At 38.6% G+C, this 72,089-nt stretch overlaps 2 protein-coding genes across 2 annotated transcripts; both read right to left on the bottom strand.

Moving 5' to 3' along the window:
- Positions 1 to 407: 407 nt before the first annotated feature.
- On the bottom strand, positions 408 to 1,493 carry GPR88 (G protein-coupled receptor 88; the record flags this gene model as incomplete). The annotated part of the gene is made up of 1 exon (XM_084266153.1): positions 408 to 1,493. The coding sequence occupies one exon, from the start codon at positions 1,491 to 1,493 to the stop codon at positions 408 to 410; it is 1,086 nt and encodes a 361-aa protein (XP_084122279.1).
- A 14,875-nt stretch (positions 1,494 to 16,368) lies between these two features.
- On the bottom strand, positions 16,369 to 67,728 carry CDC14A (cell division cycle 14A; the record flags this gene model as incomplete). The annotated part of the gene is made up of 15 exons (XM_084265903.1): positions 16,369 to 16,666; positions 17,576 to 17,704; positions 18,379 to 18,426; positions 18,974 to 19,086; positions 21,191 to 21,347; positions 23,924 to 24,062; positions 26,022 to 26,252; positions 27,996 to 28,083; positions 31,104 to 31,166; positions 33,273 to 33,339; positions 41,059 to 41,138; positions 48,755 to 48,847; positions 57,215 to 57,290; positions 66,954 to 67,044; positions 67,623 to 67,728. 15 exons carry the CDS (start codon positions 67,726 to 67,728, stop codon positions 16,369 to 16,371), a joined length of 1,779 nt encoding a protein of 592 aa, XP_084122029.1.
- Between the last annotated feature and the right edge of the window lie 4,361 nt (positions 67,729 to 72,089).

The raw sequence follows: 72,089 nt of genomic DNA, 5'->3' as shown, positions 1-72,089 counted from the left end.
GCTGCCGTGAGCGGGAACGGAGCTGAGGGGGCGGTGAGGGCCGGGCCGGGCCGCGCCGCGGGTGGGCGGGCAGGAGACCCCCGCCCCAGCGCCCGGCCCGGCTCCTGGGAAAGCAGCCGGAGCCTCGGGCTGCCTGCCAGTGGGGTGGAAAAGGGAGCGCGAAAGAGGTGCGTGGGGTCGGAACGCAGCAACAGAGACTGTTGTACGAAGCGAGGCGCGCTGGCGGGAAGGGGCAGCAGCAAGCGGCCCGGGCCTCACGGGGCGGGGGCGGCAGGCGGCGGCTCGGCTCCGCGACGTGAGGTGACCGCCGGTGGGAGGGGCGGGGAGCGGCCAGGAGGGAACGCGGCTGTTCGCGCCCGGTGAGGCGACGGGCTGCCCGCGCCTGCAGCCCGCTCAGCCGCGGCCTCTCAGCGCGGCGCGGCGGCGGCACTGGCGCTTCCCGCCGTCCCCCGCCGCCGCGGCAGCTGCGGGCAGGGTGGGGCGGCGGCGGGGCCGGCGGCTGCGGCGGGGCGCGGAGCGGCGGCGGGGCCTTCGCCGCGGGGCAGGACGGAGCGAGCCGCCCGGCGGAACTCCTCGCTGCGCCACGTGTAGAGCAGGGGGTTGAGGGCCGAGAGGGAGCAGAGCAGCAGCCAGCTGGCGGCCTGCAGCGCCGGCGGCGCCGGCCGCAGGAAGAAGCCCAGGAGGCTCACCCACACCAGGGGCTGGGTGCCCAGGAGGAAGACGCAGCAGAGCAGGAGGACCGAGACGCTGCTGAGGCGGCGCTGGGCACGGCGGGGCGGCGGAGGGGCGGCAGGGAAGGGCAGCTGATGGAGGAGGTGGAAGTTGAGGACGCTGACCCGCTTGGCGCTGCCTCGCACCCGGCGCACGATGCCGAGGTAGCAGTGGAGCAGCAGCGCCGTCTGGCCCAGCACGGCCAGGGCGAGGAGCAGGGCGGTGTAGCGAGAGCTGCCGTCTGTCTGCCACGGGGCTGGCTGCTGGGCTGAGCTGGGGGTCCAGAGCCCCGGCAGCAGCGGGACCAGGAGCAGAGCCAGGGCCCAGGACAGCCCGATCATGCAGCCCGTGTGCCTCCGCTGGTACAGGGCCTGGTACACGCTGGGCAGCTTGGTGATGAGCACATACCTGTTGAAGGCCACCAGCAGGTGAGAGGCCAGGGAGACGGTGAGGCCGAGGCCAAGGAGCCCCCCTCGGAGCAGTCGGTACTCCGCCGAGCGAAGGGAGGAAGAGTTGGGAGGCAGCAGCCCCAGCACAGCCTCCTGGGGCATCCACAGGGCACACACGCTTAGGTCTGCTGCACAGCCATTCACTATGAAGGCATTACTGGTTGTCTGTAGCTTCTTGAAGGAGAAGACTAGATAGATGACCATCACATTGGACAAAGTCCCTGAGATAGCTAAGACTGCGTAGAGCAGTGACAGGAAGATGTGGGTCCCAGAGGAATCCTCCCAGAGCAGCAGCAGAGGCGAGCTAGCACTCCAGGAAGAGGCGTTGGGCATCTCGCTGAATGCGGCTCAGTTTTGACTTCTCCCTGTAAATCCCATCCTTGTTTGGGTCAGAGGATCCCACCGCAGGAATTCCCCACCGAGCACAAGGGAGGATGTGCAGCTGAGGGACTCTCAGGCAGGTTTCAGTCATACGAGCTGCATGGTCCACAAAATGTAGTTCGCAGTAACGATCCAGAGAACAGCAGTGTCCAAGGCAGGTAGGTAGGAAGAGATCCCACAGGTTGTAGCCAGCGAAGGTGGGTCCATAGGGAGCAGGTAGCTGTTAGCAGACCAGATCACAACTGAGGATTCTGTAGCTGTGAAAACGCCAGGAGCAGCAGCACCTTACAATCAGCAGCAGGAACGGCAGCAACCGATACAAAGCTTTGCAGTTTCTCCTGTGCCACAGTACGTACACTGTATATCATTCCAGGAAGATTCAGCCCTTCCACTCTTCATGAATTATTCAGCAGATTTTTCAACTTGTTAAATCAAGGAAGGAAGAAAAAAAAAAAAAAAAAGAAACCCTATCATGCTCCAGAAATACTGCAACTATGGTCTGACTCTTTTCTCTTTGCCTCACCAGTTTCCTGATTCTAACCCATTTACACAACTTTCATTTGCAGCAAGCTTTCAAACCAGCATCAGTCACTTCTGTCTGAAATACAATCCAGTTACTGTAGAAACTCCTCTGCTAGATACTCAAAACTGCTTTTTTTTCTGATCTTATTTTTGTTAAGAGAAAGCGCCCTATGCTTTTGCAAGCTTAAAGTTAATTTTAGAACTGGTCTATAATAAAAATACACTTTCCAAATTAAATCTTTCAAATGTGATAGATACACAGATCCTTAGTAAGGCAGCACTACTTATTGGAGGAAGCTTGTCCTCAGTCTATATATTCATCATTCCTTCATAAAACTCATCCTGTCTCAGCCAGCAGAAAATCCTGCATCACCAACCTGCCAGAGGTGAGTTCTGGTTGCAGTAGGTACACAGGTAAAACAGAATCAGTGTAGCATTCAAAATAGTCTTACCAAATTTAATTCAGAGCACAAGTTCCTGCAGAGGTGAATGACAAGTGCTTAGGGAGACCGACAGCTGGTTGAAGACTAGAGCTTAAGAGTCCCTTCCTGAATGGACAAGAGTTCTTAGCAGGATTCTCCCAAGAACTCTACAGCATTTTACCCAAGACAGGGACAAAATGTTAATTGTTTACTTTGGACAAGATTTAATAAGAAACTGAGCAAAACCTCACATTTCCTCTCAAAAGCTTTCCAGAAAATGAATGCTGATTTTTATGGTGAGTTGAGGAGAAAAGCTGCATTTACAGGTGGGTTATAAGTGGGAACTAAGCTTGTAAGGTGCGACCTGTGCATTGACCAGAGATCCCTCTAAAAGGTGTTTTTAGTCTGATACCTAACAAACTCCAGTACAAAAATAAAGTATTAAGAAGTAGTTATAGTTACAACATGCAGTCTTTAAAATAATTGTATGGGACAATGGATTATTGTTGCAACATAGCACATCTTGTATTTGACAGAAAGGCTCACGTTTGCAATTGACAGAACTATTGATCCAAATGTGGATTTGTTACAAACATGAATATCTATGTTCTCTTTTAATTAATTAGATTGCTCATGAGCTTAAGGTTAAAGACATACCTGAGTAATTTACTTGATCAGGCCCTTAATTACCATATTTTTTGCCTGCTGCACTTTGCAGTGTAGATCTAATCAAGTGTCAAACCTTTTGAGGCCTTTCATTGTTTAGCTGTCAGTAGAGAATAGTTATTATAGAAACTAAAATCCTCCTTCTTTCTGCAGTACTGTAATTGAAAAAATATTCTCTAAATCTGTAACAAGAAATACCTCCCTAACCAAAAAGCTCCATAAAGCATACTTTGAAGGGATTAATGTGCGTGAGGCGTTAGCCCCAGAGTCACAGGCCCGGCAGCGATCTGTAGATGTGCTGAATCCAGCCTTACATCTTTGTCAAACTTCTTGTATTTTTTAAGATCACATGCTACAGCATGTTCTCCCAGAACCAGGAGAAATATTTGTGTATGAAATGACAGAAATGGTGAAGTCTGAGGATAAGTGAACAGAGGATGTAAAACAACTGTCATGGTATTTTTAAAAGCTGTTGTTCTAAAGATCTCCTTGACCTGTCACTCTCCCTGAATGTAAGCCAGTTGTTACAGAACACTGGCTATATTTATGAATTCAAGAACACAAAATGTTGCCCATTAGTTGACTATTTCATATAACAAATCAATAGAAGTCTAAGAAAAGGCTAAGGGAGAGATTGATGCCTGTGTACTAGAAACTTTAGTTAGCTGTTCTTCTGTTATATTTACCCATCCAAATCAACATGAATTGTATGAAAGTAGTGGCAGAAGCCTTTCATTGTATTCTTAAATTAGTCTGTCACTAGAATTTGGGCAACCTCTACTTCTGGCTTTGCCATTCCTTTAGAGTGGCTGTGTAATGGTTCATATACTGTACACATCTATTGCAGTACAGATTTCTGACAGGAATAAGCAGCATGGATAAATAATCCCACTACACAACTAATCTACTGAAAATTGGTAGCAGTTAAGCAGTGCTAGAATCGTTAACTTGTTTCTAATTGAAGAAAGGATAAAAACCTAATGAAGGCATGAGCTTTTAGGTTCTTAGGGACAAAGACCTGGTTGTTTCTGAGACTAAGCTGCCTGTTGCACATACCAAAAATAAGGTATATTACACCTTTAGTAAGGGTCCTTGTCCAGGAAAAAGTTTCCATAATTCAGACACAGCTTTTAAATTACTGTATTTTGAATTGAATTGTGGTGTCAATACATTGATTATACACTTGACGTTATATAAAGCAAATACAAGTCTTCTCTACAGAGACTGGCTGTAAGAGATACCTGTCATACTAAAGCCTTTTTGCAACAGCTTATTTATAAATGCATTACATGCTTTAGAAGGTGATTTTGAAGAGCTACTCTTCAATTAGAGATCTAATATTACTTTAAGTCAAAAGATCCAAGAAAGAAAAGTCAAGACACAAGGAAGCTGGCTGATATAGTCATTTTATTATCAATTAGCTGCATATTATATATCTACATTTCAAAATTAAACAATATTTTATAAAGGAAAACTATAACAAATACATGACAATTCTTTATAAGAGGTAGAATTACCTTACCATTAATCTATAGTTCATATACAGTATATTGCATATATATGCACACACATATGCTACTTTGTGTGTGTATATGTCACATATACACAGTTGTGAAAAAAATACAGTATTACATGTAATTTTATTCAGTGATTTATATAGCTGCTCTCAGTATTGCTGATTAACACTCTCAGTACATCTTTCCATAGCAATTTGTGATCTGATCTTTTTTTTTTTTAAGATAGCATGGCTCTTCATTTTAACTCTCAGTTGCAGGGAGGTGTGCTGCCTCCCTGGAGCCCGGGTCAGGGACATCACCAGAAGGCTCCCAGGGCTGGTGAGATCCACGGACTATTTTCCATTACTGATAGTTCAAGCAGGCAGGGACGCAATCACAAAGTGCAGCCTGCAAGCTGTCAAAAGGGAATTCTGGGGCGCTCTGTTGAGGGGGGGGAGCCCAAAATAATATTCTCCTCTATCCCTGCTTGTGGGAGGAGGGGCTCAAAGCAGGACAGGAGAACCCACGAGTTGAATGTGTGGCTGAAAGGCTGGTGCCGGCACAAGAACTTTGGGGTTTTTGACCAAGGGATGGTGTACTCTGCTCCTGGCATGATGAGTGCTGAGGGGGCTCACCTGTCCTATAAAGGAAAGTGGATCCTTGCCCAGGAGAGGGCAGGGCTCATCGATGAGGCTTTAAACTAGTTAGGAAGGGGGAAGGGGATATTAAGAAGGCTGCTGGGGTAAGGCTTCGGGAGTCACAACGGGAGTTGATGGTGGAAGAAGGTAAACACCAACAGCACAGTGGTGGACTTGGGGACATTTTTCCACGTGGGAGTAGGGAAAATTCTGTGGATTGCCCTGAGTACCCCTCAGTGGAGCCACTTTTGCCAGTCCCCTGGCAGAAATCTCGCTGTGGGCTGTTGAGGGTACCTACATCTGCTGCCCCACTAAAATGCCTTTATACAAATGCACATAGCATGGGGAACAAACAAGAAGAATTAGAGATCTTTGTGCGGTCGCAGGGCCACGATCTCACTGCAGTCACAGAGACGTGGTGGGACAACCTGGACGACTGGCACGCTGTCATGGATGGCTACGTGCTTTTTAGGAAAGACAGGCTAGGGAGGCGAGGTGGGGGAGTTGCTCTTTATGTGAGAGAGCAGCTGGAATGTATTGAGCTCCACCTGGGGAAGGATGAACCATCTGTCGAGTGCTTGTGGGTCAAAATCAAGGGGCAAACTGCTATGTGTGACATTGTTGTGGGAGTGTGCTATAGGCCCCCTGACCAAGAGGAGCAGGTTGATAGCGCATTCTATAAGCAGTTAGAAACAGCCTCAAGATCCCGGGCACTGATCCTTATGGGGGACTTCAACTATCCAGATATTTGCTGGGCAAGCAACACGGCCAGTCGTACACAGTCCAGACAATTTCTGCGGGGTGTTGAAGACAATTTCCTGCTACAGATGGTGCAGGAGCCTACAAGGGGAGGGCGGGTGCTGGACCTTGTTTTCACTAACAAGGACGGGCTCGTTAGGGAAGTGAAGGTCAGGGGCAGCTTAGGACAAAGCAACCATGAAATGGTCGAGTTCAAGATCCTGGGTGCAAGAAGCAAGGCAAAAAGTAGGGTAGCTACCCTGAACTAACTGTGATCTCCTCCGCAACTTAATAGGGGCTATCCCGTGGGCTACACTGTTTGAAGGAATGGGAGCCTGTGAGAGCTGGCTAACATTCAAACAGCGCTTCTTCCAAGCACAGGAACGATGCATCCCTTTGAGCAGGAAATCGGGAAAGAGAGGCAGAAGACCTGCATGGATGAACACAGAGCTATTGGGTAAACTCAAAGACAAGCAGAAGATCTACAAATTGCGGAAAAACTTTTTCCCAGTGAGGGAGCCCTAGGACAGGCTGCCTAGGGAGGTGGTGGAGTCTCCTTCTCTGGAGATATTCAGGACCCTCTGGACACCTGGGTGATATGTCCTAGGGAGCTGCTTTGGCAGGGGCGTTGGACCCGACCATCTCTCGAGGTCCCTTCCAACCCCTACAATTCTATGATTCTATGCAGGGCATTGCCAGGTCTCTGGGAACAGAGACTTGACAATTCAAATAAATTTTATGTTCAGGTATTGGAAAACACTCAAGCACTCCCAGGTAATATCTTTTGGTTTTGTCTTTTCAATTTGTGGCAAATCAAGTCCTCAGCTTTTTTTTTTTTGTTAATATACACACAATTTCTGCTACTTCACTGTAATGCCTCTTCATTCTATGTTTCCTTTCTAATCACATCTAATTAAATAGCAAAACTTTCTTTACTACTAATAAAAATATTCTGTAATACAGGGGGTTGCCTTAGCTGTATGTTTACCAGTAGTTTTCAAATTAACAAGTGAAAATTGAATACACTTCCAACATTTGCTTTAGTATGCTTTGCTAATGAAACTGTATCCATACTGCCAAACCTAGGTTAAAAACCTACCAGCACTGCCAAATTCATTATACATACATGTTCTTACCAACATGAGGTTGGCTGTGTACTCTTTGCAGGATATATTGCATAGCAAAATTGAACACTGTACATCAAAAAGTTAAAACATTCCCTTAAGACGAACTGAAAGTTGTTTTTATAATTGAATCAGGGGGTAAATTACGTTCTCTTTGCAACAAGAGATGCAAGTTACATCTCAACAAGTATTTTCCCTTTATTCTTTCATAGTGCTTCCTTATGAAACATTAGCAGCTGAAAGTAGAAAACAGATGATGCACCAAGTGCTTTCAGTTGATAGTGTGAGAACTAGTCTTTCACTAGTTAGACCTCCATTCAGATACCAAAGACCATTAGGCTTTTAGGAATAATGATGGACCCATGAACCAAGAAAAACATTTTGTTCATAAAAAAATTTCATCTTTGATAAACACATAAAAATTCTTTAAAATACACATTTTTGTAGCAAAGAAGTGAATTCTAAATTAAAATATATTCTATTTTTACATAACTTTTATGTATTGCTTACCAAAATATTCTCTTAATACATATTTTAACACTGTACACACGTTAATAAATGTCTTAATGAAACTCATTAGAAATATATTCAAGCTGTCTCAATATTAAAGATTTAAATCTGTATATAACAAAGTAAAATAAATTCCATAAATTCAACATCAGTGCATCTGCAGTAGTCATTAACAGGCAGAAATTTATTGTTAAGAAGTCTCTTCTTGGTGTTAAGGTTTTAATATTTTGCATTGAAGATTCCTCCTCTGAACATGCAGCTTCCTTAAGCTCTTCTTCATGAAGGACTTCAATTTTAAGAGGTCAACAGGTTTCACCAAAGCAGCAAGGCTTTAGTACTGAATATACTCAGATTGAAGGGACTGTGCAGAGAAGAAAAACACATTAAAACTCACTGGGGACATTATGCTTGTATATAATACGCATTTTGCTCTTAAAGATAGGTAGTAAAGGAAGGACAAGAAGAGGAAAAATAGAGTTGGAAAGGGATCTACATAGAAGAAAATTAGTAAATTAGAAGAAATTATAAAACTAAAGTCCTTTATCAACTTTCCTGTATATCTACTTACTTTTACAAACCAAATTCTAGGTTCTTGTTACAAATCTTTTCAAACATCACCTTAAAACAATACCTTAAAATGTATTGGAAAAACATGTGATTGCTGTTACTATAATAGAATTGTTTCCATTTACCCTGAATGAGCCTCAAAGCACTACAGTAAAAAACACAGTGTACTTTTGATGATGATACAGGTAGTGACACAGAAAATACATACAGTGTAGCTAACTGCTAAGAAAAGCACCACAGCTGTACAGCTGTGCCCATGGATAAATGTACCTATGACTACTGACACCAGATGAAATGAACTGCAAATGGTTCACCTGGATTAGCAATCAGTCTGTTTAAGCAGGAAGCATAACCTGGCCTTCTCTACATTTCTGGTTCTACTAAGTCTAAGGTTTTACTACAAAGTAATTAATCATTTTAGACAGCATCCCAACATTTTATTGCCTCCTATACAGATGTGTTCAGGAAGTCATTCTGATGAAAAGAAAGTGTTATCTGAGAGAGCTGTTTGCTGTTCTAGTATGGTTATAAATTGAAAATAAACAAACCAAACCATGTTTTAAAACTGCATCAGTTAATCAGAATTAGATCTACTTGAGAACAACATGAATCCCAAGAACGCTCAGAACCTTAGAGCCTTCTCTTCTATTTTCCCACTATCCCTAACTAGTCTCTTTGGCACCCATAGTGAAACACATTAGCTGAAGTTGTGCATAACAGAAAAACATCTAGAGCTCTAATATCACAAAACCACTTTTTCCTGTATCTTAAATCTCTGTATTGCTGAAGTTGTCTTCTAAATGTATTTTCACATCTTGAAGATCTGAGACCATCTGGATATTCTTTTCTAGGTTGAAAAAGAAGTGCTGTCAGCATATAATTATTTGAATACCACTGACTAAAAAGGGTCTGGTTTTAGTACTGAGTGGATTCAACATGAAGGGCATAATTCAATAAGAAATACTATATTGTAGAAGATGCAACAAGTATGTTGTCAATATAGACTCAGAATCACCATGGAATACACAATCATAGAAGCTTATTTTTTCCCCACTCTCTTCTCTACTATCCATTCTGGGTTACTTGCTTTGATGTGAGCATTTGTCTAGCTAATTACATGTGCAAGGGTGAGAAGGAGGAATAGCCTTTCAATTAATGAGCACTTGAAACTTCCGCTCTCTTAATAAACCTCAAAGCTTTCTCATTTTCAGAAGTATATTTTAACAATCAAAAATATGAATACACTCAACTAGAGCAGTATTTGAAAGGGATCCTTCAAAACTGAATTACCAGTATAGTTGATTAAATGTCACTCTTTTTAAAAGTTATATAATCTATATGTTGTACAGTAATCCATTACTTTAAGCTTGGACAGGTGAAAGATAACCAGAAAGCACTGTTCACCTTTGGTGATCCTGGGAATAGGGAGTGTTAGTTGACAAAGAACTACCAACAGTAGCCCTTTAACTTAACTGACAATAGAACCAGGAATTCTACACTGTAATTTAAGTAAGCAAGCAAATCAAATTAAAGATTCCAAAGTTTAAAATAAAATTCTTAAAGTTGTTAGGAATCCAAGTTAGAAAACTACAGAAAAAATAATGGCAATATGTAAAAGAAGAACAGCTATCCACACAGCACAGATTGCTTGGAAACAAGATAGCATGTTTTGTTAATTTTCATTACAGATGGGTAGGCAGGGTTTATTTATTTTCAAACGGAGAAATATGTTTTCAGTGTGTTCCCATCCTCATCACAGCTCTACTTCACATAGCAATGATTTCCCATTGTTTCCAAGCAGGAAAGAAATAAATCTAATAATCTTTTTTCCCAGGTTAAGATTAACTGATCTGACTTCACATTAAGTTCCTATTACTGAAGCCGTAGTGATAGCTCTAACAACTGAGCTGTTGTAAAGTATAAAGACTATTTTTTGAGTCTGAAAAACTGAACTATAGCTGGGGAAGGGTTGGTGGGTTTTTTGTTTGGGGTTGTTAGCTTTGGTTAGTTTTTTGCTTTTGTAGTTAAGCAATTTGTACTCTTGAATCTCTTCATATTGTCCAGAGAGATTCACTGCAATATTTCAAAGCCTATTTTTTTCCTTTTTTAACAATGTTTTAAAGTGTTTTCTATTTTAAAATTTACATTCCTACCTCCTATCTGTAGTGACTGTGATTCCGAAAGCTTTATTAAATAGGGTCTTGTTAAATACCAGTGTATGACTTGTAAAGGTGCATTGGAACCTTTTGTTTTTAATGGAGGCAAAAATAGAAGGGGGGAAAAAAAACACAAAGAAAAAACTGACTGATGGTTTGCAATGGTGAGTGTGTAAAATCAGTTCATTGAGTAGAATTCTCAGCGTGTTTGTGTAGAATTCTACAGTGGTCCCCATGCAGTGTCAAGCTTGGCATTTTATACCTAAGTATCAGACAAAGAACTAAGAATTAGATAGCTTCACTACATTTAATGGTATTTAATGAAGTTCATGCTGAAGCAACTGCTTGGATCGCTATCATTTTCCTTCTTCAGTAGGAAATATGAAAGCCTCCTAGAAGCAAAAGTCAGTCACACATCCAGATGCTAGAACTGTATTGATCCTGCAGTTGAATGCATGATGAAATAACCTGTGAGTTAACTTTTGAGAGGGAACAACCCTATAGCATTTAGGGCTACCTGTTAGGACTTGAGCATGCACCACTTCTAGATAATTAGAAAAAGTTATTTAAGTTTTTTTGACTTGTGCATCAACTCTCCCAAAACACTGCTGCAGCTGGGAAGAAGTACCATGAATACACAAGACCCACTAAAATAAATTAGGATATGTTGTCAAAGATGCATCCACACTTGAAGTGATGCTTTGCATCTGGTAAGCTTACAGGTCAGTAAAATGCACTAGTGTTTTGTCTCTTTGCAGTGGCTGCCCTATATCCATTAATGGTAAGTTCCTATTAAGAAAAACCATCCCCCGAGTACAAAGACCATGTATAGGGATTTTAAACTATTGCTACACTGCATTTCTAAAAAATTTTTCCATCTTGCCAGTTTCCATGACAGCTATAGAAGCAAAAGGTGAGTCATCTTAAAACTCCCTAGTTACATACTCTCAAATAAAAATACATTTTAAAGAGTGGTATTTGGATTTCTAACTATTGTAATAACAAAGTGAAAATTTTATTGTGGTACCTCGAATGCAAGTTACACTTGATAAGAATATTTCTGCAAGTTATAATTGTGAGAGATTCTGTTTAATCAAAATATCCAATTTGTAAAATTCACAAATAAACTATTTATTCTATTTGGCTAGAATGGAATGTTGTCTATTCCATGCAAATCAAGCTTTTCTCATTTATCAGTATATAACTGCATAAACACAATAAAAGGGAAATGGATAAGCTTACATCAATGAAGGACAGAAAACATTAGGGAAAATACATGGCTTACAACAACAGGAAGCCAGTCATAGTTACTTTGTTTTAAGCAACATGTGGAACAATAGCATTAATGTTTTAAAAAAGTTTCATTACACAGGAAAAAACGTATTGAATAACTTTCTTTTCCATACGTGGGGAGTGTGTGGGGGGGAGAGATGTACTTGCATTGCCTAAAAGTGAATTTCCCAGTTTCCTCACTAGCAAGATTCAAGAACATTAGAACTGAAAGTTTACTCTCCTAGCCATCTGAAAATGGTTCTACACCCCTTGTGTTGATAGCAAATAAGCTAAGGGAAATAAGAGTGATAAGGTGATTTTCTAAAACAGAATACCTATACAATTATAGATGGTTAGCTTGACAGATAGCTCAGTTCAGTGAGATTCTGCAGATAAAATGAGGATGAATATAATTCATGTAATTCAAGAGTTCTTTGATGGAATAAGATAAATGAACAAACCACCACCAGTATATGTAATGGATGTCTGTCAGGCCACCACCAGTATATGTAATGGATGTCTGTCAGGTACATTATCAGATCTGCACCAATTAGAAAAAAGTGTGGTGTAATACAAAGACTTATTGCAGAAAGACTAAGATTTGGCTGACAAGACAAGCTGCAAGTAATTTCAACATCTACAGTAGTGAAGTGGAAATAATTAAACAGACTTGATGCTACTCCATGTTTTGCTCATGTGCTTAAGACCACTGATGAGTACCACCAAAAGCAAAAAGCTTGATGTCAGTAGTTGAAGTGGTAAGACAAAACAATCTTTCTTGGTTGGTTAATTGGTCTCATTAAGAAGGAAAGAGAGGATTATTCTTTTACAAAGCCAGATACAGAGTTCCACAGAACCACACCCCCCCACACCCCCCAACAAAAAAACCCCACCAAACCAGACAATGCAGGACATTGGACTAAAATGCAAGTCAGTATCTCAGATGGCAAGAACTCTTTTTTCCCCCCTCCGTGAACTCCCAAGACATTACAGTTAAAGCAGCTAACACAAGCTATGGATTTATAACCAGAACTGCAGTCACTAGCAGCTTTCTGGGCCCCAAATATGAATACTGGCGTTTTGCATCTACTTGAAAAAATATTTTCAAAAACTTTGACCGATTTGAACTCTGCAGAAGGATCTCTGAGCTAACTTAATTTATCAAAAAGACTATCAAGTCAAGATGACTGGTGTGAAATACCTTCATGACAAGAAAATAAGGTAAAGGACTGTAACAGCGACACAGTGAACAGGTACTGCACATTTCAGATTAAAAATGGAATGTTTTTAAGTATGACAGCATTCAACCAGTGGGACTGATTATCAAGGAAAATTACACTGTCTTCAAAATAAGCCACCATCAAGCTGGATCTGTATTAGCCAGTAAGTCAGAGGCTCCCTATGACACAGAAAACATTTAGAGATTAAACAAGCAAATAATCTACACTTGTCTTAAACACTATTAACATCACAGTTACTGCACTCAGCTTAGTCAATTGTGCATAAAATGGGTAATAATTTAGTGCACTCCACTGTGATTGTGACAGATGCACAGGGCCATATGGTATATTTAGAAGCACATGCAACATTCAGGAAATGCTTGAAAAACACCTTCCAAGCAGGAAAGCAGGTTAACCAGTCTTACACTGAAATAAAATTACTTCACAGGTGAGCCATAAACCTCGCCTGACATGCTAAGAAATGCCACTTCTCAGCACAGTACATCAAATCCTTTTTCTCTCAACTCACTCTTCCAGAGCAGACTGGATAGAGCAACTCAACTAAAGATCTTGCCATACTTGACCGTCTAACCTTGTGTCATCAGCATATGATAAAACACCCGAGAAGTCTTCAAAGGTTGCACCCTGTCATCCTCCTGTACATTACTAAATGGGGAAACATTTAAAGTGTTCATAAAGCAGGAGAAATGTGCATTCAAGAAAGCTACTTTTTCTGTAGAAGTGTTTCACATTCAATGTAAAGCTTCATACTATGCCAAGCATACTTCATATAAATCACCGTTAAGCCACTTAATAGTTTTATTGCAAGAAAACAAATTCATATCCCTTTTTAGGAAGATGCATAAAGCTATAGCCCCTCTGATGTCTAGACAGCTGTTCACAAACTAGTCTTTTCTTCCTTAAATTAAGCAGTAATCGAAATTCTTTGCTTCTCTCCTTTTTCTCCAAGTATTTTAGTTATCCTTATTTAAGAAAAAGTGTGCTATAATACTAGAAGAGACAGTTATATTGTAAACTCAGCCCCTCTCCCCACATATATTTAAGGAATTTGTGTCAGTTCCACTATATTAAACCTTGAGTGTTTATGAGATTAAATATAAATACAGCACTAACCCAGAATTTTGTAAATACCTAGATATAAGTCAAATGCTACTTAAATTTCTTAGCCTATGCTTACAAAACAAACCTACTAAATTTGCTTTTACTTTAAAAAAATTATCTGTAGCATAAGGGTAGTGCAACCAGCTTTCCAAAAGAGATGATAGGTCTTATTTTTTAAGATGTTATGTTTTCATCCAACCTTTTAAGCTGTTTGGGAAATGTGCTTATTGTTTCTGTAGTGGTATACATTATTATTTGGTAGTCTTGTAGCTTTTGGCCTATTGAGAACAATGTCAGTGTATTTTCATGTCTGAGTCACTTTGCAGTTCTGAGGAATTTCTTCTCCTTTGGACTCTGTGTGTAGGCTTACATTTTTATGCATAATATACAGCTGTAACTAGAATATGAAAAACCTGAATTATTGCTGACAGCATATCATTTACAGAAGGCACAACTGAAAAGAATGGGTATGGGTTGACCTTCCAAAGAATTATTGTTCAAATGCATTAAATGAGATAATGCTGAAGTGAGAAGTTTAAAAAATCAGATAGTTTACCACTTCAGTCATTCAGATGAGTGATTGCCCTCTACCATTGCTGGTGTATTCACTTTGGTTCCAGTATATTCAACTGGAGCCTCTGTCAGTCCTCCTGAGGTCTGAACTTCTGTGAGAATGTTGGGTAAAAGACTGCAAACACCAAAAATATCTGACATTCCAGAACCATCAGAATTCATGAACAAGTGAATGTGTCATCAACACATCTCAAAAACATCCTCAGCTTGCTACACAGCTCTTCCCCTCTGCTCATCTCTATCTGGAGAAATTAAGCCTAACCAGCAGCTTAAACTACAAGATTTCTCTTGTTCTAGAGCTGGTTTCCTCATAAGAAACCTGAGATAGTTTCCAAATATAACTTGAGAAAAATCTCAGTTATATATAGTTTACCTCAATCCATGTAGCAGGTACAAACACAGCCACATTAAAAGGTAAAACAAACCTGAAAAGATGTGGCAATAATCAGGTCCCTCACAAAAGACTTACTGCTGATGCATAAATTTTAAGCTCAAATTTAAACTCAATGCAGAATTCTGAGTGATTATAAGAATTCTAAGATTAAAAACATTTACTTCCTGGTACATTGTAGTAGGTAAGAAGCCAAATGTACTTACAAACAAAGAGTCTGAAAGCAGTAAGTATTTTAAGTAGTTGCTTTAGGTCAAGAACATCTTAGCACAGTAACTCCACCCCTTTTCCAGTGAAATTCCACTGAATTTATGAGTATAAAGGATCAAGTTCCTTCAATTATCTTAATTTTCAGTGTACTTTGTATACTAGTTGGGTTTCCGTCACACACGCAATTTCATTCCACAGTATGAAAACAAGACTTTTCTTTACAGTGAAAGAGTTTTAGTGGTAAGGAAACAGAAGTTAATTTGTTACAAATTAATTTTATTTCCAGCAGCTAAAAAATAAAAATCTGAAGTGTCAGTACTCCTGAACAGAGGCTGACAGGCTCAATTAATTGTAGGCAATAGATGCTATTAAATATACTTCACCAATTTTTATAATTAGTAGGATATCAAATATTTGGAAACCAGGTATTTTTAACTGGTTTTAGATTCATAGTAGTAAATATTCCACACGCAACCCACCCCAAATAGGTAATGTTATTTCTCGTTTCATCCCTGAAGCTTCTCTAGTCTCTCCTCTGCATTTTGTATAGAAACTCTTTCAAATGGCATTAATTTATCCATGCATCCTTTCACACAGAAAAAACAACACGAAGTAAGCCCAAGGCAGCAAAATTGTTAAGGAATAAAAGCTAAAATGGTGAGACCATCAGAGGTACCTCACTCTAAAATAGTATTCACATTTAGCATTAGAAAAGGACTAGGCTTCAAGTCAATTTGACTCATCTTTCAAAGGAGCCCTATTTTTAAGAATGTTGTACCTTCCTTTTAGATTGATACATACAAAAGCTTAAATCTGTTAACACATGAGGATTAAGATACATAATAAACTTATAAAACGTTATGGATAGTTTGAAATGAAAAAAGCTAAAAAGTAGGAAGGTTCATAAAGAAGTATCAGAAAAGGTGTTAGTTGAAGTTCAGGAGTGATTTGTTTTCATGAACACTCCATGATCTAGATGCTTGAAAGAGATGGGAAAAAGTAGCTGAAGTGATAATTACTTCAGAAGGTAACAGGCGAAGGTGTTGGTCAGAAACATTAAATGACATTGGAGAACTATGTTGGGTTAAGATTTTTTTGCAACAGCTTTGCTCAGAGAAGCAAGGAAGACAAGCATCAGTCAGATGCCTCAAAGTGCTGTTGTAATGATGAACTTACAGGAATTGACTGACTCTGGTATCGTCAATCGCTGGAGGAGTTGTAAGGCCCATAAAGGAAGGTTGGTGCATACTCATCTGTCGTGGCGCTGGGAAAACTGCTTTGGCTGCTCAGGTTGCCACTACTGCTGTTTCTGTTGTACAAGTTGTTGTTCAGTTCATGGTTATTTCTGAGAGGCAGCTGCAAGCTGCCAATCAAGTGGCTGGAGATTTGGCTTACAGAAAAACCTGTCCTAGAAGTTGATGATGTCATTTTGCTCTCATCATCTGAAGCAGCATACAGGTTCCCTAGAGAACTGGCTAGCCTGGAGTTTATGGACAAGCTGAATGGAAAACACATGCAAGGAAAAAAAATACACACAAAGGTATGTACAAATACATACAAAAATGTAACAGACAATTCAGAAGACATTAGGTGAATAACATAGACCACTAAAATAATTCGTCTTTGCACATGTGCTCATCTTTCAGCTCTCAAATAAACTTAGCATTCTTTATCAAGAGTTCCTAAACTGTGTTTATTCCAGCACTATCATGGCCAGCTTTCACCTCTGTCAAACCAAATATGCAGCAGATTGTGTTAAAAGGTCTAGGCAGTGGCTGACCTACATTGGAGCATTTTGTGTACATGTAACAGTTTAAGAACTCCTTGCCTGTTTCCTGAAATCAGGAACAAAATATAAGTCTTCAAACAACGAAGACTATTAATATATTAAAAGTTTTATAATAAATATAGGGTGCCCTGAAATAGCTATTTTTCCAAGTAAGTATTTGTTCCTAGAAGTTACTAAAATTTCATCTAACATCCATAACTACCTAGTACAGTAGTAATAATGGAATTAAATAACAATAAATCAAGGGTTCATTAACTTGATTAATAACCACACAGTTATCTTCTAAGATTAATAGTATATACATGTGAGAATTACTTGCAATGCTTCTATAAACTCAGGTAACTAAAAAAATAACAGAAAGCAACCTACACAAATGCTAAGCCACATAATTTCTGACTTAATTTAATCCTACCAAACTCATAGCAATAGTACAAGTTTTGGTATTTGCCTGTTTTCCAACAACAGACAACTAAAGTTTGGTGAGTGGCATAGCAAATCACTTTGTAAATAAATTTAAGCCTTCTTACACCCAGGAACAGCAACTGCTTCATAGACTGTGTATGTGCAGAAAACGATTATAGTACACAGTAAGTATTTGGACCAAAATAAGAAAAAGACCTTTTAAGGTTAGAGCCTGAGGAGGTTGAAATTCTGCTTATTCTTTCCGCAGACGGTGAGTTTACTGCCACCACTTTGGAGGTCTTTAGAGGAGACATGGATCCTTCCACACTACTTGAAGCATTCAGTCTAAAAAGGAGCAGAGTTTTAATGAGAAGGAAGATTTTTATAATTGAAACAGACATGTCAAACACATACAGTCTTTTAATACATAGACTGGTATTTTAAAGTGGAAATTTTCAAGTACTAAGAACTCAACAGCAAAAGCTCTGCCTGTTTTAAAACATCTTTTCAAAACACATTTCGTATATCCCACTCCAAGTCTTTCTGCTGCTGCACCATATTACAGTTACAGGCTACTTTTCACCTGGATAATTTGTGACAGCCAAGTGTCCATTTTCCATCAACATTATTGTAAATTTTATTACAAATTTTAAATGTTATAAATTAAAAAACCTTTTTGTGCTTATAAAGCATGTAGTAGAAAAAACCAACACCATAGCTTTCACGAGTATAACTTTACAAAGTCATTGCATAACTGTTTCAATATTAGAAAATGCAACTGAGGAAATTACTTGTATGTGTTAATTATTTATTAAAAAGAATTCAAGGTATCCCTGAAGTAGAATTGTACCCCTCTGTCCATTAGATTTGGGTTTCTTCCCCCTACTTGCAGTTATTTACGAAAGTTTGTTACCTACCACTTCTCAAGAGTTCTAAAATGCCAATTAATTGATGTCAGAACACTGAAAGTTTAGGACATGAGTGGTGTACATTTAGAACTACAATGTTAAAGTTAATACCTGAAAGGTTGTGATATTGACCTGGTGTGCAGTTTCATGTCTTGCAGCCTAAGGAAACCAGAGCAGCAATCTTTATCAAAGGATGAAAACCCCTTCCCCTCCCCCAAAGCATACTTGCATGTCTCATACTGGCCTTAAAGTGCAAGACTAACAAGAGGAAAGCATTATCAACCATCATAATTTTAATTTACACTTTCACAGAGAAGAACTTGAGGTTTATTTCTAAGCTTCACATTTTTACTGTCTCTAAAAAATTCGAAATTTTATAAGGAGTACAGAAAAATAATTATAGAAAGATAATTAAGTTCATTTAAGAATATTTTGTTTGAAACATATTTTTAAATGCTAGATAGATATAAATTTGAAAGTTTTGAATTGTTTTTTTTACATTTGCATTTTACTATTTAAGTAGTAGGTATCCTGAACAGGGAGACAGAGAAAAAACCTAACTGCTAGATATGTACCTACAAATATTTCCACCACAGAAGGTGATACAATTACTACCACTGCCTTGAACAAGACAATGTACTTGCCATAAAGATCTGATAGCACAGACTGAATTTAAAATTGCAGATTACCTCTATTAATCTATTACCTCAGAGCTCCAGTTGAAGAACATTGTCGTCTCCGAGTTTTTAAGGCATTAAGCTTATCTCCCTGTGTCATGCCATTCTGAGTTTCCACACCTGCTTTGTCTTCAAAATCATTCTGGGAAACACAAAGTATGCAAGCAAGAAAATGTATCAGATCCTTAGGTGTTGTGTAGTTACAGATTATTGAGCATCATCTCTGCAAAGATTATAATTTCAAAGACTAATCTACAACCTTCTGCATACATGGGGCACTAATCCATCTTTGCACAGTTCCAGTAAATTAAATGTGTCACTGTACAAATGCCCCTTCAGAGGTTTTCTGCAGAATTTGACCTCAGAGTCAGTTCAGGATGCCTGAGCAACACCCAGTATTTACTTTTAAAAAGCCTGCTTTTATAGAACTTAAACTCCTTCCCCCAAAACTATTTTTAAAAAGTTTTTAATATAGAAGGGAAGCAGTAACACACAACACTAATATTAACAAGACAAACAAATTTACATGATGTGTGTCCTGCAGAAGGAGCTAAAAGTCAACTTTCATAAATTACTATTTTTTCAAAAAAGTTCTCATGACCTTTAGGAAAGGTTTTGAAAAATTCCCTGTGAGAATTTGATAAAGATTATACAGTGAATAGATTTCAGAGATTTATCCTACTTCTAGATTTAGAAAAAAATTTAAACTAAGAAATATAAGTGTTTTTGGCAACACTGTTTAAATACCTATTTATAGTTTCTGACTGATCTCAAAATATACTTTTAAAGACCCAAATATTAAATAGACAGTATCTTAAGTAGCAGAGATCTGAAAGTTACATAGATAACTGCAATTTTTAACTGCCAAACAAAAAGACACACTGCTTCATTTGACTTCAGATCAAGTATTTATTTGTATTACTGCAGTTTCTATTTTGCCCAAGTGACCTCACTGTCCTGCATAAGCCAGAAGAGTTTTGCCATTATCCAAGATGAAAGAATGACTATTTTAGCTAGATTTCATTGAAGAGTATATGGAAGGCCACTGTTACTTATCACTCAGCCCCAGTGTTGATTGATACATTTTGTTTCACTGTGTTTACTTGCCCAATAGCTACTGTATGTAACTCTTCGGTCCTCTGATTCTTAGACCTTACACATTTCTGGGACTGGGAACATCGTTATGTTTTGAGTCTCTAGAGAGCCTAGTATAATGAAGTTCTGAAACATAGCCAAATAACCAAAGAGGTAAGTTTAACCTTCATTTTAAAAAACATTCAACAGCTTTAGTATCTGTTAAAATGAACTACATATATTAGAGAGATGTAAAGAAAAAGCCAGCCCCATGAACTCCTATTATGAATCTGTACGTAAGCTGCTACACGGTGGGTTGAGTTACCTGCAAATAACCTGCCCGGAATAATGGAAGCAGTAAAGTTGTAGTAGTAGCTCAAATTCAAAACTATTGCTTTTACCCATACAGCTATGTGCCAGCTGTCTTCAATACAGGCATACAAGACCATCTAAATACAGTGTTATATTTTCCAGTTAATACTCTAAATATTTAATTTTACATATTCCAAGCCACAAATTGAACTTCCAAAAGGCAAGGCAAATTGTACCCTTCGAGATGCATTCAAAGTGCTCTTCCAGATGATGAGAGATCACGTGAGATTATTATTTTAATTTATACTAATAACTCTCTGAAATTGCCTACTACATCCCTCATCTTCTACATCAAGTAAAGAATTCCATCAACAACATAAAAGCTCCTTACGGAGCTAAACCAGATTAACCAAATGCATAGTTCCTCTAAACTGCCTCACACAGATTTTGTAGAAAACTGCTAAGATTTTAACTAGCCCAGAAGCAGAAGTGTGTTCACTTTCACTCACATTTCATGTCTGTGCTTCCAAAAAACAATTGTAGGTACTTACCCTAAACATACCCATTAAATCAGTAATCCATAACACCGACAAAGGGATGGACAATTATACACTAGTTATTACCTGAATCTTGGAATAAACAGATTTCCAGGGAAAACTGCTATTTTTTCCTCTATTCCAACTGAAAACCCTGAAAGAATGACTTGAAACAAGCTTCTGAAGCTTCCAAAAGGAGCTTTAACAGTTTCAAGTATGACCTAAGGGGTTTTTTTATTTAAAAAAGGGATGTTTATTCTAATTACGAGCTATGGAAAAAAGCTTCATCTCTGCTTGTTTGAATTTTTTCCTATCAACTCTTACCTCCCTGTATTGATCCAAGTCTTGTACTTCATTCAAGTTGTCACTGATTGAAATGTCATTCAAGCCACAAAGAACTCTGTTAATGTTTCCATCAACTACTCGTCGTTTCTGCTTTGTCCGGATTAGATCTCCCTCCAGCCATAACGCCGCTTGCTTCCTTCAGGATACAAAACCAAATAAATTCCCATCAACAAATCTGCACAAACAAAACCTGCAAACACCCTACTCTTACAGACTGACAACATTTGAATCTTCTACACATCACCTAGAAAAAAATCAAATGTCTACCAAAAAAAACCAACATAATTTTCAATGATTAAAAGCAAAACACCCAACCAGAATCACCAGGTAAGTCTGTAGCCATCAAAGACATATTGCAGATATTAAAACTTTATTTTATAAAATGCTAGTGGGAGAAGAAATGAACTAAACACGAAATTGGAATTGTATTTTAAAACCTCAATGCTTTTATATGCATAATGTATAGAATAAATGATGATATAGCACTTTCCAACTTCTTATTCTGTATACAGATACTGTGCAGTAAAACTACAGCTGACCTGCACAATGAAAGTAGTCAGTCATGTAAAGTTGAACAGGATTCTAGTATCAGTTTTCAGAAAATGAAAGATTATATCCTTTAGACAGGTGGTAAAAAAATAGATTGCTATAAAGTGCATGAGCTAAGCAAGCTGTAGTTAATGAGAATGCATTATGCCTCAATAAGGATGGTTGCTGGACAGGTAGCTGTCATACAAGAACTGAGACCCTATTCCATAGTATTGTAAAAAAATTAAATTTCTATACTGAACAGAAAAAAACCCGAGGGAGGAATTAAAGCCGAATATACTTTCACTGGAAACTTTCCTTTCTTTGAAGCCAAAATATTGCAGCAAAGCTTAAGAGCCAAGTAGTCTGAGCCAACTGCCTAAACCTGTTCAATAATCAATGGGGAAAGGTAAAGACTTCCAGAAAAATTCACTATGTCCCAAGAAAACTTCAAGAGAAGGGAAGAGGTGGTGGTTAGGATGAGAGAACACCTAACAGAAGTAGCCTAGAAAACACACTTGAATTTGAATGCCTTTGAGATTTTTTCAGTATTAATTGCAGTTACAGTAACAGACTGATTTGATACATACGTGCCTATGTATCAAATGGGTGAGAGAGTCTACACAAAAAACCTACTCAAACCTCCCTTATCAAACCTCAAAGAGCCTAACAGATGAAGGTCTGACATCTATCAAGGTTGGGAGATGAAAATTGCAAGCTTTTACCTTTTTGTCAGGTGAAAATTTGTAGCCCTAAAGGCAAGATATTTCATATTATAACAATCCAACTGATCTTAGCTGCTCCTTCCTCAGTTCCATTTTGACACTGATAATATTGCTTGATTATCAAAAGAGGTATCTATTGCCATAGGACAACAGAAAAAACTTACTGAACAATGCTACAGCTCTTAGCTGCCTAAAAAAATCTAAAGGGTCTTTGCCCATCTGTAAAAACTAGCCCACATATTTATTTGCTACTGCAGAAGAGACATGGGCCCTATTTTTCCTATCTTTCAAAGTCACAGCACGTGCTAATCACATCACCTACTACCTTTCCCTCTTAATTTTGTCTGTTGTGGAAGTTATTTTTTTCAGAGTGTATCATCCAGGCATGGTGTGGAGAAGTTTAATTTGCCTTCAGTGAGCACTTGTGGTTTGTGGAAGTTTGTGCACAATGGCAAGCCACCTCAAATGAACAAATCCTCATTCAGTTGCACTAGAGAATAAATAGGAATCCATATCCATCCTCAATTTCTCCTATGAATTACAGTAATGCTTTATCTAGGATAACCTGATGATTTTAAGGTGCAGAGGACAGTGCACCTTTTACTGTATTTACACAGTAAAAAAGAGAATGCAACATCTCTGCTATTAGAGAAAAAAACACAAATTTGTGATGGATTTTCTCAAAAGTTCTCATAACAGCAAAAGTGCCTCCAATTAATTATCATCATGGTATCAACTAAAGATATCAGCACAGCCACTACAATAGTAAATGCACAATGTAGACATCCTTATGAAATTAAGCTTAATGTGTACATCACTAAAGCCAGTCCAGTTTTATTAATTTCCAATCAATATCAACCCTTGATTCACCCATCCAGTTCATATGCATATGAAATGCACTCAAACCAAAGCATTCAGTCAATTTTGAGAAGGAGCTGCATTAAATCCAGACATTTGTTCTGTTAGCAACTATTAGCTCCAAATCAGAAATGCTTCATCCATTACTCTAGGAATTGGACAGAGATGATAGCTGTCTACCACATATTATTTAATCTTTAGCTACAAGAAAGAATTATAAAGAAATTAATTATACCACTGCAAAGTGTCATCATAGGCTACATATAAAGTCTATCCTTTCTATGTTAAGATTTTAATAAATCCTTATTGAAAGTCTTTTGTCCACATATGACGACTTTGGCAAATGTCTTGGAAGTGTATCCCCTACACACCATGGAACAAAAACATTCAGAGCCTTGAGACCCTCTGCCCCTTGAGGTAACTCCAGAGAAGATGATTGCTAGTGAGTAATTTTGATTTCAGTCTCAAATTAACTAACTACCTGTTGCAATATATTTAGGGTAACATGACATCAGTAGACAGAAAGATCCTATAAATAGTGCAAGATGGATAAGGACGTAGACAAGTGGTTGATTCTTAGTAGCAAAGAAGGTATACGTACTCTTTCAAGAAGTGCTGCTGGGGTCCTATAATAGAACCTGGTCGACATATTCTTATCCAAGCAATGGCTTCAGCATGTGTGAACTTGAAGTGTTTCATTATGAAACAGGCAATCAGTGTTCCTGTTCTTCCCAGGCCAGCTACAGAAACACAAGTATCAACATCCACACATGAAGTCAAGAGCATTTCATAATTATCTAATTAAAGTATGGGATATGAGAAGCCACCTTTGCCACGTTATTCACCACCTTAACATCTGAAGAAAAAGTTTCTGATTCAGTAGCCCTTTTATCATACACTTGTGGACATAAGAACAAATGTATCACACTTAATAAAACAGCATCCAAAAAGACATGCAACAGTGATCACCTCCTGGAACATGCCCAACTCTACTTAAGGATTTAGTTTCTTTTTAAGAGACTGATAGTTTTAAGAGCTGTGCCCAAGCTGGATACAAATTTCATATTCATGAAACCAGAAAAACCATAAGTACCTATGAGGGGCCAACACTCATACTCTAAAAACAAGGTTCAAATGCATGCAAATACACCTGTGCACATCACAACCACAGTCCTCTCAGCCAGTAGCTTTTAGTTTTTGTTGTGAGCCTAACCTATAAAACTGTTCACTTCTATCTGCATAAAAAGCAATGAATGCTAGCCAGGATATGATTTTATTTATCAATTATTTACTTTAACCCTTTTCCCCCAAATCACAAACTAATCATAATTTTAAGGGGAGAAAAGAGAGAAAAATTAACTTTTAATACCAAATCTCAAAATAAAGAGTAAGAATTAATCTCTCTCTAAAAAGAATAATTCCTAAAGCATCATTTTAAGCAAGGAGGTATTGTTAGATAAGAGAGCTTTGGGCTTCAGATTTGGGGATTTTTTGTTTATTTTAAAGCAGAAGGAACACAACATGCAAATAAACAACCAGGAGTTGGATACTAAGCATACACACGAATATGAAAATGGTCTCTGAAAATTGCAGGTAACATCTACCAATTGGTCTTTTCTCCAAGTTCCTACTAATGCACAAATCTTCCATAGCAACCGTTTGCTTTAAACAATTCTGTAACTTCCAGGACAAGCAATTTCTTGCATGGAAGGAGTGCCTGGAATACTTCCACAGTAAAAGTGCAAGAAAACAACAAACACATTAACTTCAAGTTGACTGTTGATTTAAGTCTGCGTAGTCTTATTTAGAAAGGTATAAAAAGCCTGAGATTATTGGTTGACTTATTAAATGGTTAGATAAAAGACCAAAAATACTTCAGTTTAGGCAGTGCATATTTAAATCACTAGAAAAGCATATTGTATTCCTTCAGCATCTAAGCCAGGAGAATAACAATCTACTCCCGCTAATCAATAATTTACACTCTCATTTAGTCAATTAGCAGGTGCCCAGCTTCTTAATGCCAGAATTTCTGGGTTCTACCAACAGTAAGAACCTGTTAGAAAATAAACTTATTTATCTTTGATATGCATGTTTATTGTTCATTGAAAAAATGAATAGCAGTATTATTGTTTCAGATCAGCAAGACACTGAGCTCCACAATGTCCTTACACAACTCTAAACATAAATCAAGCCGAATCCTTCAAAGCCTTTATTAATCATTCTTGACTAAGCATGTTTTGCACCATTTTCTGGCTGATTTGCTGAAATAGGCTGGTTTGAAATGCTGGCATCACAATAACTCACATTAACTTGAAATGTGGAAGTCATACTCCACAGAAAAATGTAGAACAGTCCAAAAGCACAAAGAAAACCTTTCAGTCTTTCACATTTCCTAGCCAATTATCATAATGCTGTGAAAGCATAATGCAAAAGAGAAATCTCCATTAACTTAAGCTCACGCCTTCAAGTAAGAAAAAAGAACAATGAACAACACTTTGTCAGATACTGTGAGTAGCAGCATAGCAGGAAAAAACTTCATATGCACATAAAACTAACAAATTTGTCACATTAGTCAAGTAACAAAGTAACATTACGTTCACAACCAGAAAGTGTTATTTTTAAACACTATTTCTGGAATAGACTCTGCAGATTTATACTTATTTTGAGCTTCAATCTGAGGAATAAATAAGTGCACACACCTTTACAGTGTACAGCAATAGCACCGTCAGCATTCTCACAAATGTTCAGGAACCTCTGAACTATACTGTCACTCGGTGTGCTTCCGTCTACGAAGAAGAGGTCATAGTGCTCAAAGCCAGCATCTGTAAATCGCTTTGCCTCATAGATCTTTTTGTTTAATCTTATGATCGATGTGACATTATGTTTCTTGAAGTAGGGAAAGTAGGCTTCAGGTGCATGAAGAGGATAGCCTATAAAAAAATAAAACAACTATCACTTAATGTCATAGGTCAAGTTCAAGCTCATGATAATCAAAATTGCCCTAAAAAACTTTTCTGAATGACAAGCGTGCTAATACTGAAAATATTTTATTCACAATAAACAAGTTAGGTGATATTACAAAAACGTCCACAAAATGCTCATGAAGACCACTATAATTAACAGATCAGAAAATAAAAATTTGAAGGACAGTGTATGTGAAACACTGTGCTGTCCCATTTGGCCCACTCTTCTCTACAAGTAGTGGAGACGTATGTAGCAGTACAAGTGCATAAAGCTAGGCATTTGCACAAATTCAGCTTTTCAGAACAGCTGACTATAGGGAAGCTGCAGATCAAAGAAAAACAAGCACTTTTTATGGGGAAACACTCTTTACAGTTGTCTAGATCACAGTTGTAAACTGTAGTATCAGAAATATTCTTGCTCCACCGTGAAGTAAAAAAAGCTTTTGTGCCTTGGTTTAGCAAAGCCACAAAAGGATCCTCTAAATGAAGACAGGGGAGGAGGGGAGGAAGGACCAAGACTAACAATACCACAGCTGTTTAGGACACTTTCACCAAATAAGTCATCTCTGTCAACGAGAGTGTGAGGGAGTGTGTGCACACACACGTCTTCAGGATGTGTGTATATAAAGTGTGTTTTATTCTTTTCCATGAAGAATTAAGTCTTATAAACAAAACGCAGCAGCAACAAAATAGCTATCACAAAAATCAGGTCTGTCGATCAAATTAACTAGTTTTTCTCTAGAATTTTTATTCCTGTCCAAAGGAAGAGCATGGGTCATTTCCACAAGTCATATGCATCAGTAAATGCAATTAGAGTCACAAAATGAGAAAAATGCAGCTTTGTAATGCATTCCTGGGTGAGGCTTATCTGTAGCCGAATAACTAAGCATCAGCATTAACTTGCAATAGTAATTTACAATTGTAATGTGTGGTTATATACATGCTAAAAAAGATGTTTTCAAAATTCCATGAAACAATTTAAGCAATTTCTGAAAAAAATCTGCAAGGAGGGACTGTAAGGGCAACTGGGGAAGGAATCCAAACCAACCTAAATATTTTCTCCTTGCATTTTGTTTAAACATTTAGGGGACACTATTCAGTTAGCACCATTCCAGTCATGAAGGAAATGTGAATGTAGAAGTAGGCAGAGGGTTAAAAAAGGTAGATATTCAGAAAACAAACTTGCATAAACAAAGTGACATGAAACAAATAAAGTGAAATTCATAAAAACAACCTTATTGTAGTTTGCAAATGATGGATATTAGCTGGACCAAATCTCTAATTCCCCTTCCCAGTTCAGTTTCATTAGAATCACATCCATTTTTCCCATTATCCCAAGAATCTTCATTAGTAAATGCAAGTTTATTTTTAAAGTCTTCCTGACCTGTTACAGAACACTTGGTATAACCTCCTTCGCTTTCTTCAACTCACCTTTAATTCTATGTACTTATCGCATCAGGTGTCAGGTTCCAGAAGAGTAAGGAACTTGAAATTTTTAGGTGCTTTATCACTGAGAGTTACTGACTGTAAGAAGAGTAATTCCAAAACTTTTGGAATGTGATTGTATATATATTGTATGTAAAGTGTTCACTGTATGACTATCTCTGAAGACGAAAATTAATCTATAAACCCCTTCTGCTCATTTGCTGTGACTATTTAACATGCTGGAAAAGAGATGATCACAGAATAGCATTAAAATATGCAGCATACCATTTTCAAGTTTGCTTTTTGGGTGTGGTCCACTAAATGCTAAAAATTTTCCTGGAATAATCCAGTTGAAGTCACCATTTTCCACTCGCTGGAAAAATTTCAGAAGAGAAAAAAACACATTTAATGTCTGTACGTACAAGGATAAAAACCATAACATTTCATTTTACTACTTCTGTGTTCTAGCTGTGCTAAAACAACACACTCCAATTGTGATTACCTAGCTTATCTGTATGGGACAAACCAACCATAAGCTGCTTCTCAGAAATAAAACAAAGCACAAAGGACTCTGCTGCTGTTTTCCAGCAACAGCAGAAAGATCCTCTATCTAAAATATTTCTCCCTTAGAAGGTTCATGGTTTAAGACACCTACTTTTAACAACACTGTTGAGCACCAACATTCTTCTATGCTTTAATCAAAGAATACAGAAAAATTGTTCCCTGTAATGCACTGGCTAAAAAGCTCAATTCATAGAAAACAAATTAAGAACCAATTAGTCTTCAAAAACAATTACCCTTTCCCTGCAGAAACTGAAATCTACATATTGGCACAAGCTCTGATGAGCCAGTAATCACAGAAGCAAATATAAATTAAATTACTAAGTAAAAACAGCTGTTATGCTTTGATTTGATGCTCACTTTTAAATGAAAGCTTCGAAAAGGGTCTGCAAATTCTGTCAGTGCCGAAACAGGAAGCTTCTTCAGAAATACATAAGTTCAAAATGACTATTTTCTTTCTTTCTTTAATTGAAAAGTGCTCATTCCTCATTTGGCAATGCAGTTACTCTAAGCGTGACTTCAGCACTTGGCATTCAGGTCAACTGCATTGTTAAGCTTGTGTTTTTTGCTCCCAGCTCATCAAAGCATCCTAATGAGTGAAAGGTTCTGATAATGGACATTACTGTAATCAAGTCACCAACTGTTTGCTCAGCTAAGCCCATTAGACTTGCTCCAACTGTCCACCCGCAGTGAAAACTTCTTCCAGTTAACAAGGTTGCATAAGGACTAGTGAGCTGAACTTATAACCAAGTCAGGACCTGGAGCACCCCCACATCTGCATCACAGACTGCGATTTCAACATTGTAACACCTTCACCCACTTCAGTAAAAGTGTTTCATACTTGTATTGCCACTTTAGTTTGTTAATAAAGTATTTCTTTATAGTTACATGGGTGGAATTTAGATTTTAAGCAATCCAAACTAGTTCCGTATGTATGTGCGTGCAGACATGGAACACTACATGCCAACATTATTAAAAGAGAGAACCTGAACATTTTAAATTTAGTCCAACAAAAGGGGAATTAGCTGCCTTGATAATATAGTAAGATGAAAGAACTCTAAATTTCCTTCAGCCTGCTCCCATCAAGTCTTATGCAACTTTTCTCCCCGTAACTACACATTTCTATGCCCAACAGAGCACAAATCTGGAACATTTAAAGTTGTAGAAATATAGCACAGGACACATCTAAACATACACAGGATAAAACAGGAGACATAACTATGAAATGGACAAAAAAATTAAAGATGATTCTGAGTTCTTGGTTCATAAACTCAGACACCAGGCAGCAATTTAAACCTCATTCACAGATACATACTTTTAACAAACTAAAATAACATTAAGCATTAAACAACATAATGGGATAGCTTTAGTCAATTGTTTTAATACTTTTTCAGGCAGATTAATGCCTACTGTGTATACAGATTCCTAAGAATTCCCAGCTATCATTCATTTCTGGAACAAACATTTTTTTGTACACAGAGGAGGCAAAAAAGCAGCCATTTCCAACTTAAAATTTCAGTTACTGTTTATTTAATTCAGCAAAGCCCATAACAGTTTCTCAATCTAAATGTTATGGAACATTACAGTACACAGAAATCCTTCTACAACTATTTTTAAGTTCTGTGAATAGCTTTATATTAACCTGTGCCTATTGCAATCAACATCGACTGTATAGCTTTGGGTTGTAAACTAAGTTTTCCCACTGTTTATTCCTCTCCTGACTTAATTTTCTTGAAGATTTATGAAACATTTCCTACAACTGTCTTTCAGGTACATATTGAGTCACTCATATATTCTTTGCTTGTAAAACAAGTTATTTAACAAATGTTAGAGGCTTAAGAAATTTTCTTGATATTAAAACCAAATAAAGTTATTAAAACCTGATTGATATTAGAAATATTCAATTTTTCATTTTCAGACTATTGAAAATAATGAGAAAGATTTGCAGTGTTCTGAAATTTTTGATACATGGGCTGGAGGGAAGAACACTGGCTACATTAAAGTCATACAACTCTGAAAAGAGAATACATATTCAAATGTATATCTAATCTATACACCTTTCTCTTTAAGCAGTGCAACTGCAGGAAACTCAGGGAATTCCAAAGACAAGGTGTGATACAACTACATGGTCATCACTGACTTCAGCAAAACCCCTTTCCCTTGCTTTGAGTGTGGGAAACGGGAGACAAAGACCCTGCAACTATTCTGAACCAGGTGTATTGTGACTGGATTGTCACAACATCTTCCATGCCTATGACTTGCCTCTGTACACAGCCTGGTTCACAGGTGATTCCATAGGTATATTTTAAAGGTTCTCTCAGGCTATGTTGCTTCAGAGAACTGTCTGCTGCTAGCAGATAAAGGTATATATGTTGAAAGTCCCAGAAGCATCTAGAGTCATCCAGAGCATGCATTCTTAAGTTGTAAGAAGTCTGGCAGAACAATGAATGATACCTGTTATTTTTCTTGGACTTCATTAGGGAAACATTTTGGATGTGTTTTCATTACTAGAATCCCCAAATAATGCATCCTTACTAAAAAAAGCTCAAAGTGTGCTTAATTTATGTGCCTATAAAAAATTATCATTTGTTTGAGACTAATAGCATCTCAAGAAGCAGCTCAACAAGCATTGAAAGCAGATTTAGGTCAGCTGAGACACCTTGGATCACAGGGGACGCAGGGAAAGCATGGAAGAGGTCCCAGAAGCCAGCAAGAACACCAGGTTTTACTTGAATTCAAGTGTGTTTCTGCTAAGTTCTACGTTGTGGGATACTGTATATTCTAACTCATTTTAGGTAAACTAAGCATGTTCGACTCATTAGATGTACAAACCTCATAGTGTTCATATTCATCCACATCAAATGTCTTAAAGTCAAAAAATCCATGCTGCAAGGCCTAAAAGGCAACAAGTCATCAGTTTATTCTGAAATATGATACATAATCTCATTTTATAATACTGTTTGTGAGAATCAAAACTAAATAACTAAATGTTTGTGGGTTTGGCTTACTGAAGCCTCTATGTTAAGACAGCATTACATCTTACACAGATCAACACCACAGACAACAAAAACTCCAACATTACTAAATCATTTCAGACTCATTTCCCCTTCAAAGACATTATGACAAGACAAAGTTGTTGCATATCACTTAAATTATAAAATTGATTCTCCCCAACCCCCTATGTTTTTTCATTGAGGCAGATGACAAATTAAAAAGCAATTCCCTTTTTGCCACACAAGTCATTCAGCGATTTCTATGCTGAATACATTTTCATGCAGTTGGACATAAAATAGAGAACACCAGGAGTTTGATTTCCTATACTTAATAGGATACTTTGATTTTATCACCATTGTAACCAGGCAAAATGGCAGCATATGCACAGTACTGTGTATAACACTATAATTTGTTTTTAATTCACATTCCACCAATAGAACAAAGCTCACAAGACTACATTACATGATTGAAACAATTCCAAGTGCTGTATTTTATTAGCTTATGCTAAATTTGTACTAAAGATCTGTATAAAGCTATATTACAAAAGGTTCTATAAATAAGGAATTTGTAGCCCAAATTCCTTGGAATTTTCAAGGCATAGGCTGAAGATAGTTCTGCAGCATATTTTATATTGAATTTACTGCATTCTGAGAAGTATAGATATTACACAACATTCTGTGTGAATAACACTCCACAGAACTATAATCTTAACCCCCCCCCAATAATTAGTCCACCATTATTTGCTACACACAGAGCACCTTTAAGATAAAGCAAAAATAACTTTTTTGCAGACAACATAAGCTCAGTGACTGGACCTGCTAATGAATCCCAAGATATCAAGAGGCCTATAAGAGCAGCTGATTTTGAAAACCATTTCATTTAGCATGGTTGGGTGGCTACACTGCAGAATTTGTAGCCCCTCAGATTAGCAAGGATATATGTGCATGCAAACACCAAGTTTACCCAGGTAGGACTAAAATTTTACTTCAAATCGATGCATATGGTTTCTGCCCAAAGTGTTTCTGTTTACTGAACTGGACAAAAATTCAGTGATAAGTTTTATGGGAACAAAGGGGGGAAAACTGATTCTCAAAGTCCTTTTGACATCTTTGTTGCAGATAAGTTACAGTGACTGCACTGACTGCTTCACAGAGTTTCAGGATCCGTAGAATGCCACACAAATTAGAGTCTTGCTGTTAAGTGACAGCTCATTTCCCACCTCCACAGCACTAAAAATATTAAGCTTGATCTCTTTTTTCAATTTCTAAGAAACACCTGTTCTGCCATACTTTTAAGAATTACAAATAGTCTGTAAAGTACCTGTACAGAACTGTTCATATAGTCTGCTGCCTTCATCAAGATCAGTGGGAAATGATGAAAAAAATGGAATCTTTATAGTATGAAGTACACACTGTATCACAAGGTCGCCAATTAAGACGTGATGTGACATTTTTAAAAAGAATATTGGGGCTTAATATTCCTCAGGACCAGGACTGTTGAAAGTGACACATCAAAACACTAGCAACATATATTATTTTTATAATTTTTTCAAAACTGTTTAAATAGAAGTGCCAAACACCAAATCAAGTGTTTTAAGAGGAATTCAAGTCCCAAGTGCATTCAAAAACTGCACAGATTAAAGCACAGTATACCCAGCTGCCTGTTTCACTTCATCAACCACCATTGCTCCCTTTTACCAATGGTTAGAAGTCATCTGTTAGCAGATCTAGTGCACTGCCTCACACAGTTAAGAACTGTCCCCAGCCTGGCCTGGTGCATTTGCACATTCTGATTCATGAGGTGAAGTTCAGAAAGCTGCCAGAGGCCAGGCCAGCCAGGTAAAACAGATAACCTTCTTCCATTGTCCTACTCAGTCCTCAGTAGCTTAGGCTTCATGACAGCATACTACTCATTCACACACATTTTGCTTTGAAACCAGATTTTCCAAATATTGTATTTTAAAAGGATTTTCCTTCAATCTGTTTTGCTAAATAAAAGGGATATTACCTTATTTATTCCCTGTAAGCAGTCCAAGATCGTAAGACTGTACGTGCAGTTCCCAAATGAAGCATCCCTATAGATGTAATAAGAATATAAACAGAATTATTTTAAGAACTTGGAGAAAGGCAGCACACAGAATGTGTGTTATTCAATCCACTCAAATCTGAATTAAAAAGTCTGAAGATGTTATGCTTTTAGATGGCTGTTCATGCTAAAGCACTCCTCTACCAAAGATGCAGCTCAGTGTAAATGCAGTTAGATATTGCAAATTGTTTTAAGTGTGTATTTTGCATCAGCTAACTATGTGTCTTTTAGCAAATTATGTATGCTCTCCTGGAACAGGAAGCTTTGGATCCTCTCTGGCTTCCTGATGAGGGGGCGCGAAGGGACAGGAACTGTCCTTTCTTTAGTGACCCGTGGTAGAACCTAAGGGAGCACTACGAAGCCAAGACAGGGGAGGTTTAGGCTGGGTGTTGGGAAGAGGCTCTTTACAGAGATGGTGGTTGGGCACTGGAACAGGCTCCTCAGGGAAGCAGTCACAGCACTGAGCCTGACTGAGTTCAAGAAGCATCTGGATGATGCATTCAGCCACATGCTCTGACTTGGCTGGCCCTGTGTGGAGCCAGGAATTGGACCTGGTGATCCTCATGGGTCCCTTCCAACTCAGGATATTCTATGACTTGTGTAAGAAAAATAGCAAATAAAATTAAACTCACTTTAACCATGATTCAAATTTGAGATACATTGTCTAACAGTTGAAGTTTGAATTTCATTTACAGGGTCTCCTTTTGATGCCTGATTACAGATAAGATTAAAAAATATCTACATAATTAAATATTACTTGACATCAGTTCTGCCACTATGAAAATAACACTTTCTTTAAAAGCTGACAGGATACCCCAAAGCAACACACACAAATAACAGATACCACTATAAAAGTAAATACCACCAAAAAAAACCCCAACCCAGCAACAAATGAATTGTCAAAAAGAAAAAAAGTCAGCTTCAGACCACTTTGCATTGTAACAAAACTCTGCCTGGGCAGACTGTTTCCTAATCATTCATTAAAGAAATCTTTCATCGTTTTGCTCTAACCTATCTTATCCAGAATGATAAGAGCTACAATTTATCAGAACAGCAAAATTTTAGGTTTCAGCCAAATATATCTTTAATCTATAGTAGATTCAAAATCTTAATCTTTTTTTGAAAACTTTCCTTTTTTGATAGCCTACTTGCTAGAAGTACTATGAAATTTACGTTGATATGCTCTTTCAATCCCAAGTACTCTAAAAGTATAATATTCTCAACTATTCTTTGGCAACAAAGTATATCAGTTCTGAGCAGTGTTCATAAAAAGTGTATTGAAAAAAACTAGTTTTTACAACGCCATATTACAGGCAGGCTACACTGTAAAGCTTTCAAGTTACTCTATTATTAAAAATATTTAGCCACAATGTTTTAGAATGGGAACTTGGAAGTGTGAATAGGACTTCAATATCCATATCTAACAAAGTTTTTCAAAATGAAAAGCTGTTTTCATGACATTACTTAGGCAGAACATACCAAACCTGCAAAAGGTAAACTTACAGACAATACATTTTTGACAGGAAAAAGTTGGATAATAGATCATTTTGTTTGCTAAAGTGCTTTCATACTAAAAAGATCTTCAAATAAAAAAATCTTAAGAACCCAGTGGGTACACACGCATAGCAGAACATCTTTAAGAGCTGTAGAATGTCCTATATTACATGCAACTTGGTTATAACAAGATGACATTCTTTTATTTTACCTATATGTATACAACTACTCCAACTGATAAGGGATCTGATATTGCAGTACATAAAAACAATACTGGGAAAAAAGCCACATAATCTCTAATCTATTAATAAGCAGCACTATGAAAGCAAAAGAAAGGGGAGGAGAGAGGGAGGACATGGAACTTGACCCAGGTGTACAAGAGAAGCCTAGTACAATTCCAGGTGTACAGTATTTCTAGCTACAGTTCCAACAGACAGCTATTACCAGTGGACTGCACACGGATGCTGGCAGCTAGCGTCTATTGCCTACATCATACCGACCTCAAATATCTCATTTCCATTACTGTGCACCTAACCAATACAGAAGGCAGCTCTGCTGACACTTGCCATCCACACAGAAAGAAACAACAGAAAGACTAAAAGCCAAGAAGATTCCAAACAAGGAAAGTGTTGGAATGAACAAATAAGCAGCTGTTTAAACCTAATCCAAATTACCAGAATTCAAAGTACAGCAGTATTCTAATAGGTTTAAGGAAATTCAACACACTGAGTTCACATCTGACGAACTCACAGCATCTATTTTTGTGGCAGAATGCAGTAACATAGCACCACCAATAAGCAAACTCTAAATATGAGTGACAGACAGTACAGCATAGTAGTGAAACACCTGGAAGCAGTGGCTTAAAAAAAAAAAAAACATGAAGTTTGATGAGCCATGACAAATACTGAGCATATTACAGCAGACCTTGCCACAGGTCCCTTTTCTTACCAGAAGATACTTGAGGGGCAAACACAAGCAAATCACAGACACTGCCTCTATCATAATTTAGAAAACAACAACATAGAACAAGATGTACGAACTGCCCCCTGCTGCCCCCCCAACCCCTCCCTTAAAGCCACAGCTATGGTTATTTTAGCACTCACAAACTTTTCAGGATAAATCTAGGAATATGTATAACTACCTTTCTAGTCTTCAGTACTACAATTGCCTGATCAGAATAAATTCCAGATACAAACCACTTTCTGAAACTTTACTAGTTTACGGTCCAGAATTTTCAGTTTGTGGACTCAGTCTTAGATGAAAACCAAGCTGCCAGTCTCTGCACACACAGCAAGCAATAAAACACACTTTACAGAGCTCTTTTAAATATTAAAACAATACAAAACCCCTATTTCTCTAGGAAGCAAAGTCACAACATAATTACAAAGTCGCTTTTTTTAATATTCAAACTTCCTATCAAACAGATGATTTCATATTATTCCAGAAAAGCATATTCATTTACAGTTTAGTCAAAAAGCATCTTGCTGAAGTATGAGAGGACAGAACTTAATGCAAATCTTACTGCTGACTGTGTCTAGAAAGGCCTTGAAGCACTCAACAATAATTAAAATTTGTGACTGGATTTCCTGCATATTTTCATTCAAACCATATTTTTTAGGAGATATCCATGGCTTTTAATTCACTAATTATTTTGATTCTTTCTTAAAAGCAAAACCAAAATCTCCCCCCACCCATCACCTACAGAAGGACTTCTTCCAGGCTGAAGCTCAGTTACCAAATTTTTTCCAGCCCAGAGAAATCAGTCAGAAGTCACATCAGATCATTAAGACTTACAGATCTTAAACAAATTTGATCCAATTTTCTGAATGCTCTTGAATAAATGTTTTTACTGGAGAAAATTAATATGAAGTAGTGCAGAACAGCTAGCTCAATTTTTCCATTCTTTGTGTCAACCCATCCTACCAGTGTAAGAATTTCTAGACCATAGAACAAAAACACTGGACACTGTCAGAACTAGTACTAAACTTTACAAAAACAGTGTTAAAAATACAACTATTCTCATACCACGTGAAGTCCATTATATAGTGCTAGGACACTAGCATGCTTGTTTTTTCTACCAGTGACAGATCTCTCAAACATTTAGAGTGAGAATTATTACCCATTTTAGTTTGCATGACAGACAATAGATTCTGAATGGGCCACACTTTGTACCACAGTAAAACCAAATGCAAGCACTAGCAGTTACAAGGAAAAAGCAGAGAAGAGAAAAAAAATACCTTTAAAAACCTTGAACAAACACAATTTTAGACAAAATTAACTTCCTGTTTAAACTTACTCGTCTCCTTTGTCCACTGTACACAGTCACCATCCTTTCCACAAAAAACTAATGCATGTGCTCACATTTAAGACAGTAGTTAATTTTAATTTGTGGAGGCTACTTATGCATATACCAAAAAAATTTAGTTGTTTTTACAGGTCAAAACCCAAGCTATCTGGATTTCAAGTGTCATATCTTTTTGTTCAACAACTCAGAAGTCTGTGTTTAAAAAAGCATGAAAAAGAAAGGAAGACCTTACTTCATATCAGAATAATAGAACAGAGCACAGAGACCGTACAGTTTTACAGTGTGGGTGCTCTGATTTCTGCTGCTCACCACATGTCATTACAGTATTCTTCCAGTCTTTTATGACCAAATGCATAACTGCCTTGATTTGTAAACAGTGTTTCACCAACTATTGCCTGACAGCATTCTGTTTGCTTGCAAAAGGAGAGAAATGTGAGTATTTCCAGGAGATACAGATGTAGTAGGAATCAGTAGCCAGCATTAGAGAGCTGCAAATCCACATCTGATTTCAGTTACTGTAGCTGACCTCAATACTGCAAAGTGCTTTCCCTTTCACCAAACCTCTACACAGCCACTAACAAAATAGTTTGTTTCCTCAGCACTTGCCAATAAAGAAACAAACCCCAAAAGCTACAAGCTGCAATCTAGCTCTGAAATTCATGACCTATACAGATGGGTGAACACAGTGATACTGAAATATATTTGGGTTTTTTCTCTTAAAGTCAATAGAGAGTAGTTTGAGGGAAAAATCTAAAACTTAGTTACACAATACGAAAAGAGGATTTAAAATGGTGTTAGCACCACCTCAAGTAGAAGTTAGAAGATACAGTACAAGACCTTGAAAAGATTAGTGTGTCACCAAGTGACAATGAATCAGTCAAAAATAAGATGAAAATGTCTCAAATCCAGTAGTGCTTTATCCTTCTGCTTTGTCTTTATTATAAAAACAAAACCAAAATGTTTACATGTATCTTGTAAGAGGGGTATTCTGATTTCCTCCTAGCCCTGAGCAATATTTGCTGAAGCTGTCTTTAAATGCAATACCAGCTGAAGACCTAAGCCGATTAAGGCTTTTTGAGGTCACTGAGCTAGATGAAAGTAGATCAGTTTCCCAGTGATCACTTCATGTAAACATACCTCAGTATTCTGCAAAGAATCTGACAAACCCACAGCTTCTACTGAAAAATCACCTATATTTTCCAAATAACTTCAGATATCAAATTAGTGATCTTGTTAAAATAGTCTAAGCTATTGGATCATTAGATGACCAATAAATTCTCAATTGAAGCTACTCAAATGGAGATGACCTATACTACAGAAGTTATATAATAGTTCAATTCCAGGCTCCAAGAATAAATTCAAAGTCAGTAAGTACTGTATACCAATTATTAGTATCTCAAATTATTTCCTTCTTAGAGGGAAGGGTTGTATTTTTCATTGTAGACACTAAAGATGTGGAAGGAGTGCAAACTTTCTTTACAGTGTAGCTCACCACCAAGCAGATACAGTACCTAAGGCAGTGCTACTGCCTCTATCACAGGTTCATTTACCTAAGGCTCTGTAACATGCCTCATTTTGCATCAAGGATGTCTCAAATATCTTGAGCTGACAGGGAGAAAAATCTCGAAGGCTCTGGAAGCCCAGCAAAGGAGGAATAAATTATTTCCTCCCCATTCGCAGGTAATCTAGACTGTCACACTGCAGGCCCTCATCAGATATACTTGCCCTCCTCTCAGCCCCAGTAATTCTTAAGCTCCTTATGGACCTATTCCAGCCTCTTCCTACAAATTCAATTCCCAAATATCCTCTCTAGTGATCAAATTCACATCTCTTACCTAGCATCCTATCTTGTCAGAATTCCTCAGTTTATTTCCTCACTCCCCTTTGCCTCACCATCCATACTGCTTGATTACAGAGCCTTCCTGCCCAGCAGGACAAGCTATACCTTGAGTAGTAGGATCGGCTTAGGCTCTAATCCAGTGCCGAGACCTGACATACTCCAAAACAGCTCCAAAAGCAACTTAAGTGCTTTCTAACCCCATGCCATATAAGAAAGAATGCTCAAGAGACCATGTCTAATTGACACTATATTCCTTCTAGAAACAGCAAAGCTCTGATCAAGAAGTTTCCCACTCATTCTCTAAAATAGCTAAAGCTTTTGTTTGTTGTAACATGAAACATACCAAAACCCAAACCCACCAGAGAAAACCCACCAGATAAAACTGCACAGAAACCTCTCTACACAACACCACCCCACCCCCCAAAAACCACAACATCCCAAAAAAGCTTTAGCCAATCATTTCTCTCTCAGCAACCCAGGGCTTGAAATGCAGACAAAGACTGCAGAGGAGTTACATTTCAGAAGACTGCCTACCCTATACATGTATTGTCCTCTTCTCCTGAAGCTGACAAAAGGAGTGAAGCAATTGTACTTTGCAACCATTTGACAGCCCAGACTGCAAAGCCAGAGAAGTCCCTTTGCTGGACATGGCCTTCAATTTTTTCAGTTAATATTCTCTCAACTGGTAAACATAAAACGTTTTTGTATAGAATTTTTCTGAAGGAAGCTTTATATTTCTATTTCTTGTATTTTTAATCCTTCCTTTGCTGACCCCAGAGTAGCTAACCACCAACACCATGTCTGTGTTCAGAATAACAGAATAAATAGCTTGCTTCAAGGAACTTCTTGTAGCAATTTCCCAGTAGCTGAACTTTCTGTAAATGGGAAAGACCAATATTGTTATTTCAGCCTGGGAAGAGATCAGGAACCAAAGAATCTAAAAGGTTAAGAAAGCTATACATCATTCTTGAACTTAGTTCATCCCTCCTGTTTTTTATATAGGATTTGGAGATGTTAAAACACACTGACATTTAAAATAACTGAAGGGGGGAGACAGTATGTACTATACTAAGTATCTTTCATCATTGGCTGAAAAAATATGGGAATCTGCAGCTCAGTAAACTTTTTGGGCTTTGGGGAACTATTGATGACCAGGTGAACGTACAAACTCTCTGCCATAAAAGCTATCACTGATTCCACACCTTTATTTAAAAAAAAGGTGTTAGTTTAAGATTTCAAAGTCAAACTGGTCTTTAAACCTACCATCCCAACAGCTTCTATGGTATCTGGCCCCTGTGCAAGGTATGAGAAGAGAGATACTATGATGTTCCTTTGCTGAGTGGATGTAGAATCAGAAGAATTTGATACAGACAAGGTAAGTCTATATCAATGCATTGGCTGACAGTGAACATGACTTTGAAACAGGAGTGTGACCTTGCAGTTGCCTTTTATTGTCACTGTTTGCATAAGAATAGTGTGAGGTATTTTCATCCATGAGCACAAGGGCTTCTCACAGTCCACACCATGAAAAAAATCTGGAAGCCTATATGGATAGGTAAGACAGCTAAAACTTCAGATTCAATTTCCATACAACCTTAGTAAGAGAATAGAGGCAGAATGGTAGAAGTTACGTACGATTCATTGAAAACAGAGGCAAAGCAATTTAGTAGCTGGAAAAAACATAAAACCCATTTCACTGATGTTAAGTCTAGCTGGTTAGGTACTAGGTCATTCTATGGGTTTGAATTACTTGCAAATGGTAAACCAGGATAAACCATGAAGAAAAATTTTAATTGCCAAGTCCCATACATACTAAAAAATAGTTTCTAAACTTAAGAGCTGGTAAGACTGGGAGTGTTACTTAAAACTTAATCAATATAGCTTTGTTAATCTACCACAGAGCAAGCAATCCCACAGAAGTATAAAACATTTTTTTTTCTAGACATCAGTCATTTTGATACAATGTCTCTGTCAGACATAAACCCTATTTCTGGGAAGGCAATCTGAAAATTTTGTATTTAGCAAACTCCAAACCACAAGAGGTAAGCCCATTTCTCATGTTCACATACCTAAATGGAAGATATGGTGGATTAGATCCAGACAGAAGTGTTCTGTAAGCTTCTTCTGGGGTTTTCTTCAAGTATATCACCTAAATGGGGTAGGGAGGAAAGGAAAAACAAAAGCCCTGAGCCTGAAGAGTCATAACCACATGTACACTTTCCCCATCCCTCTAAACATTTACGAACATATGCTAGACTCCTTTATGACCAACTTCTACAACATTTATAGATCAGAAAACACTTACCTACACAAAGTAAGATTCAGAAATCAACAGAAATGGACATTTTTGTTTTATATCATTCCCTCCCCCCTTAAAAAACACATATTGCTGCAACTAAGAGACTAAGACAGACTCAACATTGTACTAAGATGAAAAATAGGCAGCTATACCAGGATTTCTCTGTCCAGCTTCAGATGAATCAAAACCAATTATCACAGCATCTGACAAAGGAAACATGTCTCCACCACAGCTTAATGGAAGACTTTCCAACACAAATACTTTTTCATTGCTAACTGTCAATTTTAAACTACAAACAAAAACATCCAACAAGCTGAAGTTGTTATTATAAGACCAATACATAGTTACTGTAACACCTTAACCAAGGCTCATTAAACACTACCAGCTCAACTGAATTACTTAAGTAGAATACAACCACACACTGTTGTATTTCAGTTCCTAGTTGTACAGTAAAGCTTGTCCTAACATAAATTTAACTTGGAATACATATTAAGCAAGTGCATTATTTAAAAATTATTTAATCCAGTTTCAAGTGGCATAGTTCATATGCACAAACACGTTTGTAAACAAACCCACATAGTTTTGAGCCATTTCCCCCCAACTCACCTCACAACCAGCAACTACATGGCTACTTTTTAGCTCTATGCACACTTAGGTGTTGACTATGAAGTATCCTGAGAGGATTTTTAACCAAGACATAGGCTAGCTCCTGATCTAAAAGCTTTATTCAACTTCCAAGCCTGAGCACATTAGAATCTAAGTGGTGATCGCTCCCAAAATATTTGCAACGTGCTCTATGTCTAGAATCATATCTCAGGTTATTGGGATTCTCAGTATTCTGCAAGATGCCAACATGGTAGGTAGATTCTCTTGCTTTTCTTCCTCAAGCAAGGAGAGGGCAGATGGAAGAAACAAGATAGAATAAAACAACAAAAAGCTGACTCAGGTAAAACAGCCTTCACCACGACACAATGAAAAGAGGTTCTAGAAACATCTCTGCTTTTCTACTATGACCTATTTCACTGCTTTGAACAACTGGTCTAACTTTGGACCAAAACCCTCTAGACAAACTGATTTGCCTTCAGAAGATCAGTTCCCTGACAGAGCTTATTTCAGTCTCAACCCCCTCATGGTCACACTGATAGCTTAAATCAGAATAATCAGTACCCCAAAAGAGGACAAACCCCCACATACTTTCAAATGTTAACTCTCAATACTGCAGTGGTGTCAATAGTGCTGTTTCATTTAGCAAGTGCCCAAAATATGTGTTTCTTAAAGTTAGTGTCACTGTATTTGCCCAAATTCCATATTCCACACCCCCCTTGCCCCACCTGTGAAAGCAAAGGTTTCCTGAAACCTCCCACCATAAAAAACCAGGCACAATTTCTATATGAAAACGATTTGATTTATTCTAGGTTATCAGAACAACTGCAATGCTTTGTTGTTGGGGTCAAACCAGTAATAATTAAAACAGACTCAAATATTTACTTAATGGATATATTCACTTAGTTTAAAAAGGAGAGGGATCCATCTCTCTTCATTTTTAAGCTGTAACAACTTGTCTATGGAAACGATTGCTAGCTAATGGTACCAATGTCATACTTCAATTCTTGCACTGAAGGTTCTGCTCCTGAACTAAAAGGTTCTTTCAGTCTGTGAAAGAAGCCTCCTTTATAGTCCTCTCACCACAAAGGTTCTACATTTAAGAACAATGCAACCTGTGCAATAGATTTCAGGGGGCAAGGCATATTTCAGAAAAATACTGGGTTTATTCATGGCCATTAATGTCAATAATCATGTCAATTAGCTTACATGCAAAGTGTAAACTCCTGCTTATAGTCAAAACTTAAGAGGGTAGTTTAGAGGACTTCAGAGGTAGGTTTCCACCTTACACAATAGAAAGTCAGAAGTGTGAAGTATGGGCAAATCTGTCCTACATTGATGTTTTCCCAATGCTGCAGTTGCCAATTCACAGAAGTCGCTGTACTTTAAAAATGTCATGTATGCATGTCTGCGTAGAGACAGCTTTGAACACTGCTAGTTGTCTGTCCACAAAGCTCATAAAAGCTCACAATAAAGACAGCAGGATGTAAACATGCAAAAGATATTAAGAACACAAATGAAAGGAGGAGAGGGAAAGAAACACTGAACAGAGCTCCTGAAAAAAGTATCATAGATGTCAAGAATAATGCAATAACTTGGAGGAAAGTGAATGAAATGGAGAAGGGAAGACTAAAGTAGAGATCTTTAGTAATTAGTGATGTTCATTAAGAAAACCCAGGAGATCATTTTCTGACTCATCTTCTGACTGAAACTTAGGTTTTTTTAATCCAATATGATGAATCTTCAGAATGTTTTCATTCTGCCACATACATAAGTGGGAAAAAACCCAACATAACCACAAACCAGAATACAAAGAGCTTAGAGTGAATAGCTTGCATAAATTGAACTTGTATCTAAGAAATAATGCAAGTAAAAGCCTTTTATAAAAAGTCAATTTCCTCATAGCAATTATTCTTTTCCAAAAGTTGTTTTACAAGGAATAAGGTTCTACTTCTTTTCCGCACTGTCACTACTCATTCTGCAGCACTGCTACCTGTAAAGAACAAATTCAGCAAATATTGAAAACTGCCAAATATTTTCTTCTTTGATATTTTCATTCTTATATTCTCAGCTTCCTGAATAATTACATGGTTGAAAGCAAAAGCTCTCCACAGTTGGGATACTATGCAGGTAAACGACTGGTAACTGACCACATACACTGCCAAGAAAAGAAGTCATACTGTAAGTCATAGAAAGTTTGCAGAACAAAAAGAGAAATAGTATTTTAAACAAGTCCACCTTAACACTCATCCACAACATTTCAAATGCAATTTGGATTAATCTTGTTCCCACCTGCACCAGCCATTTTCAAATCAGAAGTATATGAAACAGATCTACTCTGAAGTTGCTAAATTATCACAAGAATTCCATGAAGCCAGTCTAACACAATCTGAAAAACAGCACTGCTTGAAACAAAAGAGGCTGTACGTGCTGCAGTAACTGAAAAGCCTTTGAGCTTGCAGACCCCCTAAGGGAGGGATTATGGATATAAGCAGTAGCGTGATATACTTCGATTGCAAGAGAACAAACTCTTAAGGCTTCAGGTAGGACTAAGAAGTTTATACTTTTAAATTAGGGAAGATGAACCCCTGCAAGCAGATGACCAAACATGCCATAGTAGTTTACTATTACCTAATCATTTGCTGTGATAAAATTACAAGCTTAAGAACTCACCTTATTTCAATTACAGAAATCTAACAAAAGCTATTATTACCAAAATACACACTTGTATTATACTTTGTGTAATTGAGAAAAAGAAGTACAACCAGCACACCTTCTCTCTCCAAGGAAAAAGAGCTCACAGAATCTCTTCTCATATTTAACCACAGTAGGAAAGCATTACATTTCACCAGGACTGCTCAAGTCAGGTTTGGGTCCACTCATCAAGTTTTGGTCTTTGAATAGCTGCAAGAGGTAATTACTATTTCTCTGTGACAAGGGTAGAACTAAAGTTCTTGGTTTACTAGGAGGAGTAAGTGCTGTACATACATGTTCTCTGTCCCCACCGCCGTCTTCCCTAAAAGTACAAAACCAGTCCAAGGTATAACCAGACTATCTCTGTGTTCTCCCCCAGGGAATACAAACCTTGCTAGGTAACAGTACACAACCAAGCAGAGGGTGATATTCAAGACCTGTCTGTGCCTATCTGTGCAATTGTCCTAAGGAACCTGCTTTGGCAGGGGGCTGGGCTCAATGATCTTAAGGTCTCTTCCAACCCCTACGATTCTGTGATTCTTGTTTTCCCACCATAAAAAACCCCACAACAAATACCTTCAGAATATGCAAAGAGAGACCCAGCCCCCAATTCATCCATATATTGTCAGAGAGGAGAAAGATGCAGTCTCCTCCACTATTTCTCCAAGAATATGTTCTCAGATGACAAGCAGGGAGATCCTACAATCATTTAAGTATAATTCAGTTAAGCCTACTGCCTCTCACCCTTCTCCCCAGCCAAGACAAAAACTACTAGTGGCAAGTTGAGTCAAACCAGGCTACTTTAGCTTTTGATGTGCACTTCTAATACTATTTTAAAATTCTTTTTAAAGACTTTAAACAAAAAAAAAAAAATACAAACCCACTATTGTGGAAGACTACATAAACCCCCTAACAACCAAAATGTCTCCAAACAGATGAAAAGAAAAGCAAAGCAATACTGGCTTCAAAGTATTCTCTATGGCACCTGTATAACCTAGCAGCAACCTGTTTCTGACAGCACTGCAGTCTGTGTTGTATTCTTGGCCATTTAGGAGGAACCCTGAACTTCCCTAAGATCAGAGAAGTCTGCATGTTCTTCTGTTCTTATAATACTTGACTTTTTTTTTTTCTCTGAATCTGAATTTTATGACAAAAAGTAATCTTTACAGAGTGCTTATGACAATAATTTAGCAACTAAGTGCCATTAACCCAGATGTACTGAAAGTCCCTTGTAAAAACTGAAATTCAGAAAACACATCTTCCCCAAGATGCAATTTAAAAGCAGGCAACCTACTAAATTTTAGGACTTAAATTTCGCTTAAACTTCCCTCTCAATAAAATTTTTTGATAGTTGATAGGGTATTTCAGTTCATTGTGTCTATGAAGCTGTTTAATGGAACAATCCAAGCTGCATAATCACCACTGGAAACCCATTCCTAGAACCTGATCCACTGTTTTCCACGTTTCATTTTACACTTTTAATATTTTAACACCAGGACAAGTAGAACAAAGCCTTTTCAATTAACTTTCACATACTGGTAGAGTTCATAGCTAGAAGACGACTTCCTGGGCTCAAAAAGCTTGCATAATCAAAGGCAACACAAAATCTAGAAGACCTTAAATCAAAGAGTATGTATGTTTCTTTCACAAGATGGATATTCAAATTGTAATACATCAAATTGCCAATTACAGACAGTTCTTTTTCTGAAGAATATGATCAGATTCATTTAAGACAGGAACCACCCTCTATCACATTACCCAAGAGTATACATCTACTCCATCTGACTGAATATTTATAAAGTAAAACACCCAAAAAATGAGTGTGAAATGAATGCCTGAATTATAAGAGCTAAGATTCTGAAGTTAAACAAAAATCAGATTAGCTAGAGCATAACTTTTCAGAATAGATATTCATTTTATGAATTTACTGACATTACTATCAATCTTCATAGGTGTTCAATGAACTCCCCTAATACTTGCAAGTTTAGGAATACACACCTATGGAAGTAATTCTGGGATGACATACTGAGTACTTTTGTGGAAACTCTTTTCCTGTACTAAACTGAGATGAACTGGAAAGCGATTATAAGGTGTATTTAACAAGAGAATGAATGTTTTTTCTAGTGATAACACTGTATTAATAAAGTATTATACTCGGTACATAGTAACTTTGATACTCAGAAGATACTGAAAAGATTTACTAGACAGAATAACAGAATGCAGATGTGTATCACTTGCATATGCTAGCAATTAGGAGCTAAGCAGGTTAAAACAGGCAAGGCAAGGGCTCCTGCATGCAGCTACTGCTCTCCCTGCAGCATGTGCTCTTATCCCTAGCTTTAGCTGCTGAGAAGCTCCTTCAAATAAGGACTACTAAACATACCAGATTGGTCCCATGTTTAAGTCTTAAATACCATAAATATTGCATGGTCTTATTTAGCTGATCAGTCCTCTGCTTGAAGTTCCCTTGCACCCTGTATACCTCCTTACCTTTCTGTTACTACGACCTGGCTTTACAAGAAGGTCTCTCCATGATCAGTAGCACTCTCTCCTCAGGACTACCTAATACTGGTAAGGGCCTTCTAGCCCTTATCCAGAGAATAGCTACTTAGTTGTGATAGCCATATAACAAGGACCAGACAAGGGGAGTAAAAAGATTATCTCATCCCCTTCAAAATGCCAGTGTCCTACCCAAGGCTTCTAAGATGTATCAGAAGGTGAAGGCAGGATCAGACAAGGGCAATCCAGTGAAGGCAATTAGATGCTGTAAGCTGGGTACGTGCTAGATGAGTGTTCTCTAGCAACAGGCTTAGACAAGCTTTAAAACATGAAGTGAATCTTTCTCAACAGAAGCAGAGATACAATGATGCAAACAGACACCAAAAATGTCTGAATGGAATGATTAGTTTCCTTCCAAATTATAGTGTGGGAATCATTACTGAAAATGCTACAATATAGACATTTTAGATCTGAAGGGACAGAAAAACTTACCGAGTTGTACTATTAAATTTGTAGGTTTCTTAAACAGAATATAAAATACAGAATTGGAAATTAATTCCATCATTAGACCTGTACAGCCAAAAACACTACGTTTAGAGAATTCCTACTCTAACCTGGTTCTTACTATTCCTTTTACAGAGTTATTCCATCAGTTCTACTCCAAAGATTTAAAAATCTAACCCAGAGATTTTTAAAATTTTAGCTTATTCCCATTTTTTCCCCCTACCTTTGAACAGAACTTCTGTCTCAAGAGCATTTACACACTATTCCCCTACTTGCAATACAACATTTTGCTTTATTACAAGAATCTGCACACTAACTTCTTCAAATATCATCTGCATTTACTGAGCTTTGTTTTCAGCATGACAGGCCTGAACGAAATACTCCAACCTTCACACAGTATAAAGCCTGATCTAAGAGAGACGTGCAGAACTCAGCTGACCATGTGAATGTCAGCTCAGGACCAGCAGTTTGCTAGTTTCAATACTTTATAAGTTGAAAACATGCTATTGCAAAGTGAGTTTTACACAAGAGTGTTCCATTTCTAGACAGTAGAGCGAGAAAGTGCAATTGAAGTTTGAGCTACATTGTTATGAAGACACATCAATGGCTGTGCAAGTGCCAGCTTGGGACTATCAAAAACTAGTGTGATATATTAAGAGATCAGGCTTGTGTAACTAAGGTGTATTGCATATTATCTGTAGTATTAGAAGGCTGAAACACCTTAAGTTTTCTATTACTCCAAATAGGTTATTAACTGAGGAGAGAAACCCATGCAATAATCACTAAGCCTCTGGTCTAGTAACTTTAAAGAAAGGGTATGAGAAGCTGCTTTCTCCTCCCCAGCATGAATCTCAATACTGTCACAAGCAGGAATTGATCCTAAGACAGCCAAGTTGAGATGAATGTGTGGTTGGCGTTTTTGACACTCAAGAAAATGGGATCCTATGGGAAACACATACGATCCACTCCTGGTGTAGGAAAGCAAACAGAGTTCAGTGCCAAAGACAGGGCTTCCCCAAGACTCATACAGCAGAATTTTCAGACAGTTTTCAGAACCAACAACCGACAGTCTGCCTGCCTCCCTCAAGGACAACCCTTGAAATACTGTTTTACACATGCCAGGTATCTCTTAAGGAAGAGGTATCCATGTGATAAATAATACTTACAGCATATGCACCTATTAGAAATGCTGCATTTGCTCTTTTCCGCTGGTCAAAACTGGTATAGTACACTATCTTCTTTCTTGATAGACTGAAATACTGTTGAAAAAGGTCAAAATAGAAACAGCATATTTAATGAAGAATATACTTCTCAAACACTTTAAAAAGCCACTTTTCCAAAACTGAAAAATAAGTCAGAAAAAGTCTTAGATTCTCATAATTACAGGAGGAAAAAAATTACTGATACCATGAACATTCTTCTTACATTATAGGTAAGTGTACAGAAACAGCTCTTAGTTTGCTGCACAAAAATATCCTATAAAATGCAGTTAAACTAAAGTGTTCAATATAGAATCCTGGAATTTTTTTCCCCCATGTTTAAATATTTTAACAATAGCTTATGAACACTGATTAAAGACATTGAAGTTTCAGACTAAAACACCCTCTTATACATTAAATCTCTTTAGTACATAATTCTGTGAAGAAGACAATAGAAAAACTGAAGCAATCAATCTTCCAGGCATTTTATAAGTTAAACACCACTCTTCCACTGTACCACCTAAAAATGGGGTGACAGACATCTTTAGAAAGCTTCAACAGCAAGAACATATTTATTAAAAAAAAAGAACAGATTGCACAAATGAAAAGCCTGGAAAAAAGGCTAGGCAGAGACAAAACTATTAACACTTGCAATTCTTTCTCTAGGAAGAAAAGAAGCCTCTGTCAGAATCCTGTGCACAAAACTCCCATTGAAAACAAGACCAACAAGCACCACAACAATAACGACAAACTACAGCAAAACTACTTGAAGCCAGAGAGAGAACTGCCACCTAAAAATGGCAAGTTGAACAGTTTATTCATTATTTTTTAGGTTCATAAATTGCTACACTTCCATTATATTCTGTAAAACTCATGTTTTCCCTGACAGACTTCTACAGATTTGAGGAAGTCATCAATAGACATATTGGATTCTGCTTCTAAGTATTTTTAAGCAGTTCTATTTTTAAAAGTTGCACATTTTATAAACTGCCTTTTTACCAGTGCTACCAGCTTTTAACTCCAATCTGCCAAAACTAATTTTCTTTCTTTTCTTACTCTTGGCACTCATGACAATTGGGGGTGGGAGATAAGGTTACTGCTGCAGAACTGTAGTTTATGTATTTAAATAGCGCCAGCAACAAACCTGTAAACACTCACTCATCTTAAATCTTGTTGCAAGTTTTAAGGCACCAGCTTTACCAACACAATCAAATTTTGAAAAAAAACCACCCTGATAAATCAGTTTTCTCCTGAGTTTATCAAGCAAGCTTCTTATTCCCTTTCCTCATAGAAACAACACCTCTAATAACAGTTCTAAATGTACAGTCCAGTCGGGTCTTACTACAACTTCCCTATGTGGAGGGAGAAAGAATTACTACAACTGGGTATATCTAAATGGGATTGTAACCCCTGATAGATAGTTGCTCTTGATTAGAAGAGGTTGTATCTTGAGACCAACAGCAACCACCCCCTCAGTGTACATGCAAACACACAAAGCACAAGTAGTTATTTAATTATTGAAGCATTCAATTATTATTAAAACCTGACAAAATTAATGCCCGTATTTTAAGATCCCTCCTTTCTTCCCCCTCCTCAATTTTTTAATTTTAGTGTTCTCTAACTGTAATTCCACCCATGATGTGTAGGTGGGAAAAGATTACGGTAGTTATGCAACACTGACAGAACTTCAATTATAACTTGTTGACTATTACTTATTTTAAAGCAAAGTTCTTTGCAATAGTTTACAGTTCACCTGAAATACTAATGTTAACTGCATAAAGCACATTCTGCTAGCTACCCAGAAGTCCTATAAGACCCTATTTCTTGTTTTATTTACATAATGAATTTTAAGCACACTGTTATGTCAAATCATTCCAATTTCCAGATGCTTTTACCTGAGGTAGTAAAAAAACCTGACAGATAACCTTAGAAGTTCCCAGCACATTTAAATGAAAGCAGTGTCATTTTCACTGCTTTGTTTTCAAAATGTGAGGGTTAATCACTGCATTGCTATATTAAATATTTAAACATAAAAGCTTTAACATGAAATTGAAAACTGACATTAACTAACAGCTTACAGCACAGCAACCAGAGGAAAACTGCAACAGGATTTTACTTTTCAGAAGCCTGTAAAAGGAACCATTGTTTTTATTTGCACACAAGTTACAAGAAAATCAGGTTTAACAGTGTTTGCTGAAGCATCAATGCTGTGTGTCTATTAAACATGCAACTTCTCAACTCCGTACACTTTCAATATCAACAGTATCACATAGAGGCTCTTATTAAAAAATACTGATTTTCTGACCATAGTTAATAAGCCAAGTCTGAACCTAGGTTCAATGATAACAAGTGTCAGACAGTTCTTTAAGGTGACTTTTTACAGCTCCAGAGCTCTACCTGAACGGACAGGGGCTTCAGGTCCCTCTGATACTGCGCAACTCAGAACCAAAAACCTTGTTTCAACAAGGAATGTTTAAATCAGGAGCACCCACAGAATAGTTATGTTAGAGGTAACATAGTTGCAAATAATTTTTCCAAACACAGAAGCTATGAAACATTATTTTTCATAAGAAAATTGTAGCAGCTTCACACCAGGTTAGAAGACAAAAGTGTAACAATATAACAGAACAGTCTCTGTCAAAATATATTCAAGAGGAATAGACTCCAAGAAACTTTTGAACTAAAAGCAGAGGTTACATGAGAAGTTGTGGCATGTTTTGGTTTAGGTGACAAAAGGTAAATTGATTTGGCGTAACAGAGGGTCCCAGAACACGTTTTCATTGCAACATTATTTTTATTTAGAAAATAATAAATCAGTTCCTGTCTCTTTAAGACCTCTACAGGGATTTATTTGCACAGAAATTGATGGCAGGTTTAGAAGGTGCTATTGTGGACAGTTGCTAGATTGCTACATGTCCTGAATCACCAATTTTTTTATAGTATTTAATGAATATGGTTTAATATATTTACACTGTTCAAGTCAAAAATTACAACAATGCACATAATATACCTTTATACATGTTTATACACACACAATGAATTTGTGATATGCATACACAAAGAGTAGTGAATACAAGGTTGGACAGAAAATGATGTATTAAAACATCTTCATGAAGCCTGCCTCAAGATCTAAGCTGTCCTAGAGGAGATGCTTTAGATGTGTATGCCCCACCAGCTTGCTTATATTAAAACAAAACCCCTCCACAATTCAGCAGCAATACAGCTGGCATATAAAGGTACGTTAACCCCATAGTTCATTAACCTGCCAGAACCTTCCCCCTCCTACCTTTGATTTCCCATACTGGTATCCCTTACCTCAACAACATCCCCTCTGTAATTATCCTTGCAGCTGAATTTGAGACTCCGTAAGGCTACACAGACACATTTTCAAAGCCGTTTTTATGAAATCAGACTTATTTAAACAGAAGAAAAATAATTCTGTAAATGAATCATTTGCTTAGTCAAGAATTTTTCCCCCCAAACAGAATTGAAAGAACAAGTATGGTGATAGCACAGCTGTGGTGGTTCAGCCCTGGCTAGAGGCCAAACAACCACCAAGCCGCTTGCTCACTCCCTCTTTTCAGCCGAAAAGGGGAGAAAATATATGTGGGGAAGCTTAGGACTCAAGATAAGGACAGAGGGATCACTTTCCAATTAGTGCAATCGGCCAAAACAGACTCAGCACAGAGTAAAAGGAAAAAAAAAAAAGTGATTTATTACACTACAACTACTCACCCAGTGAACCAGAGTTGGCTAATAAGAAACCAGGTTTTAAAGCACCTTCCCCCCAGCCCTCCCCTTCTTAGCAGACTTGAACTTCATCACAATTTTACTCCCTTCTTCTCCCCCCCAACATTGTGCAGGGAGGGGCAGAGAATGGGGAGTGGGGTTCTGGTGGTTCCTCACAAGCTGCTTTCCTTCCCCAGATCTTAACACTTCTACTTTGCCCCTCACCCCTCGCCTCTTGCACACTTGACTTTAATGATAAATTCACTCCCTTCATCCTCCCCCATGGCAGCACAGGGAGGGGCAGGGAATTGGGAATGGGGGTTCTCAGTCCGTTCCTCCCACTTTGTCTTCCGTCCCAGCTGGGGGGGCATTCCACACACACATTTCCCCTACGGCACCCTTGGGTCCCACCCACACAAGAGTCATACCCACAAACTTCTGCAGCCTGAGTCCTCTCTATCAGGGAGTCACATACTCACCACAGGCCTCTCAGCAGGACTCCCCTCCATGGGTGCTGATGTTTGAGCCCAGTCTCCCCTGGTCTGGTCTCCCCCAAAGCCACAAGTCCCCCAGCAAGCCTGCTGAGGTGAGGATCAATCTCTTCAGAGGCCATGGATGTCTCCACTCCCCATCCTTATCCATGGCCTCCTACAATGGTCTTCCCCACGAGCTGCAGGGGAATCTCTCCTTCCGCATTCTTCCCCCCTCCCCACCCCTCCTTTGTGCCTGGCCTTGGTGTCTGTACAGCTTGCTACACCTTCTCACTGCCTTCTCTGGTGGCAAAATGTGTCTGCCAGCAGGTTTTTCTTCTTCTATCTGTGATTCCCAGAGGCACTCTGACCAGCTGCAATTGGTTCAGCCCTGGTCAGCAGCAACTTAGGCCTTGAACTGCCCATGTTTACAGCTTTCTGCAAGGCCCGGACTGCAGCTGCTGCTTGCAAAAGCCATCTCAGCAGCCATGCTACACAAAACTGCAACAACAGCCAGCCAGGTTCTCTTGCTGTTGGCTCATCAAGATCATCTCCACAGTAATCAGCAAAACATTACAAACATAACAAGGTCAGAAAGGTTTTCCTGTGAAGCATAATCAGGACTTAACCTGCAAGTTTCTCAGCAAATGGAGATCTCAATAAATTCATCAGCTCTTCAGAACACAACTATTTACTCTTTTTAAAAGTCAGTCAGCATAAAGTTACAATAGCTTGCTTTGAAATGTGCTAATGACAGACCAACTCTTTAAACTGGCACCCTTCTCCTTCCCTACCTGTCCCCTCAAGAAAGGGGAGGGTAAAGCAGAAAACCTGCCTCCATGTCTAATTCCTCTCCCAAAACAGGAATAGATATAGCTAAAGGACTTGGAGGAGACGTTTGTGTGGTTGGTTTGTTTTCAAGAGATCTTATACTCTCCTATCTTCTGCTCATATTAATACAAGTTTTCAAATTACAGTCTAAGTCCTAACTTCCTTTTGAGACACTATCTACCCCAAAACTATCACATTGTATGATTTTTTTTGTGTGCCATGCTTCTTTTAAAGACTCTTTTTCTAAGAAAAGCACATGAAGTGCATACCCAACCAGGTATACACCAAGTCATGCCACCTGGGCTTAAGCCCCATGATTACCTCAGGGTCCCAGAAGTGAATTCTTAATTCTCAACTAGTTAATCTGAGCAGTAGTCATTTGTAGCTAAACCCACAGTACATCAGACGCATGCTTCAGCTCTGGGATTTGGTCTTACAAGTCTACTTACCTCACTGCAGGTAGTATCTAAATTAGGACTGAGGCTGGCATGTATTTTAGCTATTAGAAGAGCAAAGCTCATGTTAGCAGGTGCTAACCTATCTCAGGGCAGTGCAAATCAGCAAGACTAGAATTTATTCATGTGCAAGTTTCTATACCACTCAAGTGGTATTCCAACCTTTAGCTGTTTGATTTCAGGTATTACTTTCAAGAGGCCACACTATCAAGTTACCCTCCTCTATTACACACTACTAGTTTAAATAAACATAGTTGGAACTTGCCTCTGGTAAGGCAGCAGCAGCAAAGAGCACCTCCTCCCAGCTGACCTGCATGAGGTCTGGTTCCTCACTATGGATACTCTTCACCTAGCACTGTGTTTGGTTTTTTTTTTTTAAAGTTACATTAAAATTATTCATTTTTCTAAGTCAACCCTGCAAATGTCAGAGTTACTAACTCAGTTTTGATATGGCTCCCTTGTACATTTTTTTCATTATAATATATAATCATTACATCACAGTGATTACAAGCTATTTGCAACAAGCAGCTCTCATTCAACCAAAATGATTGTCTTTATATATATTAAGACTAAAGAATGCAGAGACATTCACATTTAATACAGAACCATTAAGAAATCCAAACAAGCCCTGAGGTATTTATTAGTTCCCTTATTTTCTGGGTGAAACCCTTGGTACCTAAGGTCCACTTTGAAAGTGCTCAACTACAAAACTTTGTACTTTGTTGCAAAGCATCTACTTCAATGATACATGAGAGTTATGGGGCATGAAGGTCCCAGCTGATCTGAGTCTCAATTTGAATCTACAAAACCCAGAATTTCTCCAGTTCTCACAGGTACCATGAAAGCTATAACAGTAGGTTCTTCTCTGGAAGAACTGCTTCAGAGCAAGCATTCTCCACATTCTTTAATAACCCAACACAAACAGCAGAATTAAGGTAAAAAAAATCAGATTTGTAGAGAGTGAGCATCATTGGCTGTGTGTTTAAAGGGGACAGGGGCACTAGAAAATAGAATAAGATAATGCATCTATAAGCTCTATTTAGTGTTCACAAAAATTACAAATCTGATATTCTCCCAAAATGAATAAAGGCATTCAAAGTTATAAGTGTTAGTGAAACTTTATTAGTAACTGTATGTCCATTTTCACTAGAAGCCCTTATTTGGAAAAAAAGGGTTATAGCAACTCTATAAATACCTCAATTTGCAGAGCCTCCTCTTAAGACCACCAGACTAAGTCAGTACGCCCCTGGAAGCAGCAGATGGTGTGAATCAACTTGCATAATGGCTTCATTTGTGCAACAAACATCAGTCCCAAAACATGATGCCATTTTTGATACGGCAGTCTTCTTCACAGTGGCCAATGTAACTACATCTGGTGCCCCATTTATCCCCTTCTGTCAGTAACAGATCTATTATTTTCTATTACAAAGATTTTAAATCTGTAATATTTAGTGAAGACTCCCCTTGTTATTTGCACACAGCAATATGAATTGGTACTCTGGAATTAAGACATCTGTTTCACTTCTTGCAGTTAGTAAGTCTCCTATACATGCTGCACTATACAAGTGCATTTGGGGACCAGGTGAAATCTACAGCTGTGTGTCAGTGCACTGGGTCTGGCTATGATGGAATTACATTCTCTCCATAGCAGCCTGCATGATGTTGTTTCATATTTGACTAACACTCTATTGATAACACACCAATGCTTTAGCTATTGCTAACCAGTGCTTGCACAGCATCAAGGACACACATCTCTCCTCCTGCCTGGCTTAAGTAAAAGACTGGGATGGACAAGATGCTGGGAGGGCACATGGTCAGTACACCTAACCCAAACAGACCAGAGGGATATTCCATACCACGTAACACCACACTCAGCCATATAACTGAGCAGTCTTTCTGAATTAGCAACTCCTCAGAGACTGGCCAGGCATTAGTCTTCTGTGAGAGGTTGGTGGGGCCTTTCCACTACTTGTTTTAGTGTTGTCGTCACCCCCCCCCCCGCCTATCCCCAGTTCTCCTTCCCCCCCCCCCTCCCCGCCCCCCCAAACTGCCTTTATTTCAGTTCAAGTTTTTCTTGGTTTTGCTCTTCTGCTTCTCATTCCTGTCCCACACCAGTGGGAGCAAGTAAGCAGTTGCCAGGGGGTTAGTTTCTGGCCAGAGTCAACCCACATCAGGTTTTAGACAGCGCTGTTAACACAGAACTCAGTCATGATGATCTTCAGAGTTAACTGCTGCATTTACAGATTCTAGACAACTTTACCAAGAAATGACCAATACTTTGCAGTCAAAAGAACAAGCTACTATGGTATTCCAAGAAGATAACAACATTTTCTATCTGCAGTGAAGAGCAAGTCAAAATTACCTTGAATCACTACATGAAAGCAAGTAAGAAAGCTTCTACAAATTAACTGATAGAGTAGCATTTCTATGATGAAGTATTTCTATGTGTAAAAACATATTTCCATAACACTTAGAAGCAAAATTGAGTAATATTTAGAAGTTTTAACTTTTCCACTACAAGAGACTTAGTTTAAAGGTAATGTGATTTCAGGGTCCATGTTTTGTTCCTGTTTGTGGGTGTGGGCTTAGCCTTCTCCTCTCCGCCCCCCCCCCCCCCCCCAGTTACTCATACTGCAACACTCACTTCATTAGCTACAAACCCATGAAATATCCAAAGTCTATTTCATTACTGTTATCTTGAAACTGTAAGGTGATGAAAAAATGAACACATCTCTTAGCGCCTCACCTGCTAAGCAACAATGAGAGCATATTCTTTTTATCCATTCTTTAGAGGGAAAAGAACTCAGAACAAAAAAATAACCTTAAAGCTTAGTAGCAATCATCTAGATAACAAGCAGCTAACAGCCACTTTCAAACTGGATAATACACTTTAGCTGAATTTAAAAATACAAAAGTACTGGAACTTTGTTCTTAAAGCTTACCTTTAATTTCTTATTTAGTTTACAGCAGTATCTGTATAATATTGCCAAGTTTAAAGGTCCAAAATCTCCATAGAAACTGGAATAAAAAGAACAAAAAAGTTTCATTTATACAGAAGAGCTAAGCAAATCTCAACATGCACGTTGTTGATAGTTAAAGTTGCAAAACAGTAACTTTTGGGTATTACAAAGTAGACAATATATATGATGCAACAGATAAATCCTTTGATTCATTCAAGAGGATGGTAGTAACAATTAATTTGAAAGCATCTATAGTTTCAGTTCAGCTCCTGCGAACACCTTTTCACTTATATACACACTTTATATGCTGAACTTTTTCTTCATCCCATGATAACCAGTCTGGTTTTGGTCAAAACCACAGAGTGAAGAATTTCAAGACAATCTACTACTCTTTAAGCTATGCCGATGTCATCCTAGACAGTCTTAGCAGCTGCTTGAGATGAGAATATATCATTAGATACTATAAATAAGCTAAATAAAGTTTCTTATAGGTATTAATTTATTTAATATCATCTTGATCTGTCTGAAATTTAAGCTTATTTTTTTTTATCCTATTCTCCACTATTCCAGAGATTACATATAATTATGCTCCCCTTTGTCCCACCTCTTATCTCTAGGCTGTTCTTCCAATTTATTAGTTATATCTTATAATTCTTCTTGTTTCTCTCTTCTAGATTCTTAAACATTCATTTCAGAGTCCTTAAGGTAAGAGCTAGTAGCAGTCATCTGTACAGGAAAATTATTGCACAGTAAAACCAAGTTCCTGGTAAGGATACACAGTGGTCTTCCTAGCTAACCCTTCATATAGGCACCTTTGCAAGTAGTAACAGCTTTTACGCAAGCAACTAATAATGACACCTTTCAGAGCTTTCTCCTTCTACACCCATTGCAAAATTGCTCAAATTTAAGTTCCAAGCTTTCTCCAGTACTTTTCTTTTATGTGCAGAAGTCTTCATCTTGATGGGTCTATGAAAGTTTGTTGATGCACAGGTTTTAAATTCTAGTGAGAATTGACTATAGAATTGTTCTAATCTGCTCTGCCTTAAGTCTTTGGATAAGAGACAAGACACTTCTTGCCTACTCCACTGGCGTCTGAATGCATGTTAATTGAGGAATGATAAAATAAAAAGGCAATTATGTTCTAACTTACGGGCTTTGAAGGAGTGAAAGCTTACTGAAATCAGATGCTAGAAGAGCTAGTAGTACCTTTCAAACTTTCTTCCCAAGGCAGAAGGTTTGTTTTTTGAGGAATATTAATTATGTTCCACTTAAACATAACCATTTTTAGGGCAGTCAAGCACTGGGAAGAGGTTGCTCAAAGAGGCTGTGGAGTCATAGCCCAGTTGTACAAGGCTCTGAGCAACCGGCTCTTGCTGACCTTGGTTTGAGTCTGGGGGTTGGATTAGACAGTTCCCTGAGGTTCCATCCAGCTTCAGCCATTCTGCTATTCAAAGTGGACATAAAGTAGGAGTGCCTTATCTTTTTGGTACTTACGACTTATTAATATCCTCTTCCCCACAATCACTCAAACAAGAAAGCCAAGCCTGGTACAAAGAGAGGCAATTATACCAGTCTGATCTCTGCCTAGTTCAATTTCGCCTGCCTGCCCCACCAATACTATTTCAGTTTCATCTACTTGACACTAACACTTTCTCCAAACAAAACACCCCTGTCTTGTTCCATTAACTTTACAGTATCATTCCACTTAAATATATGGTGAAAGAGTAGAATTCAAGACTTAGAAGTATTTTTCACAAAATCTTAAAAGGTACTGCAAAGAAGAGTGGGATATAAGAATTACTAGAATACTTTTTTATACCAGTGCAAGCATCATAGCTTTGCTCAGCAAAAAGATAGAACTAAATGCATAGCTCACCTAAAGCACTGAAGAACTGCAACAGTGACTTAGGATAATTAGCTTTCATTACCATACATTTGCTGGAACTACATCAATACTAAGTCATATATGCACTTTTTTCCATGTAATTCAACACAAACAGATACATAGGAAAAGCACATTAAAATAGATTTACGAATCAATTTATTGACAATAGATAAGTTAGTTACTACTTTTGGTGGGGATAAGGATAATACACATTTGAGTCAATCCATGACTCAATTTCTACAAAATTAAAGTATTCAAAACCTTTCAGCCACCAAGCTGAAGATGTCATAATCTTTGACTATTTCTCCATCACTTGTTACCATTAAGTATGCTGTGTTTCTCAACACAAGGGAAAAAAAAAGTATCAGTGTTTAAGGCACTGACACTGTTTGTCTATCCTACAGAAACAAGATATTTCCTCAAAATCCAAACCAAATCATAAAAGAAAGGCACTTTGGTCCTTTGGTGCTGTTGCACCAGCATTACCACCCATATACCAAACACTGTCAGAAGTTAAAGATAAAACACACCGATGAAGCCTTAAATAATGGTTACAGATAATCTACCAATATTATTTTACTTCCATCTCTTCCAGATTAGAGACCCTCTTCCTATCTAGATGTTTTAAGAAGCATTTATATACAATAAGAAATCATGATGCCTCTAAAGCTTAAGCCAATTAAGAAAGGCAGTAATTTACAATGGAAGTGGGAGCCAGATAGAAGGAACAGAAGGCAAGTATGGTATTAATTTACATTTAATTATATTTTGTTTTAATCAAGCACTTAAATGATAGTTTAAATTATTCTTCCCCCTCATCCCATGGAAACTTGCTATCCTTATGCTTCTCAAACTAAGCAGCAGCAAGAATCCAGAATATGCTGTTTGAATACTTTAAATAATCTACTTCAAAAATACTACCACAATGCTACCTAGAAGTAATATCATATGCTTCTTGTGTTCCCCTGAGAATAGACTCCTAGAAGCACTCCTTCCTATCAACTCTTGTAGCGTAACATCTGAGGTATTTGCTGTAAAGTATCATAAGAATGGTAGTCCACCTAGAAAAGCCAGTACATAAAGAGCTCATGGGTCCACTGTCAGGCAAGTAACCCATGTTCTTTCAGGGAATTTGATAATGAAAGAAATGTATTCTACTTCAGGACAGCACCTCAAAGTTGCTTCTGACTGCAGTTCCAAGGGAAGCCACATGAAGGTGCCATGAATCAGCTCGAGCCGTGGGTAGTCCTGAATGCTGAAGTCACTTTTTACTAAGCATTTGAACAGTACTGAGCCCAGTACATACAGCACTGGAAAGATAAACAGCTTTTATATCTTAAACTATCATATAGAGCTAGGATATGGTCAAAAAAGGAATGCTATTGCCTGTCAGATTGAAAGGCATCAATAGTCTCCATATTGACATCACTGTCCATCTATTTATGTCTAAGGCATCAAGTTATCTTTCAGAGATAACTTGCATGACTTACACTTTACCCCAGAAGCTTGATACTTTTACCTCCACAGATGACTATACCAGAGCAGTAAATGGCAGTATGAAGCTGCAAGTTTTGTGATACAGCAGGAGTTACAGATAAAGGACAGAAGGCTCCCATCTGACAAAAAAAATTTTGCAACTCTTTTCATGACAGTCCAGTGTTAAGTTCAGTGCCACTGCCACACTGAACATGAGGATGTTCTTACCATAGCCATCTCCAATAGTCTGAATATGGTCCAAAGTTGGGGTGGGGGTGTGTGTGTGGGGGGGCGGGGGGGAAGGACAGGGGGTGTTGAAAAATAGGACAGTTCCACCAAGTCAGTTCTGACAATGCAATGATGCCTTGAGGGAAGACATTACTTGCATGGCAGCTAAGTGGGTTAGATTACCTGAGAGTAGAGGCACAGTCTAGCAATTGCAGTAATTTACTGGAGTATGTACACCAGAATTGAAGTGCTATAAGTCTTTTAATTAGGAAGTTCATCTTCTTGGAGACTAGCAGCCACAAAGTCCTTTTTCTACCGAAACAGGAAGAATTATTCAAACCAAGAAGTTTAACCACAAGAACTTCACAAACTAGCTAGGAGAAACACAGCTTTATTGCAAAATTACACTATTTTTAGCATTTTACAGAGATTTTCTACACCCCTTTCCTAGGCTGGATTACTAGACCATTCAGGTCACTGCATTGCAAGGCCTTTGCTGCATGCCCTCTGAGTCTACCCATTAAGCAGTACAAGAATGAGCTTCTGCAGAAGCAGCCAACTGGCTATTACAGATAAATGTTTCAAATCACAAACTGAGCACATCTTACATGCAGCAAAGTTTCTGGACAGAAGCCCAAAGGATCAGTCCACACATTCATTACAACCTAACTGCTGGTCAGGAAATCTTACCTGTTCAGTTTTATTTCTTCAACTCCTGTTTCCTAGAGCATGTTCCTTCTTCCTACTTGAAAAACTTACTTGCATGAAAAAAGGTGGGATGCTCAATGGCACTCTCTCACTGCTCTAGCCCCACCAATTCCAGTAACACGTGAATTGCTCTCATCTGGACTGAGACAGAATCCCTGTACTTAATACCAATTATGAATTGCAGATTTCTGAATAGACAAAAGGATGATACAGCAACTATAACCTGAGAAGTAATGTATCACCTCACTGCTTGCATCTGAAGGTAGGAATAATGCAAAAGCTCTGGAATATGCAAAACACCAAGTACTCACTCCATTTTTCCTTTTAATGTTCAAAATCCCCATCAAGATCCTGATTCTTCAAAAATACAACAAGAAATAAAAAAACAAATCTAAGTTATAGCTGTTCCATATTTGTTGGAAGGGTCCTTAACATCAAATAGCTGTTTGGGGTTTTTTTAAAGCGTTCCTTGACATCAAGGCCAAAATCTCAGTGAAAAGGTTCTCCCTATAAAATTTCCTAAAGGACAATCTTCAGGTCACATTAAAAACCCTACTCTCTATGGAAAAAAGGTCATTATAAGGGGATTCCTATAGCAAGCTATGCTCCATCCAGTATAAAACCAGAGCCTAGAAAATGGATCAATTTGATTCTGGTACCCACAAACAAAAACCCCTCAATACTTCTAGCAATTGCTTTCATCTTTTTTGTACAAAGAAGTAAAGACAGATACAGTAAAGCAATGCATGGGTATAAAATTTATGAAATCTTTGGACTGGAGAGAACACCACAGGTGTTAAGATACAGCATTTGACAAGTTTCAAATATGAAGTTACGCCAGTAATTCGTGCCTTCTGACACTCCCAGTTCTAACGTCCCCTAATTTTCTTGTTTTCAGTGAACTTTAAGTCTCATTTTAATGACAGACTCAATACTCATCTGTGAGAATTAGCCATACAAAATCTGGTATTAGTATATGAAGTCTTTCTGCTCTGTATTTATATTCATATTGACACAAGTTAGAAGTTGGGAAACTTCCTTTTTTTTGGTGGACTTGAGCTTATTAAGTTATCTTGGTCATCTGATAGCCAAGTTCAAGTCTTCAAATAGCTCCTGATGCGAACAAGGAACTCCCTGTTCTGTGTGAAGTGCCTGTTATGTCATAACGCAGCTAAGCTTAAGTTTTCTTTTTCCTTTCAAAGGATAGAAGCCACAGAACGATGAAGTTCATGTTTCATATGCAAGTACTGTACTTGATAGCCACAGGAAAAAGAAACATTTAGCCAAAGTAAAAATAAACAAGAAAGAAACTGCTTCTCACAAGAAAGAGAAACTGCTTCTTTGCATGTATACACGCAATGAAAGAAACTAGTCCTACAAGTCAAAGTCCAAACAGTACTCATTCGATATTGTTGTAGCTAAACATTTGAGTCTTATTTTACTGCTGAGCTTAAAGCAGCTAACATCAAGATTGCCATGAAATGAGCAAGTAACCCACTATGGATTGAAACAGTTTTAGTGTAAAACATAGGACATACAGAGAACATCAATATTACTTCTACAGCTGCTCACATGTCAGAGACTGGACCTGAAAAAGCTGTTCCTACACAAGATCTTAAGCCAGAACTAAAGACTGAATAGAAACATCATGACTTATGAAAGCTGTCATTATAACTTATCAGTAAGAGATTCCTGTCTCTTATCTAAATTTTAATTCTGTTTGAGAAAATTGGCTTCCACATTTTTATCAAAGAACTTTTTATATCCTTTTTATTGTTGTGTAGTTAACCAGTCAAGTGAAGTACTCAACCCAGATCTGTTTACTGAAAGGTGAAACATGAAAGACTCTATTCTTGGAGAATAAAAAGCTTCTTACTAGTGCCTAACTCACTAATCAAGGTCTTGCCAAGGCAAGGCTTGTCTATTTGCCAAATGACAGTCTTCATCAAGCTGGATTATTTCTCATTAACTCTATTTTCCTGAAGTAATCGTTACATGCACTTCATTACCCTAAAAAGACTGCATTCTCTTATAAGCAGTAATGCAGACTCTCAGGCAGGACCTCAGTGTTTCTGAAAGATATTGACAAAATCTTACAGAAACAGATCAAAAACAAGAATTCAGAATTGGATACATTCATTCAGGTTTCTTTTTCTCTCAACAGATGAATTTACATACCATTTCCCTAGCATAATTGGTTCAAGGTTAAATTGCAGCACATTTAACTAAAATAGCGACAGCTCTACTAGCAAGTTCCTAGTCAGATAGCATTTGAGAGGTTCTTAAAAACATTAACGCATATCTCTATTATTTTTGAAACCATGAATGCTTAAATAAGTGAAGGCAGTATTATGAATCCATTAGAACAGCTGACAACTTCAAGTGAAAACTGAAAGCTAAAGTACTCATGTACACAAAGTGTGGTTATGTAATCGTTTTAGTAATAATTTACATGACAAACTGCAAGAGCAAGTCAGCATTTATCAGACCAAAACTTTCACAACCACTAGATCTAGCAGTACAGTTCTTTTGTTTCATAGGGTATACTATCAAGATACATTATTGCTTTCTCATTTCTTCAAAAGTGGGGAAAAAAAGGAAGGCAATGAAATTTTAAGTACATGTCATCCACGTACTTAAGAGTTAACATTAGAGTAACATGTTCTCTGTAATCAGACAGCCCCACACCTACGTATTCATGAGGTTTTCATATCATACACTGCTTCAGTGAAAGCAAACTGATAACCACTGTAAAGTCGGCTAAGTAAGCTTCTATAGTACTCCACACATAAGAAGTCTCACTAAAGTTAACAGAATAACAGCCCAAAGAAAAGCAGTTTTCTTCCACACACAATTAAGGATCACTGTCTTTTCACTAGAATGAGGCAACTAAAGAAAATTAAGTCAATAAACGGCTATATTAACAAAACTACTTACATACCTCACAAGTGCTGAGGACATGCCTCCTCCTGGTACCAATATGAACAACTCACTTCACTTAAAAGCAAGGTAGCCATGAAATTCTCACCAGCAAGAGCCACACAGGCAGGTCATTTTGAATTAAGACTTTGGAAAGCACTACTCTGAAGCTACAGCATTTAAAAACTCACTTCCAAATGTTTATTTTGCTACCATGTAATAAATATTTCTAATCACTTTCTAGGAAGGCTGCATTTTTGAGAGTGCGAGCAGAAGATCCAACCTTGAGTATTAAAGTTACACTCCACTGTGGCTTACAGACAACCCCTGATTTCACTGCCTGTTGCTGTGGTGCGCAGCCTGTGGAACATAAGACTGATGGCAAGTTCACAGGTGAGCAGGAGGAAAAAGGTAGATAGAGTAAAAGCAGTGTTTTGTAAGAACCAGGAAAGTTAAATTCCGCTCCTCATTTTGCTTCTAGCTTTCCAGTTTCAGATAGATATTGATAACAGTAATCCTACCAACACCTGCTTTTCCTTCCCTGAAACAATGTAATCTTCCTCAGAGAGCAAAAAGGGAAAAATAAAAATAAGATCAGGCATGGTTTTACTTCCCCATATTACATATGCTGATAATGGTAGGTGCTGCAATACAAAGATCAGGAAAGTTTCGCACTGTTATGTAAAAGAGTTGGGCAATTAAAATTAATTTATACCACCTGGTAACTGCCACTTCATTTCTACTTCATATTAGGGAGAGTACTATTACAGTATCAAACATAGGATGGTACCTTTAAAACACCAAATAGATTACAAACTATCAATTCAGAAAATGTACCAAGAGCTACATGTCCAAAATCTTTAGACATGCCCTACCAGATAAAGGAAACTTTGCTTCCATTATCTCATAATTATATCTGGTAACAAGTTACACCCTGGTATGTGGTTAACAGGCAACTAGGTTAAGGAGTATACCTACTGAATTTTATACAAGTACTTCTCCCCTCCCCCTCCCAAGTTTTTCAGTACTTTACTTTTTAAAGCAGGATACTGTCCTCACACAAAAGACCCAGTTACAGTCCTTGGTTAGCACAATTATCTGTAACTAACAGTGTGGGATTAATCCCCCTTCCCATCTCCAAAATCAAAACCCTTCCTATAAACATATTAGCAATTGGAAACAAGATACTTCAGGTCAAGCATCATATAGAAGTCTTCAAAAAACAAGATCAGTTTTTTGTTTGATTAAAGGAAGTGGAACATATTCATGTAACAACTTTTGCTAAATTTTTGCATAACAATATTTATGAGGACCTTCACCAGCTGAATTTTGCTTTAATATTAGTTCAGCCTTGCCTTAGGGTACTCCTGAGGTCCCTTTCCAACCTAAATTAGTTAGCAGTCATTACAAAACCTGCTCTGAACTCCAGCAGCTAATTATAAAAGTCAACTTCAGGAACTAATCATTGGGAACTCCAGTACCAGCCACACAACTTGACATAATGAAAACTCAAAGACACATGTAGAATAGAAACACTAAAACTCTAAGGTCTGCATAGAAAACAAGCTGCAAACCAAGGAAGATTGGTTTACACCCTCCCAGAAGCAGTAGAATAGAAGGAAGAATGCTGAGGCTCACAAGTTCTTCAGCTCATGTGGAAAGAAAACTATATTTAAAATAAGACCACAGTTTTTGTTTCACTTGTGCTGCAACAACCCCCTTGTCAAGCAGCTAGATATAGCATCACACACGAAACAGTTGATCTGGAAACACAGTTTAGAGTAACTACTTTTTGATCACAGCATAAACCAATTATTTTGTTTAGTTTATGCCCTTTAATAGCATCCACAGCTACAATCAATTTCACTGCCTGCCTCAGACATGCTATCAGTGTTTTCCAAACACACAAAGCTTTTACTTCACAGAAAACGCTTACTCTGCTGTGCTACAGCTATAAAGGCCAACAGGAAGCGCTATCTTAAACCCTTCTGCAGGCTTACAAAAAATTTTGCAGATGTTCTTCAACAGCACGTTTAAGGTCTGCATTCTTAGAATTCTGTGTAAGACGTGATCACTTTGTACTCTCTAGAGGAAAATACATGTAAAACCACCTGTCGTTTCATCTGTTCCTACCTAAAAACAGTCTTCTATTTAAGACACCATTTAATAAGATGTAATCAGTCTTAAGAGATCTTCTCCACCTTATAAACAAATCTTAAAGCTCAGATATCCTTCCCCTAGCTCAACCACAATTTAAGCTATTTAACTGGTCTTGCAGCCACTTTTCTGTTCCATTTGTTGGTTGTTTTGTTTTTTTTTTTTAAATAGCAGCCTTGCTAAACTAGTTTCAGCTACTATACAAACACATTCAGGCTAACTATACACTCATGTGTTGTGCAAGAAACTAAACGGGGCAAAAATATTCTCTATGGTATGAGAGCCTGTTGGTAGGAATCTCAGGTGGTGGCTGTGAATACGCAAAACACAGCAGACGGCAACACTTACTTCTCATAGACCAGCTCCTCATCAGTGCAGAAGTAGTGGGTATTGACGGTACTTTTCGGTTTAGTCCGTAAAGTCGCGAAGTACAGCCGATCTGAAAGACAGAGGAAAACAGCAGCGTAGGAGGGGCACAGCCTATCGGCGCTGCCCCACAGCGAGCCTGTCACCCCGCCGGTGGGCGCCGCGGGGCCGGCCCGGCCCGGCCCGTCCCGCCGCGGCCCGGAGCGGAAGCGGCGCCGCTCATCCCTTTTCTCCTGCGTGAGCGCCCGCTCCGCCCGCGGGCCCTACCCACGAGGACCCCCCCCCACACCCCTCGGCCCCGCGCTGACCGGCCGGGCATCCCTCGGGAGCTTCTAGAGGAGTGGGGGGGGGGGGGGGGGGGTGGCGGTTTTCTCGCCCAGAACACAGCAACAGGTGCCGGCCCCGCTTCTCACCGGAAAAGAGAGGAGGAAGGAACCGCTCAGGCGTGCCCCGCGAAAACCGCACGGCAAAGGCGGGGGGCGAAGCCGAGCCAGGCACGCAGCAAAGCCCACGGAGCCGGGAGAGACAGAGAGAGAGAGAAAGGGGGAGGAGGAAAGAAAGAAGCCGGGGGGTTTCCTTCTGAGGGAGGTTCCAGCGAGCGGGACACCCCCACGACCAAGGGACAGGGAAGATTCCCCGTCCCACTCTCACCTTTCACGAACTCCGAGGCTCCCCCCAGCACTTCGGAGGCGGCTGCCGCCGGCTCCATCTTAAACAGAGCGCGGAGCAGAGAGGCGCGGGGCGGCTCCGAACTCATGGCGCTCCGAGGCAGCCCCAGAGGGGTCGGGGAGGGCTCGCTGGGAGGCGACCCGTTGCCCGGCCAGGAGCCACGCTGCTGGGAGCGCCACTGCCGCAGCCCGCATAGGAACGGGAGCGGAGACGAGAACTAGCTCCGGGACACGGCGAGCCGCCGAGCGAGCAGGCGGACGCCCGCAGGGACTTCAACTCCACCCCAGCCAGGCAACGCCCCCGGATAAAAAGGCAGCCGGCGGTTACCAGGAGACCGGCAGCGCTGTAGCAACCGCGTTACCGCGCCTTTGTTTCGCCCGGACCGAGGCGTGCGAAGGACTGGCTGCTCCCCCCCACCCCCCCGCACCCACAGCCCTCTGGCCCAGCGGCCCCGCCCTCCCTCTCGCAGCGCCTGATCACCGGGCAGGCGGCCCGCCCGCTAGCGCCACTGATCCGCCAGGCAGCGGCTTTGCACTCGGCACAGCTCCGCCCTGGTCTTGCTCTCACGCCCAGCTCCGGGCGGAGCGGGGCCCTCTCCGCGCCCGGGCAGAACCCTGCGGCGCTTTTTTCTCTTCTCTCCCCGAGCCCAAGGCAAAACGCCCCACGGAGACAAAGGAGACTCTGAGGTACTGCTCGCAGGGCCTGAAGCCGAGTTAGTACCGGAGTTAGTACCGCAGCAGTGCGAGCCGAGCTCGAGTGGAGGTGAGCAAGCTGCGCAGGCTGGGCGGGAAGCCGCCCTCAGGGAGAGGGAAGCGCCACTCCAGCCGAGCTCTCTTCTTCACTTAAGACACTTACTCACACAAGCCCCGGCCCAGCCGCCTCTACACCCTCATTTAACTTGATAGACAAACCGACCCACCAATCAAAAGCTGCCTTACTATCTTTCCAGCCAATGAGCGAGGCGAAGAGAGGGCTGCCGAGGGGCATACCCCGCGATAGGGGCTTTCCCCCCCCCCGCCCAGCGGCTGCACGTGGGCTTCTCCTTTCCCGCCCAAGGGGGTTCCCGGCACCTGTTGCGCCTTCCCGGTCTCAGGCGAGTTGTGCCTGCCAAGCAGCGGTGTGAGCTGAGCAGATCTGAGGGGAGCTAGGATATCGGGGAAGGCACTCGTGAATAGAAAAGGAGCCCTACCCCGTGAAATTCCACGCGCTGGTCCGAGCTGTGGGCTCTCGTGCTTTCTAATTACCCAGCGATTGAGCTTCACGCACGCTTCTAAGGCTGGTGTAAAACTACACTATTCTGTGTAAGGTGGTGTTTTCAAAGAGTGAAAGATTCAATTTCGTATGGGTCATTTGCAAAAGCTGAATTAACTTGTAGTCTGCAGTTAACTTACTGACAAATAAGCATGGAAAGTATTAGAAATGCCTTTCCTTCTACTACCCTCCCCTTAAGAGAGGATGAGTGCCAGGCAGGGCAGTCTCTCATTTTTATAGCTAAACAAGTAAAAGGTTGCAAAGGAGAGGTACCTTGATGACAAAAAGGATGCTATTATTACCCCCACATGAAAAAAATAGCAACCCAACCTTGAAACACCTTAAGACATTGTAATATAAAACAATATGGAGCCCCAAGGCCCACATTATTATGTCCATGCTTTCCTAACGCTATAAATAATCTATTTTAACTACTAGTTTGTTTAAATACTTCTAGTGTCTGCAGATGAGGCTAAACATAAGTGTGAAACCCTTAACTCTTCAAATTTTAACCTGACATTACAAGCACTGGATAACCTTTAAAGAGTAACAAATATGCTGAAGTACTACAGAAAATACTTCTCTCACGCAAGTGTTTTGTAGTTGCATGTTTATTTTTGGTATTGGTTCTAATAATTTGTATCTGTGTTCTTACATTCCTCTTTTTTTTTTTCATAGCTCCAGAACTAATGGTCCTAAACATTACTCTTTTTAGGTCTCATCCTGTGAACTTAGGTAAGAAACTTTATTCAATGCAAAATGCTTGCAAGACTGAGACTAAAGACTTCAGCGACAGCAAATTAAATAAAGGCTGTTGGAGAGTACTTGTTTTTTTATGTAAAAATGCATTAATCTTTTTCTGTATTGTATTATATGACTTTCACATGCATTTAACCCTTAGTTAAAATTTTGTATTTAAATGTCATCCTTCAGAGGTAACATATCACGTACAAGAAAGATATCAACCTATTTTCTCCAGAACCAGTTTTTAAACACTTTTTTAACTCAGTTTTTCACTACAGTTCAATGTAACATAATTGAAGGGAGTTGTATGAGCATACTTGTACTAGCTTTAACTAACGTATCGTGGGCTACAGACATGATGATGGAGCAGTTTAAGAAGCTAGCTATCCAGTATCTAGAATCTCTAGATACATAGCTTGCATTAAAGCCTAATATTTGTAAATCCATCTAGTTAGGCTGGTGAATTTTGGAGGCAAACATGACTAGAAACTGAAGCCCCACTGTCAAATGTTAGTACACCACTTCTATACCTTTTGCAAAATTCTGTATATTTAGTTGCATACAAGTTCTCATTTGTGGAATATGCTTTTGTAAGCATATAAAAACAATCCTTCTCTTCTTCCCCGTTAAAGCATGTACAAAATAACCTGTTACTTTTGGATCCAGTGTCTCATAGCTTTTAGCATCATTTAACAAATTTCTCCATGTAAAATAGGAGTTTTAAGAATCTCTTTATCTCATACACTTTTGTTGTTACAATATATTCCAATTACTGGTTTTAACACTTGATGAATATCAAATATCAAGGCTAGAGTGACATCTCGTGGCCTTTCTTTAACTGTAGCTAAAAACATTTTCTTGGCAGTCCTGCTGCATCATTTTAAGACTATATTCTGATATTTTCAGCAAGTATTTTTTAAATCTGTCTTACATGCCATTTTTTAAAATCTGTGTTGCATAAGCATGAATTTCTACAACACATTCAGCAGTGGTGATGAATCTGGTCAGGCACAAAAATATTTACAAATCACATCTAGAGATTTTAGAAGAATTCATCACAATTATTTTGTTTAAAATATAAATTCTCAGTAATATATTTCATTACAGGATCTTAAGACACTTTTATAACCATGACAGGATATAAAGTTACCAGCCTTTGAAAAATAAACAAAATCCCTTTGTTTCCCAAGCATAATGAATTATGGCTGGATCTTTGAATTTTCTTTGCTGTCTAAGTCAAACTGTGTTTTCTGAGGTGTTTTTACCTTCATAGGTGGGCCCTGCCTAAAGTAAGTGAATGTAAATGCCAACAAGAGCATGGGTTTTTGTTTAAAAAATGAAATCTTGGTGCTGCTCACCTGTATACAAACTGAGCTTAATTTAGATACCTAACAATGAAAAACTTGGTCAATAAATACATCACAAATCTGTTTATCTATTTTATTTGACAGTGGTACAAATTAAATTTACCAGTATAATAAAAGCTTCTTCTATTCTTTCACTGATACAGAAGAACCAAACAAAACCGAACAACCAAAAAACCCCAAATCAAAACCCAAATAGAAGTGACCCAAAACAACTCTCCCCCACCCCCCAACAGAGAAGCCAATACTAAGATTTTGCTGAGTTGACAGCTCATTTCACATTTTAAAAGTAGGGTAAACATCATCTGTGAGTCTTCACAACTCTAGTTGATACTGCACAGAACAGAAATTACAGGAGACCAGGAAATAAATTAAATGCTGTAAAACACCACTAGAAAAGTTGTATTTCTGGAAAGATCACAGACCTGTTTGTATTTTACTTATCCATACACCACAATAATTAAAACCTAATTTTCACTATTACAACAAAATTAAGCAGACTTTACATTGCCATGTTAACATTTTGCCCTTTATACCTTGCAAAAGTACTAGGAAGACTTCACTGAACAGAAACCAGATCCTTTAACACTGACACAAGGCAAAAGAATCCTCCACTTTCCCCAAAGGCTGACACTCAGAATCAGCCCTGCTGTAAAGAACTTGTTGCATTTTTCTACCACTTTCTGTTCAGCTTATTACAAAAAAATGACAAAACACACCATTTGTGCAGAAGCTACTTGTGTACTAGGTACTGGCTGCTACTGATTGCCCACAGACACCTCTGGACTGATACTATGAATCAGTTAAAAGCTGAGGCAAATGAAAGTAAATCTCTTTTATATGTCAGACATGATTCCTCTCACGATCCAGGAAAGTCCCCGTTTGTTCTTTGCTCCATACCATAAAAAAGTTCTCTAAGTGCAATGGAAAAGGTTTGTACTCTCTACATTAACCTGTTTTCAGAACCAAAGAGTCCAAATCTAACAAAAGCAGCTGTTAAAAATAGCTCCATTTCTTGCTATAGGTGAAGCCAGGGAATTCAGAGACTGGTAACAGTCCAGCCCTGTCAAATATCACCGCACCTTAAAAT

Source organism: Gallinula chloropus (assembly GCF_964237585.1).
Source record: "Gallinula chloropus genome assembly, chromosome: 6".
NCBI classification, from domain to species: Eukaryota; Metazoa; Chordata; class Aves; order Gruiformes; family Rallidae; genus Gallinula; species Gallinula chloropus.
The sequence above is the reverse complement of the archived record's forward strand: the minus strand, read 5'-3'. Positions and strand labels throughout refer to the sequence as shown.